Raw genomic sequence first — 72,089 nt, 5'->3', positions numbered from 1 at the left:
AAAAGTATCTCTGACATAATACGTTAACAGGGCATGCAAATACCTGACATGACAGTAGACACTTCCGTCGTATGATTTGTCTGTTGACCATATCCTGTTGTCAACGACATTTCTTCCCAAAGGGATATTAAGAGATATGGGAATTGTCCTTATGTTCGACTGAGTGGCGTAGATGTTCGGTCGGGACTCCCTTGTATGGTCTATTTCTACTGCTTTTCTTCATAGTACCATGGTTCGGTAGGTGATATCTTACTTGATCGGGCATGAGATCCGGTCGGCCTGACACTCGCTTGGTTAGTTGTACGTATCTGGTGTTCTTTCTGCACTGAACCCCGATCGGACGAGAGATCTATTAAAATGAGCTTTGTGGCTAATTGGATCCTTCAACCCCGATCGACAATTGAGTTAACATCCATTCGGCCCACTTCCGATGAGCCAGTTTGTTCCTTGGCGTTGACCGCCCTGACTTTGACCTCTACGTGGGCTGCTAGCTCTGCCCTTGACCTCCTCTTAGTGGGCCCCCTTTATCGTTGTATTACAAGCCTTCCTCTCAAGTCTAGTCGAAGGAGGCTGTAAGTTCGACTAACTGGACAAGCAGTATCTTCGGTGACCCTCATGGATGATCAAAAATTCTGGGCTTCTAGAACTGCCACTCGACTATTAATTACTGACCTAGGTTTAGAGTCATCGCTCGGCTGTGATGGACATTGAAGCTATTTTCTCCCATGGGTTTAGAGTCGTTGCTCTGCTATCAATTGCTGTCATGGATTTAGAGTTGTCGCTCGGCTATCAATTACTAACCTGAGTTTAGATCCACCGCTTGACTATGATGGACATTGAAGCTACTTTCTCCCATGGGTTTAGAGTCACCATCAACTATCAATTGTTGTCATGGGTTTAGAGCCGTCGCTTGTCTATGACTTAGTAGATCTTTGTCGGTCGGGCTGTTTGGCGACAAACACTTAGCAATTTTTCACATCTCATCACTTCCTCGGGCGAGTTCCTTTTATTGGTTGCTGACATCATCTCAATTTCTAGAAGACGGTGCAAATCTCTGGTCATTATTGTCAAGTATGTCGCCCATGGCTTTTAATTAAGCCTCATTAATGCCCCCTGATGCCAGCCACCACTTGTCCCAATCTCTGCCGTCACACGCTTGAGGTGACAAGCGGATATTCGTGATTGATATGATAAGCGTCATTTTGAATTCCACCGCCAGATTTTGGCCTCATTTCCCACAACCCTGAATCGAATGGCCCAGAGAGACCATTTACTGTTTATAAGCTCTTACTATCGTCGTTCCCATGCTTCATTGCCTTTCTCCTTTACACACGTACTCCGCCGATTTCCTTCTTCCTCTTCACCATCGACAGTATTTATCAATAAGCTTTATTTTCCCTTCTAGTCGCGTCGTTGATCTTCTTCCCTTTATGCTTTGTATGACCGTTTCTTCTCAACCTCCTGCATCCATCCCTGGGCTTTGGTACACTTCTATCGAGTCTAGGTTCAATGGCGATGAAATTGACAAGATGAAACTCACCTATCGTTTCCCCTCCCATTACCAAATCACCATCCCCTCTGCATACAACCAACTCCATTTACCTCCTGACGATTTTTTACCCTTTTTCAAGGATCAGTTTTGCACCAGTCTCCACTTTCTCGTTCATCCTTTCTTCTTCGTCATGTGTAAATATTTTCATATCTCCTTACATCAACTAGTGTCTAACTCCTTTAGGCTATTGTACGGGGTGGTTGTGTCATTCCGTCTGCACGACATCCCCTTAGTCCCTCATGTGTACTACTACTTTTATTACCCGAAGTTGTCTGAGTCAGGGATCTTTCTGTTCTAAGCCTGAGTAGGTGTTGTCTTTTTTGAAAAAATGTCATCCTCCAATAAGCACCAGAGGGTGCACTATTTTTTTGTTTGTTTTCTCGCTCGGCCCGACTTACCAATCGGTTGGTAGATGAAAATAATGAAGTCTCCATCACTCGAAAGATATCGAGGTCGATTGGACTATCTCTAAGCAGCCTCCAGTCTGGCCAGCCAGAAGTACCATATACACTGGCTGCTATTAGAGAGTGTTTTGTATGTGTTCAAATTGAGCCCGATCCGAATGCAGCCGCCTCTTACCCTAGGTATGCTTTTTCTTCTCCCCATCTTTAAATTTAACTGATTTTTCTTTTTTTTTTCTTGCAGCTCAAATCATGCTAAGGGCAAGTCTGAGTGTCAAGAATAGGCTCGCTGACGCGGAGATTAACGCCAAAGGTGTTGCTAAGTTTGAGAGTCGGGGCCTATTACAGGTGACCAGTCAGACAATCTGACCGGTAAAGCTGAGGGAAGCCAAGCAGCAGCTAGCGACGCGGGTGGAAGCCAGGCGACGGTTAGCAACGCTGCAGCCACCACAGCTAAACTCCCTCCTGAGCCGCCATCACTATTGCCGATCGCAGTGTCCTCGGAGTCGGTAACCTTAGGCGAGTCCTTAATCCAACGACACAAGATGCATAAAGGGGAAGGTCCGTTCTGTTTGGCTACCTCTGCATTGCAGACCCCCGCCCTAGCTGCCTAACATCTGTTGCCTGAGAGAGGTGGCATTTTATCTCCCACCTTTCCCAAACAGGAAATCGCCGCGGTTCCCACTCCTTTGTCGTTTGACTGGACAACATCACTCTTTGCGCTGCCACCGAGGACCATATGTGCGCCGCCCGTCGCATTTATTCGACCCTATTCCTCCTTGTCGATCGCTCAAGTGTCCATTATCCTCTCCTCCCCAATGCCCCGATCCACAAGGTAGGCCACCTCCGAGCCATCAGGTCTGAGCGGTCGGAGACACATAACAATCATCATTCATCTACCAACGGATGAGTAGTGTCACCCTGACGACGTCGAGCCGCGATCCCCGAAACACCAGATCAGGATTCAAGGACCACTGGTACAAGTCTGGGTTGATGCCTGGTCCCGTACGGTGACCATTTCTCCAAGAGAGCTTGCGAATGGCTACACTCAGAAATTCATTGGGATATGTAAATCATCATTATGTTTACTTGCATACTCGCCAATCGGTCAGTCGTTAACTTATTTCCATTGCAGTTCTGAGTCGAAAGTCTGGTCATGTGCCAAGGGTTGGCTTTTTTGGAGCACGAAGTGCAACAGCTGTGTGCTTTGAGCGACCCATCAAAGGCCTCTCGGGCTGATTTTGAGCAGCTGACTACAGAGGTGGCTCAGTTGAAGGCTAACCTGGAAAGGAGCTCTAAGCAGCTGACGGGCTCTGAACAGGCACTCAATGCAGAAAGGGGCAAGAATAATGATCAAGCCCTATAGATCGAGCAACTCACCAAGAAGACCAATAGTTTTGAATCTAAAATCAACTCCGCCAATGCCAGGAAGCTCGAAGACATCGAGGACTTAGACATTAAGAATAAAGAGGCTCAGATCTTGGCCCAAAATCTGAAGGAGGCGGAGGCTGCTTTGGCGACCGAACGAGATAGCCAATCCATGGAGCAAGCGGCTATGAAGCTCCAGCTCGACGCAAAAGATGCCGAGCTGGCTTCGTTGGAAGCTGAATTGGAGGTGCCCCAAGTAGCTTTCAAGATGTACCAAGAGGAAGAGCTTGGATGGCTTGAAGTTTTCAAGCGCAACTATCTCCGTTCTGTGACAGACTCACTGATCGGGCTCTTCGCCTCTTTAACTATGCCATTGATGGGACTCTCCAATAGCTGAAGGACGACAGCTATCTCTTTCTCTCTCATGCTAACCAACAAGATCATAAATAGGGAGAAGCTCACCGAGTCGCTATCGGACGATGTGCTCGACTATCTCAAATAACCTTCTTTTTAGTTTTCAGGCTGCCTTTTGTACTCCCTTTGCCAGTTTGTAAAATTTTCTAAGTGCCAACGAATGCGCGGCCGTTCGGTATTTCAGCTTATGTTAAATGTTTTAAGTGTCCTTCCATGCATTCTCGCTCGGCTCCATAAGACTGTCTGATTTCCCGTCTTACAGTCTTGTAATACTCGTAGAAATATTCTAAGTGTTAATCCTTGTGTTTATGCTCTTCTATGTAACTAGTCACTGAGACGTCCGACTTATCATTTCAATATAGTTTGAATGACCTCTTTACCTTTCTAATCTAAAATCTTATGTGCCAATCTGCAGTAGAACTGAGGTTCACAGTCGCTGCTCGACTATCCAATAACTTTCTTTTGAGTTTATAATAGTCATTCGGCTATTATCACTGACTCTTGGGTTTATAGTTATCGCTCGACTCTCGAGTTTATAGTCACTGCTCGGTTGTTGACTTTGTCGACTCTTGGATTTATAGTCACTGCTCGACTTTATTTGGTGTAGACTCTCGGGTTTATAGTTGTCATTTGGCTATTGAATTCGTCGACTCGTGGGTTTATAGTCGTCACTCAACTTTATTTGGCGTAGACTCTAGGGTTTATAGTTGTCGTTTAGCTGCTGAATTTATCAACTCTTGGGTTTATAGTCGTCGCTCAATTTTATTTGGCGTATACTCTTGGGTTTATAGCCGTCGCTCGGTTGTGGAATTCATTGACTCTTATGTTTATAATCACCACTCGACTTTATTTAGCATAGACTCAAGGGTTTATAATCGCCGCTCAATTGTTGTTTCATAGACTCAAGGGTTTATAGTTACCGCTTGACTTTATTTGGTGTAGACTTAAGGGTTTATAGTCACCACTTGACTATTGCTTCGTAGACTCAAGGGTTTATAGTCGTCGCTCGACTGTCATTTCGTAGACTCAAGGGTTTATAGTCGTCACTCAACTATTGTTTCATAGACTCAAGGGTTTGTAGTCGCCGCTCGACTATTGTTTCATAGACTCAAGGGTTTATAGTCGTCGCTCGACTTTTAACTTGGCCGATCGGCACAAGAGTCTGGGACACTTGAGATTTTTATTTATCGTTTCCCTGTACTTACACGATATATGTTTACATAAGTGTATCTAAATTTAATCACGCATCTCTCACCTTGTCCTATAGGGCTGAAGGTGGTTTGCGCTCCAGGGTCACTCGAGTTTTCTCTTGTCTCCGTCTTGCAAATAGTAAGCTCCCGATTAGAGCTTCTGAATAACTTATAGGGTCCTCCCCATGGGGCTTTTAGCTTAGTGACGTCGGCAACCAACTTCACTGTCTTGCATACTAAGTCGTCAACCTGGAATGACCTTGGGATCACCCTCCAATTGTAGCTCTGCTTCATGTACTGTCGGTATGCCATTAGCCAAACAACGCCCTTATCTAGCACATCATCTATCAAGTTGAGCTCCATGAGCCTCCGATTGACGTTTTCCTCATGTAGAGCTACTTTTGGTCAGACTCCACTCCAACTTTCACTGGAATCACTGCTTCACCCTCATACACTAGATGGAATGGGGTTATGCCAGTCGCCTCTCTTGGTGTGATGCGATGAGCCCATAATACACTGCGGAGTTCATCGATCCAGCTGCCTCCAGCGTAGTCGAGCCGAACCCAAAGCCCTCTAAGGATTTCCCTATTGGTGACTTCCGCCTAGCCGTTGCTCTACGAATAAGCCACTGAAGTGAAAGCCTGTGCAATGTCATAGCCCTCACAACACTCTTTAAGTTTCCGCCCTGCAAACTGTCTCCCGTTGTCCGAGATAAGCCGGCGAGGGACGTCAAACAGACACAAGATATTTTGCTATATAAATTTGATAACCATATGCTAGGCTATCTTGGCTAGTGGCTTAGCCTCCATCTATTTTGAAAAATAATCTACTGCCATGAGTAGAAATTTTCATTGATCGGTCTCCATAGGAAACGGTTTAACGATGCCCATGCTATTAGAATGTATACTAAAATCCTAGCTTTTGTAAACATTTATTTTTGAAATAAAAGAATCACATTGGTCAATATCTGTATTTATTTATTAAATGTAATTGTTCAATTAATTTATATAGTAGATAACATGGTGTGTGATGTCACACTCAGAAGATCATATTGTCGGTTCTTTATAAATTATAAACAATTGCTCGCGACTAAGATGGAAAGGAACAAACCATTAGAATAGTCGTAGTGTAAATAAGTATTAATTTATCTTGACTAATAAATTACACTGGTACACTCTAAGTGTATTGAGTAGGACCATTTTAGGTAAGTTCTTTTTTTACTGACTTAATAAAAGAACTATACCTTAATTATTATGGAAGTGTGTATTCTTAATCCTAATATAATAACAAGCACATATATTTAGTATTTATTTATTTAACTTATCAAAGGGTGAGATTTAGCTTGATAAATCAATAGGCCCAATAAGTTGGGAAATGATATTACTTATAGTGTGTGTTATTGATTATAGAAGGAAACTGTGTCCTAGTTATCTAGGTTGAGAATGTCCCCAAGAGGAGCTCATAAGGATTGTCATGTTAAACCCTGCAAGTGGACTTAGTCTGACATGACAATGAAGTTGAGTGGTACTACTCTTGGAGCTAGATATTAATTAAGTGAGTTGTCAGTAACTTACTTAATTAGTGGACATTTGTTATCTTAAACACAGGGAGACTAACACACTCATAATAAGAAGGAGCTCATAATGTAATTTGGGATTGGTGCTGTAATGCGATAATAACTCTCTAGTGGAATGAGTTATTATCGATGAACTTGAGTTGTGTGTTCGGGGCGAACACGGGATACTTAAGCTCATTGGAAGGCCAAAACCAATTTCTCCCCTAGGTCCCTGTCGTAGCCTCATTAAAGCCTCAAATCCATCCAAATAGAAGTCCAACTTGGTGTCCAAGAAGGGGGTCGGTCCATTGCTTGGTGACCAAGCAATGGCCGACCACATCTCTTAAAGGGCCGGCCCTTTGCTTGGTTCCCAAGCATGTAGGGGCCGACCACAATAATTCAAAGAAGGAGGGGTGTTTTGAATTTTTAAAATCTTCTCTTTATAGAAAACTACAAGTTTTAAAAGAGAGATTTTAAATTTAAAAACTTTCCTTATTTGAATTAGGCCACATGGTTTAAAAGAAAGTTTTAAAGTTTTAAAACTTTCCTTTTTAACCATCCTCATGGTTTTAAGAAAAAAGGAAGAGAAGTTTTAATATTTAAATTTTCAATTTTTCTAACCATGTTAAAAAAGAAAATTTTTAGAAGAGAAGTTTTAAATTTTAAAACAAGGTTTTAATTTTTTAAAAACTTTCCTTTTTTAACCTCTGCTTTAGGAAATTAAAAGAGAGCTTGTAAAATTTTATAAGAGATTATAAAATTTTATTAAAAAAAATTATTTCTTTCCTTGATGAGGTGGTCGACCACCTTGCTTGGTGCCTAAGCAAGGGGTCGACCAAAAGAAAATAAAAGAATCATCACCCAATTAATGTTTGGTGATTGATTCAATTAAGAGGAAAGAAAATGAAAAATAAAAAGGAAAAGGAAAAACAAGAGGAAGATTTTAACTTTTGTAAAAAGTCTTTCCTTATTTGCCTTGGGCAAGTAATATAAAAGAAGGGGTGAGGAGGCCTCATGATAGATCAATTCTTATTCTCTTGGTGGAGTCTCTCTAGGTGGCCGACCCTCCCTCTTCCCTCTTCTTTTCCCTTTGCTCTCTTCTCCTTGGTGGTGGTGGTGGCTGGATTTTAGAGGAAGAGGAAGAAAGCTTTTTGGGTGGTGTTCATCTTGGAGGATCGTCACCCACATGACGTCCAAGGCGAGGCGAGGAATACAGCAGAAGATCTCGAGGTCATTAGCATACAAAGAGAAGGTATAATTAGCAATTGTTTTCCTCATCATGCTAGTTATTTCTCTTTGTAAGAATTCCAAACACAAGAGGCATTAGATCTAGTTTTTTGAATTTATTTTTCGAGCTTGTGTTTTCTTTGTTTTTGGAATTTGTGATTCGATTGTTCTTTTTTGTTAAACCTAGAGTTATTTAAGGAAATTAAATATTAGCTTTCCTTAAAAGGCTTTGTCTAGGCGGTGGTGGTTGCTCTCATATTCAAGAAGGTCATGTGCCTCGCCATGCAGTTCTGGAAGCCAATTTTAGAAATTAATATTTAATGAAATTAATAACATAGGCGGATTTGGATCAATAGGGTTAAGTTCCGCTTGCGATCCAAATCTAAACCATTAAGAACAGATAAGTTAAATTTGGAATCAATGATGTTAAGTTCCGTATGCGATTCCTAATTTAACTTCTAAAAAACACAATAGGTTATTTAAGGAAAGGTTCGACACTTGTACAAAATTTTTGTACAGTGAAACCGGTACGATTTTCCTAGGACTAACCAACACATGCCGCACTGGTCGAATGGACAAGATATCGTAGATGCTTTCATCTCTTTGGTGGGTCAGTGCGGAATGTTATAATACTTCAGGTATGACAAACAAGTGACCACAATCCAAGCGGTGTTGTCTTGCAATGTGGGTCAGAAGTACCCGACTAGCAAGATCTTACGAGTAAGTGATCTGCCACCCAGATGACTACCGCATGCACCTTGATAAACCTCCTGCAAGATGTACACAATGTCCTCCGATCCGAGAAAGCGGCCTCGAGAAAGCTCTTTTATATAACTGGTGTCTAATTAGGGTGAACCGCCTTGCCTAATTTTTAACAAACGAGCTTCCTCCCGGTCGACAGGTAGTCCGATCGGAGGAACTCTATCAACGACGTCCTCCAGTCGCTCGGGAAGGTCATTCCAGCTGTCCGATCGATGTGTACCACTAATAAGACTTGTTTGACCGATTTATCCATGATGATTGGAGATAAAGAACTAGCTAACTTAGTCAACTCATCCACATATTGGTTGCCCGACCAAGGGATCTTCTATATGATCACTTCTTGGAAACTTATCTTTAATTTCTCAAAAGCTTCGGCATACAGGCTGAGCCGGGTGTTATTTATTTTGAACGCCCCCAATGGCTGCTGGACTACCAAGTGAGAAATCTGAATGAATGAGAACTCTTGTGGCTCCCACATGCTGTGTTGCCTGCAAACAACTATCAAGGCTTCATATTCTGCCTTATTATCTGGAGCCCAATAATCCATCCATACGGACAAATGCATTATATCTTCACGCGACGATATTAAAAAGATGTCGATTTCACTACCTTGCCAAGTGGATGAACCGTCCATATGTATCTTCCAAGTCGCACCCGGCTCAGCGTTCTGGACCTCAGTGACAAAATCAGCTAAGGTTTGGGTCTTGATTGTCGTTCGCGGTTGATATTGTATGTTAAACTCGCTTAGCTCGATGGTCCATTTGATCAGCGGTCCAGATACTTATGGATTAAGGAGGACTCTCCCTAGCATGCTGTTAGTTGTCATCACGATGGGATGTGACAGAAAATACAGACGAAGCCTCCGAGCAGCGAGTACTAAGGCGTATACCAATTTTTCAAGACTAGTATAGCGGGATTCTGCATCTTTCAATATATGGCTAAAAAAGTATATTGCTATTGTTCAGAGTCATTCTGCCACACTAATGTGGAGCCAACAACATGCTTTGTGGATGATAAATAAATCCATAGCGGCTCTCCGACATTGGGCTTTGCTAGTATAGGTAGGGAGGTAAGATATTTCTTGAGTTCCTCCAAGGCCTTGTCACATTCCGAGTCCCACTAGAATTTCGACGCGCGTCACAGGATCTTAAAGAACGGGTGACTCTGGTTGGACGATTTGAAGATGAATCTCGACAACATCGTGATCCGTCCGGTCAGCCATTGGGCCTTCTTCAAGTTGCGAGGCGGGGGCATGTCCTGCAGCGCCTTCGCCTTACTTGGATTTGCCTCTATTCCCTGCTCGATCACTATGTACCTAAGGATTCAACCATTCTTTACTCTGAATAGGCACTTGCTTGGGTTCAACTTAATTCTATACGCTCTCAAAGTGCAGCAGGTTTCTTTGATATTTGCGTAAAGGTCAGCGACTTGGAGCGATTTTATTAGTATATCATCGATATATACCTCCATATTTCGGCTGATCTGTCACCGGAACACCTTGTTCATCAGTCTTTGATAAGTGGCATCGATGTTCTTCAATTCGAACGACAAAATATTGTAGCATTAGGTCCCATCATCCATAATAAAGTTGACCTTCTCTTGGTCTTCCTTGACGTGTGGCACTTGATGGTAGCCTAGGTACGCATCAAGCATGCAGATCAGCTAGCAGCCCACCGCGGAGTCTACCATTTGATCTATTTAAGACCGAGGTAAGAAGTCCTTCAGGAAGATTTATTTAAATCATGGAAGTCGATACAGACTCGCCACTTATTGCCCGGCTTGGAGACCAGTACGATATTGGCCAACCGGCTCAGAAATTATACCTCGCGGATGTGACTGGCCTCCAGCAATATTTCTATCTCTGTTCGGATTATCTGATTCTGCTCCGAGCTGAAGTCCTTTTTCCTCTCTTTTGTCGACGGAGCGTCTGGTCAAACGTGAAGCTCGTGCTGAGACACGTTCAGTGAGATGCCCGGGAGCTCGTGTGTCAACCAGAAGAACACATCATGGTTTCGCTTAAGGCAGACGACCAGCTCTACCTTCTTTTCATCTGTCAGGTCGGCGACGATGAATGTGGTGGCTTTCGACCGGCTGAGGTAGATCTGAACTTCCTCCTTTTCATCATAAACTAGCGCATGCAGTTCCTCCATGATGGTGGGGAGGCGCTAAATGTTGGGTCTTCCGCGCAGCTTTAGCCTCTGACTTGACCATCTCAACGTAGCACCGCGGAGTGGCCAATTGGTCACTCTTGACTTTGCCAACCACATTGTCCACTGGAAACTTGATCTTCTAGCAGAAGGTGGACACTACAACGCGAAACTTGTTTAGGGTCAGTCGACCCAATATTACATTGTAGGCGAACATCGCATCAACCACGATGAAGTTCATGGTCCTTGTCCTCTCGAGAGGCTCCTCTCCAAGCGATATGACTAGACGGATCTGGCTAATCGGCAATACTTCATTGCCCGTGAACTCATACAACGAACTCATCATGGGCTACAATTCGCTCCAGTCGATCTGCAGTAGGTCGAATGCCTTATTGAAGATGATATTCACTGAGCCGCATGTATCCACAAAAGTTTGATGAATAGTATAATTAACTATTACCGCTCGGATGATCAAGACATTGTCATGAGGGGTCTCCACTCCCTCTAGGTCTCGAGGGCCAAAATTGATCTCTGGTCTCTCGACCTTCTCTTTGCTGCATCCCACAGCATGTATCTCCAATTATTGGGCGTGCGACTTCCTTGCTCGATTAGAATCACCATCGATTGACCCGCGGTGATCATTCTTATTTCGCCCCGTGCAGCGTTGCTTCGGTTTTCCTCCTTCCAAGCTGAGGGTCTAGTCTATTAAGCAGAAGCTTGGGTAGGACTTGTGTTTCCCCTTCGCTGAGGCTGGCGATGGCGCTGCTCGTCCGTCGGTCTCTCTTCTTCTCTTTGTTCGTCCGACCAGCGTCGATGACATCGATCGGTAGTTGGTGAGTGATGACAGTATCTTGGAGGAATCGGTTGGCTTGTGACTGGCCTCAGGTCATAGCAGTCCCGTGTATTCTGCACACCGATTGATGAAGGAGAAAACAACATTGTCCACAGCCTGCCTCTTGCAACTTTTGGTTAATCTATTGCTACATATTGCACGACATGAGTTCAGGGCTCCTGGTGCAGCTGTGCTGCCACCGACCGAGGGCCCTTTGGTGGCTGATTATTATTAGCTTGTCACCGTTTAGGAGCAGCAATCTGCTCAGCGGATACTTCCTTCCTTCGTGTGGCTTGAGCCTCCTCCACGTTTATGTACTCGATGGTGCACATGAGCAGGTGATCGAAATCTTTTGGTAGCCTCCGGATGAGTGAGTGAAAGAATTCTCCTTCAGTCAACCCCTGCAAGAAGGCATTCACCAATACCTCTGGGGTGACTGATGGGATATCAATGACCACCCGGTTGAACCGCTTGATGTAGGCCCTCAACGCCTCCTTAGGCCCTTGCTTCACCGCGAACAAATTAACGCTCGTCTTTTAGTAACAGTGACTACTAGTAAAATGATGCAGGAATGCCGCTCAGAAGTCCTTGAAGCTATGGATTGATCCGATCAACAGTTGCTTGAACCACCATTACACTGATCCAGAGAGAGTGGTGAGGAAGACTCGATATTTCACTCCATCGGTGTACTGATAGAGTGTGGCTGTGTTGTCGAATCTGATCAAATGATCCTCTGGATTAGTTGTCCTATTGTATTCCCCGATCATCAATGGAGTATAATGTTGGGGTAGTAGGTCATCCAGGATCCTTGAGAGAACTGTCGATTGATCTGTTCAGATGAATCATCGGTTCTTGGTACTTTTCCTTTCTGCACATCCCGAACGGGCACATCGTCTGAAGATGATCTTTGCTCCCTGTCCGCTCGACTTTGTTCCTCTGAAGGAGTATGGAACAACGCCCGATAAAAGGAGATCGACACATTTGGCGCCTCCCCGTATGTGTCAGTCGGCTTCTTATTCTGCTCCAAAATGGATATATTCTCTGCTCGATCTCTATATCTGTCCTGCTATCCCGCTGCTGACGCCGCGGGTTCATTTACGTGTTGCTCGGTCATCGCCTATTGTTGCTGCTCCAGCATTTTGGTTGCCTGACTTGTATCAGCAATATCCAACTCCTCTTTGGTCAGCATCACCGTCGTGAGTCATCCAGCGTCCTCCATCTCCACGTCTTAGATACAGGATATGTTCCCACAGACATCGCCAATATGATCTTATCTTAAAATGGTGAAGAAGGTTAGCTGAGGATGTAGCTCCTCTGTTGACCTCATGAAGGCTTCACTTCGATCTTGTGAAGACTTTGCTCGGATCTGCAACACACATAATGTCAGTGTCGGGCCAGGGAAGGGGTCCCGACGTTGGCCATCCGAATCTCAAGTCAATTATCGAAATAGTAGAAAGAAGGCAGAGCAATGTAGCAACGTAGTAACAGTAAAAGCAGAAGCGAAAATAACGAATAACATATACCTCTGCTGATATATGGACCCCCTTTATATAGTGTTATAGTAGATGACGTGCACGCTCCTCAAGACGTGGGCATGTTCTCCAAACCGTCTTATGAAAGGACATACCAGAAAAGTATCTCTTACACCATACCTTAACAGAGCATGCAAATCCCTTACATGACAGTAGAAGCTTTTATCGTACGATTTACCTATTGACCATACCCTGTTGTCAGCGACATTACTTCCCAAAGGGATACTAAGAGATATGGAAAGGGTCCCCCTGTTCGGCCAAGCGGGGTAGCTGCTCAGCCGGGACTCCACCACACGGTCGATCTCCACTGCTTTTCTTCGTAGTACCTTGGTTCGGTAGGTGATGTCTTACTCGACCGGACATGAGATCCGGTCGGCCTGGCACTCACTTGGTCAGTTGTGCCCCTCTGGCGTTCTTTCTCCATTGAACTCTGATCGGACAAGAGATCTATTAAAATGAGCTTTGTGGCTGATCAGACCCTTCAGCTCCGATCGATAATTGGAGTTAACATCTGTTCGATCCACTTCTGATCAATCTGTTTATTTTTTAATATTGATCGTCCTAACTTTAACCTCCATATAAATTATTATCTCTACCCTTGATCCCTTCTTAATAGACCCTTTTATTGTCGCATCAATATATGTTGGTTAACAAGTACATGCTCACTTGAAGGATTCGGTTTTCATGCACTATATATGTATATATAATGTCATGTTAAAAAAAAATGCTTTGTAATAATCTATTATTAATTTATATAAATCTATATATTAAGATATGCTTAATAATCATGATGGTTATTTGATATATATTGGGATACATTATCTATCTTGATGTTGTTTGCAGTAACTTGTCTATTGAGAATATTGGATCATCTCATCCTTTCATTACTTTGGCCCTTTGCGGGCTCCACAATGAGCCGAGGGGTTCCCATTATAGGCGAACGCCGATGTCCGGGAGCGCCACATGAGCGTCAGTTACCGGGGAGAAGAACGGAGCGGTTAGGGGCCTTAGGGCGACGATGAAGCTGGGGAAAGTAGCAGCCGGAGCCTTTTAATCTCAAGGCTCTGTTTTAGAAGAAAGTGTATTATTTGCCGTAAAAAGCGAAAGTTTACAAAGCGATCATTTTTTTTAAAAAAAATATTTATCATTAAAACACTGACTTGCTTTGCTCTCTCGCTTTTTTGTTATAATTTTAAAGGCTTTTTGATTTTAGAACTATTATTTTAAGAGGAGAGAACTCGTATTTCAAGAACTTCCAGCAGAATCTTTAGGACAAACGAAAAGCGACACTATTTTCCACCGTTTCTGTCATTGGACCATGGAATTCCAACTGACACCGAAAATTTCGGCATTTTATTAAGGCCCCTTCAATGACCTTCCCTTTGTTAAACCTCTCAATAATTTTTTTTATTCCAATATATTACATTAATACTATATCAAATATTATTATCTTTAACAATTAAAAAACCTCTATATAACTTTATTGTGAGCCCACGTTATAAATGACATATCTTTATTTATTATTATTTATTTAATATCTTTATATATAAATTAATTAAATTATGATTTTTAATTTAATTAAATTTATCATTTTCATTTAATATTTAATTAATTTATAAATTTTAATTTAATTATAATCATTTGTATATTTTTTTAACTTATTTAATATATTTATTTTAAAAAAATATATACAACTTTAATTATTACTAACCATTCCTGAAATCAAATATTATAATTAAATATTTTATTAAATAATTTATTTTTAAATTATTTAGAAAGGATTAAATATATAATATTATTTTATTATTAATTATCAACTCCACGTTTAAGGGAAAAAAACTCTTGAATTAAAATTTTCAAAATTCATCTCATTTAGATTTTTTATGAGAAATTTTCAAGATTAATTTTTAGACAAACGAAAAACTAACACTATTTTCCACCATTTCAGTCATTGGACCATAAAATTCATAATTGATCCTCTTCGAAAATGATGAAGACGATTGGTTGAAGATGTGACTCCTCAATTCATTATGTGGAGATTCTATAATACAAAGAGCGTTAATGCTGAGTTAGGAAAATGGTTCTAGATGTTGTCCTCCGATGCTCAAGTTAATCATCATAATAATAGAAAGACAGTGAAAGAATATAGCAGCAACGAGAGATTAAGAACAAATAACACATAAGACATACTTCTGTCGATGTATGAATCCTCCTTCATATAGTGCTCCAGTAAGTGACGTACATGCTTCTCAAGGTGCGTGCACATTTTCCCAACTGTCCTATGAAAAGACAGGTCAAGAATGTGTCTCTAACACTATATCTTCACAAAGCGTGCAAATTTTTGACATAACAGTAGAAACTTTCATAGTACGATTTGCCTGTTGATCATGCTATGTTATCGATGTCACTACCTTCCAGAAGGATATGACGAGATACGGAAGAGGTCTCATTGTTTGGCGAGCAAGTGAGCCGCTCGGGCGGGATTCCTTGCATGGTCGCTCGAGGTTGTTATTCTACGTAGTCCCTCGGCTCAGTAGGTTGTTTCTTACACGATCAAATAGTTGGTCCGATCGATCTAGCATTCATTTAGTCATAATTATGAGTATTTGATGTTCCCTCTATAATGATCCTAGTCGGGCGAACGATTTACTTAGATGAATCTCCGAGCTAATCGGACCCACTCGGTAGTTGATACCAACTGGGCTAACTTTAGTGAGACCGTCGATTTCCTAACATCACTTTAAATTTTGACCTCCACATCGACCGTATTTTCTAACTCACACTTAAAACTTCGGCATTTAACTTAACCGCACTAGAAGGTTTCGGAATTAATTTTAGGACAAACGAAAAGCTGACACTGTTTCCCACCATTTTTGTCATTGGACCATGGAATTCATACCTAGCTCGCACTAAAACTTCGGCATGTTACTTAACCGCTAGTATATTTGACCATTTCCGTCATTGGACCATGGAATTAATGGCTAGCTCACCCCATCAATCGATATAATTAGTGTTTTTGTGATAAAGAAAGATGTCAATTGTGATGAGGAGGCCACCCAAGTTAAGTCACAATTACTTGAAGCTTTTGGGTTGGATCCAGACTGGTCTTTTCTTATGAACAATCACGTCTGCCATCACAATCTCTTCTGTCCTTTACTTGTTAGAGGTCTCTGGCAAATGAGTCGGTGGCTCCATGCCACTTTCCCACTGCTGTCTTGGACTTTCAGATAAGCAAGGTTTTGGTGAAATTGAAGTTGCAAAAAGTTTAGTAAATGATAATTTTAATATAATGAAAACGACTCGACTTAAGGCTGCCGAGTATGAAAAGATTAGATCTTGTTTACAATATCTTGACTCCATCTATTTCTCAAGTGGATATAAAAGGACACCTAGATCTTACAATTACAAACACTGAGAAAGGCTGTTGAAAAATCTATTTCTCATGTGAGGTCATGCACTAGAAACACATACTGCATGGGTTCACAACTAAAGAGAATCGACAGATTTGCTATCCATTATCGAAATAAATAAAGCAAGCACTAGTTTATTCAGGCCACATTCAAACATGATACAGAAGAGTAAACTTTAGTTGTAAACAAGCTAAGTGATCCACATGCATAATTTATTAATCCCATCAAAATACCTCACACTCACTTCATAGACTGATCCTTTCTTCTACAGCTCCAGCACCAAATCTGGAAGCTCATAGTAAACTAGCACTGCATCAATGGCAGAATCAGAAGAATTAATACTCGCATGGATTTGTGTATATACTTACATTCTGCATCTGTCTTGATCCAGTGCCCTCTGTTGTTCTTGCCACTCGAAGCCGATGATGGAGCATTGGAGAAGTTGGAGATGGAACTGTTTTCTTTCCTGATCGTCGCCTTTGAAGTGGAGATTTTCTCAGTTTTACGGGCACTCTTTGAAGGTTTCTTAGACATGATGGAGCTCTCGGGGTGCACTTTTTTGTGGAACAATTGAAGGATCTGAAACATGGAAATACGAAGAGATTGCTAGCTAGCTCTGTAGCTTGAAGCATGTAATTAACTGCATGGAAATCTCGCGCCGTACCTTTTGAAACTTCTTCTCCATGGTCGAGCCGTTAAATGCATTAGCGCCGTCGACCGGCGATCCTTTCCTTCCCCGCTGCTTCGTCGGCTTTTTCTTGGTCAAACACATCTCAGGCGCGGTCAGCTTGCCTTCCCCGTCGTCGCCTCCGGCGAACTTGGCTTCCCCTTCCTCGGTGATCCGGCTCATCATGAACAGCTCCCCCAGGGAGGCCCGCCTTTCCTTCCGCGAGCCACCAGCGGCCTCCGCCTCCATCAGCACCGTCTCCGCCGCCTCGACGGGTAAACCGAAGAGGAACCCCTGGAGCGGACACGCCGCCGCGCCGGCGTGGCTCGAGCGAGCGGAGGACATCCGGCCTCCGGCCTTCTCTTCCTCCGCCGTCAGCACCTTCTCCAGTTCCTCGCTCACCATGATCAGGTCCGTCTCCGTCGTCGCCTCCGCCTCCTTCTCCGCAATGGCCTCCAGAGCCGCAGGGATCGCGACGACCGCGACCTCCTCCGGCGCGGCAAGCAAAGGCTTGCCGTCGACCCGCTCGGTCACCGCCAACTCCTCCATCTCCTCTTCCTCCCTCTTCTCCTCGATCGGCCCCGTCCCTACTCCCAGGGTTCCGATAGTGAGCAGTCCCTCGAAAAACTCCTCCACAATCGGATCCTCCCCGCCGCCGCCGCCGCCGCCGCAGTCATCGAGAGCCTCAACGTGGAGGCGAAGACTTCTCGCCTTCAAAGGGTCATAATGGAAGCGGCGGCGGTTGAGGTCGAGGTCCAGTGACGGACGTCCGGAGTGGCGATTACAAGTGCCGCCTGCGACGCATGTAGACGATCGAACATCCGTCAGCCCAAAAATCGATCTACCACAACCAGCGACCGGCGACCGTACGCACGCAAGTGCAAGGCGTACGGTTAATCAACTAAGATTTTAACGCTCAAGGAAACATTAATAATCAATATACGGAAATGCATACCGGCCGCGCCTCCCGAGTCCTTCAACTCCTCGCCGCCGTTCTGCCGGAACTTCCGATGCATCCAACCCAGCAGCTGTACAACATCAATAACACGAACCATTCACCAGCACAGATGTTTACAAATTAAATCACAAGGTGATTAAGGTGGAAACACGACATATCGTTCAACACTATTGCAAGATAATTAGAATATTGAAGAAGAAGATGCGTACGTACCTTCATCTTGACTGGCTGATATAGCTCTTCGGATTGGAAGGGAACAAGAACGAGGAAGGAAATATATAGCAGCAAGCGAGAGGAATGGGAATGGGCATTAATGGTAGGCGACCCTTCAACGGTGAGGGCTCCATGTTCGGCGTGAAGGATGAAGGTAAACAACTTTACAAGAGTAGTAAAGGAAACGTCGGCATGCAATTGAATTGACTATCGAAATGTTCCAGCGGACGCAAAATATATTTCGTTGGTGCATCATCTTTCCTAAGCAAAGGATAACTGTATTAAAGATAAAATAGTCTGATATGGGTAATGCGATCGTAAAATATAAGGTATTATTATATAAAGTCTTAGTCTAAACATGGCTCATTTAAGTATTTTTTTTTTTTTTAATGTATTGGTCATCTATACTAATGGTTAATAATCATCCGTAATTTACTTTCTTCATGTTTATCTAGGTACAAATTGACGGGAGCACTAGGAGAATAAATCACCTTTTGTTACATATATAAAGGATAAAATAGCCTTGTGATTTGTGTTTTTATATTTTATTATGAGAATATTGATACCGGATGTTGAGGATGAGCAATATTATTTTTTACTCTAATTTTTAATAAGTACAAAATGTCTCACTATGCATCTGACCTCTCCATGAAAAGGATTGCTGCGCTAAGACAAATTCCCTTCCGGATATACCCCTTACAAAGAGTACAATGGAATCGCCCTGGAGGGGCCATTAAGAGCATCTACATCAATTTCTCTATAATATCTTTAAAATTTAACCTAAATCATAAACTTTGTTAAATTTAGATAATCATTTTCATAGCACGCCACATCAACTAATCTAAAATTTCTATTATCTTTATTTTATTATTTTTTTCCATTTTTTAAATTATTTTTTCTCTCCCTATGTAATATTTACTTTTTATTATCCAATCCATTGTCTTTATTTCTCTCTCCCAAATTAAATAATATTTTAATATTTAATAAATGGATTTCATTTTTAAAATTTAGAGAAATACTATTCATAAAATTTAAATTTAGGAAATTAATAGGATAGTTGATGCAAAGATTAATTTTACATAAAATATAAAATTTAAGGTAAATTTTGTGTTTAGGGAAGTTAATGTGGATGCTCTAAGGTGACGACTTCACCTTTTACTCTAATACTAAATGATGGTGTGCTCTCAGAACAATGATGCATCGGTAGAGCACCTTCTTAGTTTCCCAAGGATCTAAGAATCGAGTCCCAGTTTCATTGAATTAATGGATCAATTTCTCTTAATGGACGGTTGACCTAAGAACGCTGGCTGATAGGTCGTTCGCTGCGAGCACTTTTTGATTTACTCTGGTGGTCCATGGGAAACTTTCATGAAGTTAGGCTGGTCACCCCAGGATTAGTCAACATAAACAGGATACCTAGTGTCAACTAAAATATAATAAAATAAATATATAAATAAAAATACAGAATGATGGTGTGCCCTAGGGAAATGATGCAATGGCAAGGCGCTTTCTCAGTTTCTCATATATCTAAGGATCGAGTCTTAACTATTTCCTATGTATCTAAGGATCAAGTCTCAGCTTCAGTAAATTAACAGATAAATTTTCTTTAATGGTTGACTTAAGAAAGCTGGGATGATGGGTCATTCACTGTGAGTACTTCCCGATTTCTTCTGGTAGCTGGTGAAAAAACTTCCATGAGATCGGACTGCTCACCCCAGGATTAGTCGGCATAAGTTAGAACCTAATGTCAACTAAAAAAAATTGAACGATGGTGTTCTCCTCATCTCTACTTTCTTTCAGAACTGTAATCGTATTCGTCTTTCGAGTGGTTGAGTGTCAAAATCTTGCGAATCAACATGAGTCGGGGGGTACGACATGGTTGACCTATTTGATGGTCAAGTCAGTATTGAGCTAGATATTGCTCAAGGGAGAAGAGTGACATCTCTACGAGAGAAAAAAAAATCAAGTTGTTACTTACCATCGCTAACCTTATATAGCTAACAAATGAGGGAGGATGACCACGTGGGATGCCACACGAGCCCCATAGAAACATCGCCCCGCCAATCAGAAGTACGGAGGAAAGTAAGGTGTCAGGGATGACAATGATTGGTTTGTACATATTATTGGTGCAATTAGCACTAATAATAAAACTTAGATTATGATGTATGATAAATGGTTAAAATTAAATGTTGTATTTTTTAACCTATTTACTAAGTATACAGGATTGAAAGACTTGATAGGACTTGACACCAAACTAAAATCTAATTAGGTTGATAATTGGCATAAGGAGACCAGATAGGTTGATATATGGCAGGAAGTCAAGTTGGGTCTGTCAGACCTGACAACTGGATGAAGTTCGGATGGGGCATCTAACAGAAAGACCTGGTGAGTCAAAATTCAAGTAAGTTGGCAAATGATAAGTAAGGTAAGCATTGGAGGAGAGTGACCCAGTGAGGGTGCGTTCTCGATTGAGAGAACAGTAGGTGTCGGTCAGACCTAGGGTTTTAGTAAAATATGAAGTCATGATCAGACAGTCCCAAAACTATCAAAACATTTATTTGTTCATATTATGCTTGTTGTGTTAACTCTGTGGTGTAAAAAAGTGAAAGCTTGAAAAAGAGGTTCCAGGCACCCGAAGGTCCAAGCGCTTAGATTAGCCCAAACCCAGCTACTCTTGCAGATGAGTTAGTGCACTCTGATTGGTCGGTGCACGTCAGCGTCCAGGTGCTTAGGAGTGGATAGAGACTAACGGATAAAGCTTCACCCAGGTGCAGCCACCTCAGCAATCTAGGCACCCGGAGGTGGTCCAGGCACCCGACGGTGGATAATCCAGTGATGAAGCAGGATCTAATAACCTTAGTCCAGGCGCCCGGGGTGGTCCAGGCGCTCGGAGTGGTTCAGGCACACGAAACTGCCTATAAAAGGAGCTTCGAACAACGACCTCAAACATCAATTTTCTACAACCCTTCTATGCTTATTCTCGATAGTTCGACTGCTCTAACCTTGTGTTGTTATTGTATTGCTACTCGGCTACATCCAACCATTGTCGACAAATTGACGCCAACACCCAAGTTAATAATTTCCTCATCCTTGTGTTGTTAATGCTTATTTTCAGTTATTTACATTATTACAAGGAAGTATAGGTTGTTATACTTTCTTATTCATGTTCTTAATTTATAATCGATTTTTGATAGTGGATTACCCATCAGAAAGGTCCAAATGACCTAGGTCTTGGAGTAGGAGTCGATGAAGGTTCCGAACCAAGTAAAACTGAGCATATGCTATTTTCTTTCTTATTTTATATTTTCTTCTGCTTCGCAATCAATTTTTTTTTTTAAAAGAAAAGAACGATTTTAAAATCAATTTTTTCACCCCCCCCCCCCCCCCCCCCCTCACATGATTCAATCCAATCAAACTCTGACAATGATTGGGTTGTACATATGACACAATTGGGCCATTAACCAAGTGACATATTTTGCATGGGTTTCTTCACTAGGTCGATGTTGTGTCTATCAGGAATTGTCGGAGATTGAGGTCAAAGAAGATCCTTCCTCATTTGGATCACTATGGGCCAGGGCTATAAATAAGCCAAGTCGAGCCAGACTTTGTGGTATTTAAGCTTGTTTGATAAGGTAATCGAGTCGAGTCAAGCCGAGCCTAAATAAATCAAGCCATTAAAATGATTGTTCAAACTTAGCTTGATTTCTTTTTTATGAGTTGAGCTTAATTTGAGCTTGGCTTAAGCTTAGTTCATTTATATATTATCAAGCTCTCAATTCAAGCTAGTTTAATTAGTTATTAAGCTTAATAATATAATTTTTTTTTATTTTAAAAGTTTTTTTATTTATTTAGAAAATTGAAAATAATTTTATTGATGAACATTGCTCATGAATATTGTTCACGAATGTTAATGAGATGAATACATATATGTTCAAACTTGTTAGTTTAGTTAAACGAGTTGTTCAAACTTATTCATTTAATTGATCTTATGTATATTTAATGAATATAAATAAGCTCTTACCAAGTTGAATACTAAACTTGTTCATAAACATTTAGTTCATTTACAACTCTACTCTATGGTCGACCGAAAGGCAGAGTCTATTTGGAACCTTTAGAAAGCGTCGTCTTGGATTAAGATGCGCGGCTGGGGGGGGGGGGGGGTTAATGTGGTGGTTTTCAAAAATCTTTTTTTTTTTTGTTTTGAAATCAAAGTATGCAATGGAAAGAAAACACAAAAGCAAAAGCAAGTAAAAGACACGATTCGATTTTTACTTGGTTCGGAGCCTTCGGCGACTCTTACTCCAAGACTCAGGTCCCACAGACCTATCAACGGATAATCCACTAAAAACCTCTTTCGGAACCACCGAAAGAGGAGATCGAATACACAAGAATCGGAAGAGTGTAATAACCTATACTTTCAGTTTGCAGAAATTAAGTACAAAGCTTAAGTTTTTGTTACCAAACACTTTTGTAGATGGTCAGCTTGAGCTCAATATTTGGAAGGCTTCTCGGCAGTAGTCGAGTGTAGTAGAGTCGTAATAAGGAGGCAGCGGGAAGCCAGAGTAGTTGGAAAGTCGATCGAACGCGTAGAAGCTTGTATGGAAATTCTATTTTGAAGCTTGGTCGAGACACCCATTTAAAGGGTGTGGGCAGCGCCTTCCATAACCTTGAAGGCGCCTCCAATGTGTCAAATCTGATCCTAACCTCATTGCTCCTTATCTATGATGAAGTCTGAATTTTATCCCTTGTAAGGCGCTTTCCATAGCACCGAAAATGCCTTTTATGAACAGTACGAAGGTGCCTTCTAATGCTTGAAGGTGTCTCGAATACTGTTCACCCGAGGCCTTTTTTCTCCTTTTGCCCTACAAGTTAGGTTAGTCTAACATGACAACATCTAACTTGCAAAACAAAGTTAGCACAACAAAACACTACAACAAAATCGCTCATAGACATCAGTGGAACAACAACGGTTTTAGGCTAAAACCGATGTCTTTGAGTATTTTACACCGGTTTTTCTAAAAACCGGTGTCTATGAGCGCAGATTTTAGCTCATAGACATCGGGTTTTTTAGGCGATGTCTATGAGCGCCCTTTTTTTCGTTAATAGACACCGATTTTAACATCGGTTTTTAAAATCCGATGTTAATGAACCCAAATAAAATATTTTAATTTTCCCCACAAGCCAAAATCTGCACACTGTGAATTCCCTCCAAACCTAAATCTTTATCCCGCCCCTTCCTCCGCGCGACCATCTCTCTCGCGATAACCTAAACCGAGACATCTCTCTCAGCCTAAACCTAAACCTCCGACCATCCGACCATCTCTCTCAGCCTAAACCTAAACCTCCGACCATCTCTCTCAACCTCATCTCCCTCTTCCCCCCTTCCTAGATCCTCTCCCGATCAGGATCAAGACACGACGAACTTGCTTCTCCGTCCAACCACACCGCATCTCCTCCAACTCCTCCATTTGGTTGAGAAGAGGAGGCCTTCTTCGCATTCCGATAGTTTTTCCTTCATCCATCTCCGGTCCAACATTCACTGTCATCGTTAGAGTCCTTCTTTACATTCCAAAAATTTTTTTCTTTATCCATTGTCGCTACTGAAGTTCTTCCTCATCTTCAATAGTTTAGCAGGTGGGTTAAGTCAAAATGGGTTGGTGCCCCAATTATCAAGGCTATAGATAATACGCTACCTTCGTCCTCGAGCGAAGTGGCAGTGAGCGATGCCTCGCCATCGACGAGACCAACCTCTTCGAAACCCTAGGCGGAATCCAGCCCTTCATCGATCTCTCAACCAATTTCTACAACAGGTGAGCCGATCTACCTACCTCTTCCTCCGCGGCCCTCTCCGTCCGTTGTAGATGCTCGATTGATTATGACCATCTCTAATTTTGTTAACACAGATGGTTGGTAGGGTTTTCGCTGATGAGGAAGAGTGGGGTTCTGATCTATCTTTTCGAATTCGAAGAAGGAGGACGCGATTTGGAACCAGTACGAGTTCTTCGTTCAGAGGATGGGAGGCCCTAATCTGTATTCCCAGAGGAAAGGTGAAGGGAACTTGTTCTTTTGATGTCTGATAGCTTCTTTCTGAAACTTGCACTATCTGTTTCGCCTTTTAAAGTAGCAAAATCATTTAGCATCTGCCAAATTTATCATTTTATATTTGTTTTATATGATCAGAATCTTACACAAATTGATTATTGTGATGATATTCGTATCATTGTAATTTCATATGACCTCTTAAATATTCTATTCTCTTTTGTAATCACCTTGTGTTCAGGATTTGTTCATTGAGCCTTTAGGAGAATGGTGGTTAGGAAGTACAAGAATGGTTGGTGTCCTACTTTGATGCATACTGAGATATTGTTATACCGATCATATCTCTGGTGTTTCGGTTATGTGATTATATCAAAAATAGTCACATAACTGAAACACCTGAGTTCGTGCATTTGAATTTATTATGAATAATTAATTTTAGTTTGTGGATATGCTGCTATATTTAGACCGGTATTATGGAGTTTGATGCAACAAAAGGCATGTTTTATTCATTTGGTAAGGAAATCATAAGAACAATTTAGTATCTGGACTCAGCTGATACAGAAGAAAAAATCTGAAAAATATACAAGAAATTGATACATCCATCTCTCTCTATAGATTCCAGTTCTAAGTTTGCTTCTGTAATGAAGGGAAACCTTTGGCTGAATTGTTGCAACACGGTTTCGTTTGAATCAATCATTATTGCAGGTCATCCAGCTCTGATCGGACGACATGCACCATTCCCTGTTACACACCAAGCTGCTGAGAGGTGGTTGCACCACATGCAACAAGCACTCGATAGCACCATGAGCATCGATCCTAATTCAAAAGTCAAAATGATGAATTTTTTCAGGCACATATCAACCCACACTGTGTCTTCCTTTGTTGATGATATGAATACTATTATTATTTTTATTATTTAGGCTGGCTTTCAGGCACACTGCTTACTTTCTCGTGGGTGGGAATGAGATGACAAGGCAAAGGCAACAAGTTCTCAATGTAAGCATGCAGCAAATGGACCATCAACATCTACTTGAGATTCAACTTGCTCTTTAATTGACACAGTTACTTGATATCATAATTCCCTTTTGTGTTTGGCATGGAGCGCACAGTCTATGTTAACTGCAATGACATAATTCCCTTTTGTGAATTGAAGCCAATCACAGACACTTGCATAGTTGTGTATATGTGGTAAGCTTTCGATCGAATTGGACTTTATTTATGTGTTTTATTAATTTAGATTTTATCATTTTTTGTTCTTTGCTGTAGTGAACAAAGTATTTTTTGTTCTAATCTGTCAACAGATGCTTGTGGAGTCCTGAAGGTTCTATTCTTGGTATGCCGAAGCAAAAAAACAAAGTTGGATTATTTTGATCAAGTTCATCAAACTAAAATTCTTGTTATTCTTCTGTGATACTAATAGGTGTTGCATTTTCAAAGCATCTAGTGCAGATCTATGCTTTTAATTTAAATGAAGAATTACGACAACATTTGGAGGTCAGTTAATAGTTATGGTGTTTGGCAACCATATATATGATGATGATGATAGCATCTTGTTCTGCAGATTGATGCTCATATAGGCAGTGTTAATGACATTGCCTTTTCCTATCCCAAGAAGACTCTCTCGATCATCACTTGCGGCAATGACAAGGCAACTAAAGTGAGTAAAACCATGTGGTTGATTAGTCAGAAGATTGTACAAGAAGAATTGTATGTTCTTAACAGGTTCTGTTGCATGATGAATAGGTGTGGGATGCTTCAACTGGACAGAAACAGTATACTGGACAGAAACAGAATTATATATTTCTAGTGTTTCATTATTTCTATCTGTGAAGTTTTTCTTCTCAACTTCAACTGATGGTAAAATCAAAGCACTTGGTTCCAATGCAGTTTTTCTTCTGGATGCAGTTTACTAGCACTTGGTTCCAATGCAGTGCATAAACTCTGGCAGTGGCTTTGCGATGAACGAAATCCATCGGGCAAGGTCAGAAAGAAACAGTTGTAAGAAATTATCTATTTGCTATAAGCCTAGTGCTGATTGTTTGCTTTGCTTGTTCAGTCAACTGCATCTGTTGCTCCTCAGCTCCATTAGCCACCAAATGGTATTCTTATGACCAATGAAAGGAGTGATAACAATCCAGAAGAAGCAACTGCTTGTATTGCTTTATCTAAGAATGACTCTTATGCAATGTCTGCATCAGGTGGAAAAGTTTCTCTGTTAAATATGAGGACTTTTAAGGTGCGTAGCCATATTTTATCAACACACACTCAGAAGAATTTTTTTTTTGTATTATTTGAGTGCCTTTACCTTCATTAGATTCGTCTGGCAGGAAGATGTTGTTGATGAATATATAGATTCGTGCATATGTAAGTGAAACCCTTCCCATTGTTTGACAAAAGATGACATATTCTCAGAGTGAAGCAACACAATGGCATATTAAAAGGTGGAGCAAAAGCATGCTCTGGTGGAAGGCCTTGGAGTCTTGCATGTATTATTCGAGGATTCAAGGATCGAAGTGAAGGTAAATGTCTTTGCTTGACTTTATCAAGTAGATAGCGTCAAGTTAAAACAGGTGTTAATGCCTCGTGTGTCAAAATCAAAATTGTTGTTATGCATCGAATAAGAGTTGCAAATCTTTTACTACTTTTTACAACTTTGTTCTGCAACTTTTGGATAATCTATTGTAGGATGCCCAAGATTGTTCAGCAAGTTTATGATTCTGATTCTGCTTAGGCTCAGTTTCAGTCTATAGCTAGTTGATTCTAATTTTGACAAAATATGACAAAATTTTTTAATGAACCCATATCAGGTGGTTATTAGTAAATAGGACAGAGAAATATATTATCAACATCAATGAACCCATATTTTTGCTAACTATTTGGTCAGCTATATGGTTCTTAGTTCTTACTCCTCAATTGAACTCTATGCAATATGCATGACTAAACCATTGGAGTCTTAATTTTGTCAAGGTCTTCACTTTGTTTAACTATATTATATATTTTATTGAATGTCATTGAATATGTATATTTTTCTCGTGTTCTGGTTATTTGAATTTACAAACTAATTGCACAGATGACAGGGAAGAGGGATGACTAGGAAAAGGGAGGAGCGAACGAGAAAAGGAGAATGAGGTCGAACTTCTACCACTGAGGACTTCAGAGCCGACCACTGAACTATGCTATGGGACCTAGGGAAAGGATTGAATGTTGGATCTGGATAGGAAGTGAGACCTACTGCTCCGTGGGGTACCCATTAATGGTTAGGGATAGTATATCTATTAGCTAGCTTTTGATGTAAAAAGAATGTTTGGGTATTTTATGGATATTGTTCTAAGAAGATTATTTATATAATTTGTTAATATTTGTGTATTTTATGGATATTATTGAATGAAGAATATTTGTATAATTTGTGAATATTTGTGTATTTTTTTTTGTTATTGTCAGTTTTTCATGGTTTCGGAAATCAAATTTGTGAAAAAATATACATATTACATCGGTTTTCCACCGCTGTAAAATCGGTGTTATTAACTAATATTACATCGATTTTCCACCGCTGTAAAACTGGTATCATTAAGTGATACTACACCGGTTTTAACCCAATGTCTAAAATGGCAGGCTTTTAACATCGGCTTCATAAACATCGGTCAAAAATGAAATAGACACCGGTGGAAAACCGATGTCTATGAGGGTTTTTGTTGTAGTGAAAATATGATTAATTTATGACTTAGACCCTATCTTCCATACCAGGATCTAGTAGGGTCTCAATTTAGATTTCCAGAATGAACATAAATTGAACTGACACCTACTATCCCCTCAATCGGGATGCGTCATCACTTAGTCACTCTCCTCCAGTGATTTACCTTCACTTACCTACCAAGCATCTAGTCCTCTAAACGGCCAAATCTGTTTGGACTTTCTCTCGTCTTGCTTAGTATCTGACCAAGCTGATCTACTAAGACTTTCCTGCAACATTGAGTTAGCACAATAGATAAAATAGTAAAGTAAAATAGTGTTAATAGATTTTAGGATTCCTAACTAGATTTCTCTCTTCCAAACATCAAGTCATATTTGGATCAACCCTTGGTCAAACTGACCAGACTTAAGTATATTGTCAAACATCGAAACCCTAGAGGTCGATTGTACCAACAATTTTCTCCTTTTTGATGTTCAATAATTTTCTTAAGTTTGACTTTCTTTAAGGGTTCTATCTCAAAGTTTGAGAGATTTGAAACGTTTGGGAGATTTAGAAACATTTTTTAACTTTTCTAACTTAATTAAGATAATTAACTTTTCTGACTTAAAATCACTCTCCCCCTTTGACACACATCAAAAAGATATAAACTTGAGGTTAACCTCCATTAGGTTTTGCACCAACAATACCATTTGAAAGACATAATTAAGTGTTTCAAATAAAAATTTTAAAGCATAATTTTCTAGAGTAGTTGTTAAAAGGGGCTTTCAAAATAATTTTTTAAAGTGGTGTTGTAGACTAATTTTTAAAGTTAGTTTTTGAGACAATTTTTGACAGTTAGTTTTCAAACTATTTTTTTTTAAAAAAAAACTCTTCAAGTATTTTTCAAAGACATGTTGCAAATATTTTTCATAAATTTATAGGAATTTTTCAAACCATTTTTCAAGGTGTTTCCAAAGAAATTTTTCAAAGCAATATTCCAAATTTTAGAAACTAAGAGTTTTACAAAAGAGTATTACTTAAAAGATTTTGAAAGTAATTTTCAAAAATAATTTTTCAAATATAGTTTCAAAGGTTTGCCAAATTGATTTTTGAAAAAAAATAAAAATTATGTTTAATCTTTCAATCAAGACTCCCCCTCAACTTGACACATTCTTACAAATTCTTGTTAACCACAAGAAAAACTTCCTATGTATCTTAGGGATTAAACAAAAGAATGCCTAAACTATTTTCATAATTTCAAAAGTTTTGAAAAGTAATTTTCAATTATTTTTGTTAAAGAAAACATATATTTACATAGAAAAAATTCACAGAGATTTTGAAAATATTATGTTGAAATTATTTTATCAATGTTGAGGATAAATTTTCAAAATATGTGATTAAATTTATCTTTCAAATAAGCCTCCCCCTTAACCTGATGCTTCCTTAGAAAATTCTTATTAGCTACCTATGTAGTTGGAGGTCTACCCGTTTATAGTTGACCTTGAAGGATCTAGACACTGAGTGTTGATTAACAATTATTTTAAAGAGTTTATATTTTTTAAAACCTATATAAGCAATAGTAGTTGACTTAATTTTTTTCCCTAGCATCTCAACCATTCTAGATTTTCAAACATAGTGAATTTATGTGTTTAGAGAGATGCTTTAACATGTATTGTCATAATTTTTATTTTATTTTAGATTAAAAATTCTAGCTTGAATAACCCAAAATTAATCATGAATTAAGTTTGATTAATTAAAGTTCTTGAATCATTAATTAATTATGGATTACTTAATTATTCTAAATTTTGAATAAAAGATTAGATTAATCTCGAGTTGTAGAAAAAGTATTTTAAGTTAAGTTTAAGATTGTTTTCATATTAAGTGATTAATTTTAGAGTAAAGAATCGATGAGATGTTATTGTATTAAGTTAAGATTAAATTAATAGTTGAATTTATAATTAACTTATTAAAGAATTTTTAAAACAATTTTTAAAGAATTTTTAAAATAATTTTTACAGAATTTTTAAAACAATTTTCAAAAGAAATTTTAAGAATTTTTAAAATAATTTTAAATAATTTAATAATACGTTAATTAACTTTCATTTAATTCAATTGTAATTTTAAGTTTAAGGTTTAATTTAATTAAACTTAATTTAATTTAATTTAATTTAATTTAATCTAATCATTATTATCTATATTTTCAATCAAGGGAATCCTATTATTTCATGAAATGAGTTAAGTTTGGATTTTAGGATTTGATTTAACTTGTGTTAGATTTAAGTTTAACTTTGAGTTCAACAAGTAGACATTTTTTGGATAAACGTCTAAGCTGTGGTGAGTCACTTGGACATTATTGGAATAACCATGCATACGAAATTTTTCAAATAGTTCTGCCCACTGAACTTAATATAAAACTTTGGTCTAACCAGATATGATTAGTAAGGGATAGCTTTAGTTAGTTTCATTAAGCTAAATGCACTAGGTCGAAGACATATCTTCCTAAACATACATAGACAGAACTTCTCTAATCTACTATCATCCAAAACTTCTCCAGTATTGTTTATCAAGTTAAACTTTTATCCATATTTAACCTAATCCTAATTACCCAGCCATGTAAATTATTATTTTTTGGGGTGTCAACTAATTTGGAGTATTCCCTTGGATTGTTAAGTTTTAGATTTGTTATTTTTATTGATTAGTTTTATTTAAATATTTAAGTTTTAAGTATTTTAATTGAGTTACATCTAGATTTATGAATTTTAATCTATGTTTCTAATTTAGATTAGGTTTGTTATTATATTTATTGATTAATTTCATAATAAAAATAGACTAATTATATCTCAATTTTAGATTTGGCGTAGACTTGTACTCCAAGTCTAGATTTAATGATTTGGTGAGATTATTAATTATCTTTTCTAGTTTATAGATTTTGTTTTTCAAAATATTATTTTATTTTTTAAATTTCCTAAACCTTAATATGAATTTTTAAAGATTAAATAATTGTTTTCTAAATTATTGTTTAGGTTTTTATTAGTTAATTTATTTGGTTGAGCATGCATATCTAATTGTTGAGGAAAATCTAAACTAGAGCAATAATGAATATCTAAGTTATTACCATGTGTAGGAAAAAAATGGAATTTTCATATATTGTAAATTTACTAACCTTTGCTCCCCCTGTATTCTTGGGTCTTTTTTTTTTGGACATTGATGTTTAAAGTGGTCCATCTGTCTACACTTGAAACATTAGATGTGCTCCTTCCCTTTCTGGACTTTTGGTATTGATTTCGCCTTTACTTTTGGTTATGTGGTTCGAGTCTTATAAGTAGGGCATTTACTTTTGTAATGCCTCTTTCACTGCATTTAAAGCATGTTATATGATCTTTAATTTTTAAATTTACTAATTTACCTTTCGAATCCTCGTTAGGATTCTCCTCCTTGTTCATCGTCGTCTTAGATTCGTATTTTAACTTTTGTTCTGACTTATATTCACATCCTTCTGCCTCCTCCTTAGCCATTAATGCCATGAAGCTGGTCTAATCTAATTCTGAGTATAACTCTTGGGATGACTCTAGGGATTCAAACTCAGATTCGAGCTCAAGTTCGACTTGATCTTCTAGTTGTGACAAATCCTCATGAAGTTCATTTAGCTAGGTTCAAAAGTCGTAGGCATATTTGAATTCTCCAATTCTACATATAACTTTATTAGGTAATAATTTTAAAATTAAACTAATTACTTTTTGGTTTGCTTCCGAATTTTAGGTAGATCTTTTCAACGCTATCCCGCAGTCGAAGTCGCCTATCATAACGAAGCACTCCATTTGATACTTCTATATCCTAAAGTAATTCATTTTGTATAGTGGAGGTTCGTGAATACTTCATCCTTTACCTTGAGCCATTTATGTGAGAAGATCTTGCACACAAGAAGATGAAAGGGAAGTGTTGTCAATATTAGGTCTTGGATTAGTAGTACTTGAGAGAGCAAAAAAAATATGTCGATGACTCGAATGGTGTTGCACAACTTTTGAGTAAAAACCAAAGTTGAAATAGTTATCTAAAGAGGTAAATTTTTACTAATTCAAATAAGGCACAAAAAATTGAAATAAAAAAAAGGTTCCCCAAGCTTAATTGGTGGTTGCACCAATTTAGAGCAGAACCTGCTTTGATACTGTAGGACCGTTGCGGCCGGCTAGAAGGGGGGTTGAATAGCCCTATAAAAATAAAACACAACCCTTCCTGACTTTTCAAACTAACACTTGCATATAAAATAGAAAAGTAATAAATCAAAACAGAAAAAGACGAAGCACCAGATGTTTACTTGGTTACAACCGGGGAGGTTGTTAATCCAAGAAAAATGATCGCACTACTATCTCCTTCAGGCGGAGAATCCTCTTTTACAGCAATGTAGGCACAGAAAAAAAGAAGCTAATCTAAACAGTGGAAGCGCACAAGCGTTGTTACAATTTCTGAACTGATGATTAGCTTCTGGACCAAGGCTATATTTATAGTCTTGGTCGGGGCGCCTGGAAGGGTTCCGGACGCCCTGGGGGGATAAAACTTTATCCCCTAACGTTCAGATCACGTTTGACGTGATCTGGTAACAAACCAGGTCCGGGCGCTCGGAAGGGTTCCGGGCACCCCGGGCTGCTCCGGGCGCTCGGAATGGTTCCGGGCGCCCCGGAGCCTAAAGTCAACTAATGTTGACTTTTTCATCCAGGGACCACTGCTCCGGTTCAGTTCGCCTCAGTCCGGGTCTTCAACTCTGGATCCGCTTGCTTGGGTGATCTCTGCCATCCGGAAAAGGGCTCACCCGAACCCATCTTCCGATCTTCTCGAGCGGGCTTCGCTCCGTCTTCTCGTCCCTCAGAATCGTCGCGTGTTTCCTTCTCGTCCGACGGCGTACTCATCTGCAGTCTTCGTCCCTCGGACGCACCGCGTGCCGTCCTTCTCACTAGCTGCATCTCTTGCTCCTCGAGCAATCTTCCGCTTGGGCTTTCATCCCTCGGAACCACCGCACGCTTCCTTCTCGTCCGCCGGTGTACTCTTCCGCAGCGCCTCGTCCCTCGGACGCACCGCGTGTCGTCCTTCTCGTTAGCTGCGTCTTTCACTCGACTACCTGTGCTCCTAAGCTCCTGCACACTTAGACACCAAGTTAGAAATACACATACCCTAACGTAACTTGTTGATCACACCAAAACAAACTTGGGGTTCCAACTAATCTCCCCCTTTTTGGTGTGATCAACCCAAGTTAAGCTAGGGCTAAAATAGACATAAAATAAATTAATTGAATTTACAATTAAGTGCAAAAAAGATAGAAAATTTTATTTTTGGTCTACCTCCCCCTAGACTTATACTTTTCCTTCTCCCCCTTTGATCACAAAAAAAAAGGGTTCCAAGTAAAATAATCTAAGGTTTAAAGACTTTGAAAAAATATTTATAAAAAAGTTATAAGTTTTAAAAAACATGAAAATTTTTCTAAGTAATTTAAGCAGAAATTTCTAGTTTCAGGAAAAAATCTTTAACTTAGGAAAAAATGATTTTTGAGAGTTTTTCCAAAAAAAATCTAAGTAAAAATATTTTTTAGATAAATTTAAAACAAATTCTAACTTAAATCTTTGAGAATTTTAAAAAAAAATTTAAAAAAAAAGACTTAAGCAATTTTACAAAAAAAAAAATTTAAATTTTTCTAAGTAAGTAAATTTCTAAATTGAAAAAAAAAATGTTTTGAATAACCTTTTTAAAGCATTAATTAATTCTTGTATTAATGCTTTATTAGTAAGTTAATTAAATATTTATTTCAATATTTTGTCTTCCAGGTCGTGGCGAGGCACTAGGCTTTCTTGGTTATTGGAGCAACAACCACTTCCTTGACAAAGCCTCATAAAGAAATTCTTTGTTTAATTTTCTCACTTAAAGTGCTAATTTTAATTTTAAAATTTAGTTTAAGCATGATTTAGGAACCCAATATAGGTTCCAACCTACTGGATTAACTAAAAAGTTCTTAGGGACATATTTTCTTGAAATGTTCCTAATTTGTCCCAGTGATATTTAAAGTACCAATTTAAATTATTAAATCTTCTAAAATTGGTTTTAGATGAACATGCATAGTTTTTCAAGTTATCTATTTGAATTTTCAAATTTTGATTTTCTAATTTCAATTTTTCATTTTCCAATTTTGATTTGTCTAATTCTTCTAAAGGACAGGATTTAACTAAAATTATTTTTAAAATTTTAATCTCCTTTTCTAATTTGCAACAGTCTTTTGTTAATAGTTCAACATACTTAAAGAGTTTATCGGGAGGAAGAGATCGTACCTCACTTACCTTATCGATCTCGCTGTCCGTTTCTCCCCCTGAACTACTGCTTTCTTCTGACGTGGCTCCCCCTTCATCGATACTCTTGATGCTCATTTCAGAAGAGTTTGACTTGCGGTCGTTGTCTTAATGACTTGCCATTAGAGCAAGTCCGGAGAATGCCTCGACTTCCGATTCCGACAACGTATCATCCCACGTCACCTTTAGGGCCTTTCGTTTTTGGATAGGCTTCTTACCCTTCTCCTTGTCTTTGTTCTTCAGCTTGGGGCAGTCGTCCTTGACGTGCCCTTCTTCGTCGCAGTGGTAGCAACGGATCATCCTTTTCTTTTGCCCCTGCGGATAGTTAGTAGATCTAGATTTACAAAGTTTCTTGAATCTTCTTACCATCATTACCATTTCCTTGTCATCGAGAGAAGATTCCGACTCAGGTTCGTCTCTCGAAGCTTTGAGGGTGACGTTGTTTTTGGGCTCCTTCATTCCTGTACATCTTAACTCGTGCACTTCAAATGTTGAAAAGAATTCTTCTAATGAAATTTTACTAAATCTTTTGAAATGTAAAAGGCATCTACTAATGATGCTCATTTGGTATTTCTAGGAAAGGAATTTAAAGAGTACCTTAGCAAATCTTGGTTACTTACCTTTTCTCCGAGATTTGAGAGTCCGGTGATGATCTCCTTGATTCTCAAATGCAGGTGCGTAACTGTCTCATCTTCCCCAAGTCGTAGGCTTGTGAGCTGGTTGCGAAGCAAATCTCGTCTAGCGAGCTTCGCTTCGGACGTCCATTCGTGCAGCTTGAGGAACTTCTCCCAAAGTTCCTTCATGGAGTTATAGTTGCCAATTCAATTAACTTCTTGTGGCGGAAGAACGCTTAGCAGATGGTATACTGCTTTGTCGTTTGTCATGTAGTCGACCTGCTCCTTTTTCGTCCAATTATATTTTTCCTTGCCCTCTGGAGCTACATAGACAAGTTCCATTGTTAAAACTAAATCAAAATCTGTTGTAAAAAATACCTGCATCAGCTGTTTCCAGGTAGCGAAATCCCTTTCGTATTTTGGCGGGTGGATGCTTGGTCCGACCATTATCATTGCTTCGATTGGCGGTTAGTCCTCCTGAAGCGCCTAAGCTCTGATACCACTTGTAGGATCATTCCAGCCGGCTAGAAGAGGGGGGGGGTTGAATAGCCCTGTAAAAATAAAACACACCTCTTCCCGACTTTTCAAATTAACACTTGCATATAAAATAGAAAAGCAATAAATCAAAATAGAAAAAGATGAGGCACGAGATGTTTACTTGGTTACAACCGGGGAGGTTGTTAATCCAAGGAAAATAATCACACTACTATCTCCTTCAGGCAGAGAAGCCTCTTTTACAGCAATGTAGGTACAGAAAGAAAGAAGCTAATCTAAACAGTGGAAGCGCACAAGCGTTGTTACAATTTCTGAACTGATGATTAGCTTCTGGACCAAGGCTATATTTATAGCCTTGGTCGGGGCGCCTGGGGGGGTAAAACTTTATCTCCCAACGTTCAGATCGCGTTTGACGCGATCTGGTCAACACTCATCCCTCGGAATCGTCGCGTGTTTCCTTCTCGTCCGACGGCGTGCTCATCCGCAGTCTTCGTCCCTCGGACGCACCGCATGCCGTCCTTCTCACTAGCTGCGTCTATTGCTCCTCGAGTAGTCTTCCGCTCGGGCTTTCATCCCTCGGAACCACCGCACGCTTCCTTCTCGTCCGCCGGTGTACTCTTCCGCAGTGCCTCGTCCCTCGGACGCACCGCATGCTGTCCTTCTCGTTAGCTGCGTCTTCCACTCGACTACCTGTGCTCCTAAGCTCTTGCACACTTAGACACCAGGTTAGAAATACACAGGCCCTAACTTAACTTGTTGATCACACCAAAACAAACTTGGGGTTCCAATAGATATCACTTGTTGGATCGAGATGCATGTGAGGGGGATTAGGGGGTGAATCACATGGTTTTAAAAATCTTATCTTTTAGGTTTTGAAATCAAAGTATGCAATGGAAAGAAAACACAAAAGCAAAAGCAAGTAAAAGACATGATTTAATTTTTTACTTGGTTTGGAGCCTTCGGCAACTCCTACTCTAAGATCCAGGTCCCGCGAACTTAACAACAGATAATCCACTAAAAACCTCTTCTGGAACCATTGAAAGAGGAGATTGAATTCACAAGAATCGAAAGAGTGTAACTGTTAGTACCCCAAGGTAGTTTTGATGTGATCAACCAAGTCAGGTTAGGTTCTGTTGGTTTTTAACCCCCGTGTCTAAGTGTGCAGGAACATAGGAGCATAGGAAGTCGACCGAAAGGCGCAGCTAGTGAGAAGAATGACACGGAAGAGAGCCGATGGACTCCGTACGTCTGAGGGACGAGATGCTGCGGAAGAGTACGCGAGCGGATGAGGAGGCGCGCGACGTTTCCGAGGGACGAGAAGCCGGAGCGGAAGATTGCTTGAAGGCCAGAAAATGGGTTTTGGTGAGTTCTATTCCAAATGTCTGAAATCACCCAAGCAAGCCGAGCCAGAGCGGAAGATCTGGACCCAAGCGAGCGGAGCCGAAGCAAGAACACAGACCAAGCAGTTAACATAATGTTAACTTAGGTCCTGGCGCCAGGACTTGGTCCAAGCGCCCAGACCAAGAATTTTATCCAGATCGCATCAAACGCGATCCGTTGCGATGAGGATAAAGTTTTATCCCCTGCAGGCACCTAGAACCCTTCTAGACGCCCTAACCAGGGCTATAAATATAGTCCTAGTCCAAATGGTTCATAACTGTTAGGGTCGAAATATGCTAGAGGAGAGGGGGGTGAATAACTCTTCATGTTTGTTGATGTGCTTCTTTGATGATGTGCATCAGAATAAACAACAAGAAACACACTCACAACGCTAGCACTAAGGATTTACTTGGTATCCACCTCAAGAAGAGGTGATTAATCCAAGGATCCAACCCTCACTCACTCATCCACTATGAAAACACTCCTTTATGGTAACTAGCGAAGGTAGAGAAACCTTATACAAGCTCACACACAAAGATATACAAGAAGAATAAAATACAAGCTAATACAATATCAAATCTTACAAGATTTACACGACAGAAACCCTAGCTTGCTTTTCTTCTTGCTTAAATGCACCTCTTGGCTTCCTTGGAAGTGCAACAACATTCCTCTCTAAGCCTCCAAGATCTGGTGTGTGTCGGTGAGCTCAGTGGATAACAAATCGTGAAGATCAAAGAAGAAGCGCTTGAAGTCGTGTCGAAGAAATCGCTCGCAACAGCTTTAAACCTGCACAACGGTCGGATCTCAATCGATTGACTGACTCTCAATCGATTGGGGAGGCTTTGAATCGATCGATCGATCGATTTAGAGCGCCTCTGTGCTTTCTAGAAATGACTGAATTGATTGACCAATCGATCCAGCCTTTCTCGCATCTGCGCGCGAGAAATCCAGTCCCCAATCGATCAGATAATTGATTGGGAGAGGTTCTGTGCTTGCAACAATTACTCCCAATCGATCAACCAATTGATTTGGCCAAACCTTCTATAAAAACACACATCCAATCGATCAACTGATCGATTGGACTATGGTTCAATCAATCGGTTGATCGATTGACCCACCTTTGACTTGCCTAAACTCAAGTCCAAGGCCCCCAATTCCAACATCAGTCAATCGTGACCTATTGGAACCTCATGCCTAGTATCCGGTTAAACTTGATCTGCTAGGACTTCTTCACCAAGTGTCCGATCAATCCCTTTGACCCACTTCGACTTTTCTCCTCGTGCCAAGTGTCCGGTCAACCTTGACCCACTTGGACTTCCACTAGATATCTGGTCACCCTTAACCCATTTGGATTTCCTCGTACCAAGTATCCAGTCAATCCTTTGACCTACTTGGACTTCCACCAGATGTCCGGTCACCCTTGACTCATCTGGATTTCCTCGTGCCTGGCTTCACTCACTAGGATTTTCACCTAGCTTCACTCACTAGGATTTTCACTTAGCTTCACTCACCAAGATTTTCCCACTGCCAGGCTTCACTCATCGGGACTTTCACCAGCCTAGCTTCACTCACCAGGACTTTCACCTAACTTCACTTACCAGGATTTTCACCTGGCTTCACTCACCAGGATTTTCCTCTGACTGGCTTCACTCACTAGGAATTTCCATCTGCCTGGCTTCACTCACCACGACTTCCCCAGTCAAGTATCCGGTCAGCCTTGACCTACTTGACTCTTCTTCACACCAAACTAGTCAAACCCTGACCAGAGGAGAATTGCACCAGCAATCTCCCCAATCGGACGATTGTGCCTGCAATCTCTACATATTATCAAACATCGAAACTCAAACATCAAGACTCAAGCTTGAGTCAACTCAAGCCTAGTCAACCTGGTTGACCTTAACTCAGGGGATATTGCACCAACAATCTCCCCCTTTTTGATATTTGACAATACCTTTAAGTTAGGCTAATCCATAGCCTCAACTTATTCCTCATGTCAAAGCACGAATGAGGGTTTCTTTCATTCTCTCCCTTTCCTAGAGGGCAAACTCCCTCTTTAAATTAATGAAGGCATAGTGTTGGAACCCCAAGGTATTTTGATGTGATCAAACAAGCTAAGTTAGGTCCTGCGTTTGTTTAACCCTTGTGTCTAAGTGTGCAGGAGCTTAGGAACACAGGAAGTCGAGCGGAAGACGCGGCTAGCGAGAAGGACGGCACGGGAGAGAGCCGACGGGCTCGGTGCGTTCGAGGGACGAGGTGTCCGCGGAAGAGTACACCAGTGGATGAGAAGAGCGTGCGCGACGATCGAGGGACGAGAAACCGGGAAGGAAGGCTGCTCGAGGAGAAGGCCGGAACATGGGTTCGGGTGAGCCCTATTCCGGAAGGCCGAGATCACCCAAACTAGCAGAGCCGGAGCGAACAGACCCGGACCAAGACGAGCCGAAATGAGACGAGCTGAACCGGAGCAGAGAGCCTGGACCAGAGTCAACTTTGTTGACTTGACAGGTCCGGGCGCCCGGATCAATTCCAGGCGCCCGGACCTCTGGGCGCCCGGAACCATTCCGGGCGCCCGGGGGTTCATATTTGACCATATCGAAGCTAATCGCGAGCTGACCGTTGGGGGATAAAATTTATCCCCCCGGGGGCGCCCGGAACCCCTTCCAGGCGCCCGGACCAGTACTATAAATAAAGTACTGATCCGTACATTCAAGACAACTAACTTGTAATCAATTCCTTCTGTGCTTTCAATTCTGTTCTTTTCATTTGTGCTGTCAACGTTGTAAAGAGGCTACTCCGCCCAGAGGAGAATCAGATAGTGCGCTTACATTCCTTGGATTAGCAATCCCCTGATTGTAAACCAAGTAAAACTCTGGTGTCTGCTTTTCTTTACTTAGTCTCTTTTATTTATTTATTACAAGTGTTCATTATATAGTTGAAATCCGAGAAAGTTTCGAGTTTTATTTTGTAGGGCAATTCACCCCTCCCCTCTTGCCGGCCTCCAAAGAGACCAACAAGTGGTATCAGAGCAAGGCGCTTCAGGAGGACTAACCGCCGATCGAAGCAACAAAGATGGTCGGACCAAGCATTGTTCCACCAAAATTCGAGGGGAACTTTGCAGACTGGAAGCGTCGTATGGAGGTATTCCTAAAAACAGATTTTGAAATTCGGTTTATTATGAAATATGATTTTGTAGCTCCAATAGATAAAGATGGAAAAGAAAAAGAAGAGAGCGATTGGACAAAGAAGGAGCAGAATGAGTCGGTAGCAAACAGCCGTGCGGAACATCACCTGCTGAGCGTGTTTCCGCCTCAAGAGGTCAACCGCATCAGAAACTATTTATCTGCTAAAGAACTTTGGGAGAAGTTCTTGGAACTCCATGAAGGCATGTCCGAAGCGAAGCTCGCTAGAAGGGACATCCTCCGCAACAAACTGATGAACATCCGTCTGGAGAAAGGTGAGAAAGTAGCCGATCTACATGCAAAGGTAAAAGAACTAGTTACTGGTCTCGAAAACCTTGGTGAAACGGTAACAAACCGGGACACTATACGCTACGCGCTCAACGCGTTTCCAAGAACTCCAGAGTGGACATCAATCGTCGATGCTTACTACATCTCAAAAGACCTGGAGGTAAGTACTTTAGAAGAGTTGTTTTCTACCCTTGAATTACACGAAACTAGATATGCAGAGATATCAAAGGACACAACCCAGACTATGGCGCTAAACGCAACCAACAAGGATGAACCTGAGTCAGACTCCGAAGACGATTAAGAAGCGTACATGGTAAGAAACTTTAAAAAGTTTTTTAGATCTAATAAATTTAAAATGCAAAATAAAAAGAATCAAAAAGGTAGAAGAAAGGTACGGTGCTACCAGTGTCAGAAGGAGGGACACCTAAGGGAAGACTGCCCAGAACTCAAGAAGGTCAAAATGAAGACACCCAAGAAACACAACCTAAAAGCAACTTGGGACGACACTTCTTCATCCGAATCAGAAGCTCAAGAATATGCCGGGATAGCACTGATGGCAAGCTACGAAGGACAAAGTACATCAAAACCCAGCATCGATGAAGGGGGAGCGACCTCAGATGGAAGTAGCGAAGCAGGGGGAGATTCAGGCTTTAAGTCTGATATGGTAAGTGAGGTATGCCTCTTACCCCCTGATGAACTTTACTTTGGTATTAAGGCAATGACTAAATCCATGTATAAATTAGAAAATAAAAATGTCAAATTAGAAAATGAAATTTTAGAAACAAAGAGAATTTTGGCAAAATCATGTCTTATAGAGGATTTTGAAAAATTGAAAATTGAAAATGAAAAGCTAAAAGAAGAAATAGAAAGATTGAAAAAATCTAATGGTTCAAATATTTCTACTTTTAGAAATTATAGAGGTTTAAATTGGTATTATAGATTTTATCAAAGTCAAATTAGAAATATATCAAAAATCTATATACCTAGGAAATACTTGGTTAATCCTGTAGGTAGGAACCTCTACTGGGTTCCAAAAACCTGTTTAATTTAAAATTAAAGTCAGACTTAGCATTTTCAGCAAGGAAATTAAACAACTAATTTCATTATGAGGTTTTGTCTAAGGAAGTGGTTGTTGCTCCAATAACCAAGAAGGCCTAGTGCCTCGCCACGACCTGGAAGCCAAGTATCGAAATGAAAAGTTTAATTGACTAACTGAAAAAGTATTAATTTAAATAACTTAATGCTTTAAAAAGAGTTATTCAATTTGTGTTAAAAAATATTTAAAATTTTTAACTTGACTTAGAAATTTTTTATTATCTTAGAATTTTTTTTATGAAAATTGACTTAGAAATTTTTTTTTGAAAGTTATCTTAGAAATTTTTTTTTTGATAATATTGCCTTATAATTTTTCTTAAAATTGACTTAGAATTGTTTCTTATGAATATTAACTTAGAATTTTTTTATCTGAAAAATGTTTTACTTAAATTTTTCTCGAAGGAAAAATTCTGAAGAGTGTCTTTACTTAGACATTTTTAAATATTTTACACTCAAAGTTTTTGTTTGAATTTACCTTAGACTTGTTTATAACCCCAATTTTTATGTGATCAAAGGGGGAGAAGTATGTTAAGTCTAGGGGGAGGTTATATAATTTTTCATTTAAAAAATACTTGGACTTATTTGAATATAAATTGTTTTTATTGCATATGTTTACCCTAACTTAACTTGGGTTGCTCACATCAAAAATGGGGAGATTGTTGGAATCCCAAGGTATTTTGATGTGATCAAACAAGCTAAGTTAGGTCCTGCGTTTGTTTAACCCTTGTGTCTAAGTGTGCAGGAGCTTAGGAACACAGGAAGTCGAGCGGAAGACGCGGCTAGCGAGAAGGACGGCACGGGAGAGAGCCGACGGGCTCGGTGCGTCCGAGGGACGAGGTGTCCGCGGAAGAGTACACCGGTGGACGAGAAGCGCGTGCGCGACGCTCGAGGGACAAGAAACTGGGAAGGAAGGCTGCTCGAGGAGAAGGCAGGAACATGGGTTCGGGTGAGCCCTAACGGAGCCGGAGCGAACAGACCCGGACCAAGACGAGCCGAACTGAGACGAGCTGAACCGGAGCAGAGAGCCTGGACCAGAGTCAAATTTGTTGACTTGACAGGTCCGGGCGCCTGGATCAATTCCGGGCGCCCGGGGGTTCATATTTGACCAGATCGAAGCTGATCGCGAGTTGACCGTTGGGGGATAAAATTTATCCCCCCGGGGGCGCCCGGAACCCCTTCCAGGCGCCCGGACCAGTACTATAAATAAAGTACTGATCCGTACATTCAAGACAACTAACTTGTAATCAATTCCTTCTGTGCTTTCAATTCTGTTCTTTTCATTTGTGCTGTCAATGTTGTAAAGAGGCTACTCCGCCCAGAGGAGAATCAGATAGTGCGCTTACATTCCTTGGATTAGCAATCCCCTGATTGTAAACCAAGTAAAACTCTGGTGTCTGCTTTTCTTTACTTAGTCTCTTTTATTTATTTATTACAAGTGTTCATTATATAGTTGAAATCCGAGAAAGGTTCGAGTTTTATTTTGTAGGGCAATTCACCCCTCCCCTCTTGCCGGCCTCCAAAGGGACCAACACATAGTACAAACCCTGCATTCTCCTCCTAACTTTCCTAGAGGGGCAAAGGCCTAACTTAAACCCTACATTTTTCTCCTTATTGGCACACATCAAAAACTCTCCCCCTGAAGAGTTATCCAACGTTATTCACAACCGCACATGCTAGTCACAACACCATAATGAAGGTCCCATACCCTTCATTATATCCAATACTCATCTTTGAGCATTAACCAATCCAATAATGAAGGTCTTATGCCCTTCATTATCTTCTATGCCCACCCTTGAGCATTAAATCTCTTCACAAACGTAATGAAGGTTCCATTCCCTTCATTGTAACCAATGCTCATTCAAACGAAAGATATACCATCTTCCATGGTTTCGGAAAATAATTTCCATGTCCTTAACGAGTGACTCCTCCTAAAGACATGCCCCAAACTTCTGTCATTGCACCAACAATGACTTGGAATCCCTAAACATTTAGGAAACCCAAAATTTAAAGTTTTGTGGTTCAAAAATTCAATATTGAAACCAAACCTCAACCTAAACTCCAACTTAGTCTTCCTAAATTAATCCATTCTTACTTTCAGCATGAAAGCTCCCCCTAAATGTGTACAAAAATATTCCAAGGGGCTAGAAATGGTTACCTAGACTAAAAATAGTTTAAAATGCTGAAATCAGGCTTTTTTAGCCAAAATCAGCATTCCCAATCAATTAAAGTTGGTTCTCAATCTATTGAGACCATTTCAATTGATCGCCTGATCGATTCTGTGAGCCTCTATTCGCGAAAATTGCCTCTGAATCGATCCAAGCAGATTAAATCGATTGGCTGATCGATCTAGCAAGGCTATGCTCGCGAAGAAACACAGCTTAATCGATTGACTGATCGATTGGGAAGCGATTGAGGCTTCCCAATTGATCGGCTAATCGATTGGGTTTCTGAAATTCTGAAATCCAATTTCAGCTGAATTTCAGAAATACCCTAAAAATACTACAAAATTCTAAAAATCATGAAAACTCGTGTAGACATTACTTAGGGTATATACTATCATGAAAAAAATAGTTTCTATGAAAATACTTTCTATTTTCAAGGATTGTCACAAACTTGAAAACTTGTAAAAACTTCAATGTTTCTTTCAAGTTTGTGTCTAACTGTTCAATGATGATTACTATCAAAAGATAGCCTTACCAAGATTTTCCAAAGTATATTTAAAATTATTTTCAAAACCAATATCCAACCATGTTCTTTGGACTCAATGCACATGGCTTGTACATTAGCTTTCCCAATGATTGGAAAACACATAACTATATGTTTTGATGAACCTAAAACTCAAAAAGAATGTACTAAATCAACATCTTGAGTTTTGTTCATCATCCTAATATCTCACTTGTATATAATGTGTACTAAAATACATACAAGTCACCTTATAGTTCTTTGTGAGATGTAAAGTTTAGTTTTTCCCTAAATTAGGGATTATGCATATCTATCTAGACATTTTAATTTATGAACATCCACCTAGAGTGTTACTTGTTAATAAATACTATTTGTCTTTAGTTTCAAGGAAATTAAACTAATGCATGATTATTTATGGCATAAGTCAAAATGAATAATTTTCAAAAGAAAATTTGCTATAACTACATGATGTATGTATGACATGACATGGTATTTTTGCGTTTTTCATAATAAAGCATGAATGCATACATGATGTCATGGCATATGATGGGCAAATCATGGCAAATTAGTATAAATAAAATATACCTAGATTATCTATCTAAGTATCCTTAATCTTTAGCTAGACCTAAAATTAAATCCTAGATTGCCCACTTTTTCTCAAGAAAATGTCAAACTCCCAATTTTGACATTTCTTTTGCTTTTCTTAATTTTTGCCAATTTAAATTAAACATAATTCATCAAGATTTGTCACACTTTACTCTTTCAAAGAGTAAACATATTAAATTAAGGCCTAAATTTTGCCCTTAACTTCTTAAGAAAATACCAAAATCTCAACTTGGCATTTCTTTTACTATTGTTTTGTTGTGCCAATTAAAATTACATCGAATTTATCAAATTATGGCACATTTTACTCTTTCAAAGAGTAAACATTTTAAATTAATGCCTCGATTGGCCCTTAATTTCCTAAGAAAATATCCAAGTCCCAACTTGGTATTTCTTATCCTTTTTTCAATTGTGCCAATTTAAATTGAATTCCAATTCCTAAAGTTTTGACACATTTTACTCTTCCAAAAAGTAAACATTTTAAATTAATCCACTTCATTTTCTAAATTTAACAATAACCTTGAAAATGTTCTCCAAGTGCCAACTTCATTAAGGTTGGGTTAACTACCCTTCCAATTAGAGTTGATACTCTCTAAACCATTTAAGGGATAGAGAAAATGCTCCTAGGAACCCAAAATATATTGGTGCTCCTTGGATGCTCTAAGTACTCACTAGAGATAAGCTCCCTAGTTACCTTCCTAATGACTTTCCTAGGCTTCTTAGAAGCCTTGATCACCTCTTCTAGGTCAACTCTAAGGATTGCTTCCCTTGTGACCTTCTTAATGATTTTCTTAGACTTCTTAGAAGTCTTAGTCACATTTGTCGTTACAAAGATACTCCTCGAGATAACTTTCCTTGTATCCTTGACTTGACCCCTAGACCTAGAGTTGGTTCTATAGCTATATGAAACCCTATGGTAAGAAGTCATATCCTTCTTAGCCTTGGGTTTGTATCTCAAACCTTTATGGCCATAGGATGACTTTTTTGTTACTAGCCCTAGGTGATGCCCATTTTGGCCCTTAAGAAAATCTTTGATTCTCTTTAAGATCTTTTCCATGTTATCAAGCCTTGACCTTAAGACTTGATTTTCCATCATTAAATCCTTAGTTTTGGATTTTTCTTTAAATTCTTGAGCATTTCTATTTTTGGGCTTGTATCTACTATCCTTAGTGTTCTTGCTCAAATTTTTATCTACCTTCATAACCCTAGGTGTGGTAGTCTTGGCATGAAGAGCCACATAATCTTCATTAATTCTATCATGCCTCCTATTTTTATGGTAAATAGCATTAAAATGATATAAACTGGAATTAGCATGCTCTTTACCATTTCTAAGAGGAATTGCATCAATAAATGTTACCTTACGTTTGCTCTTAAGAGTTCTCCCTTGACTTGTGCTTCCACTTTTGGGCTTGACCGACTTCTTCCCCTTTAGGCATTGGCTCCGGTAATATCCTTTTTGATAACACAAGAAGCACACTATGTGCTCCCTGCTCTTCTTTGTTGTGGGGTGGTATCCTTAGACTTCTCCTTGCCCCTATGTGCCACTTGTCCCTTTTTCTTGGCCGATTTGGGGCACTTACTCTTGTAGTGCCCATGTTCCCTACACTTAAAATATATAATATGATTTTTATTTTTAATTGAACTAGTTATACCTTCATGCGTAGGGATGACACTTGATCCTCCATTTGATTCTTCATGACTTTTGGAGGTTGCATCATCTTCTTCTCCACTTGACCCGGATGTAAAAGTTTCTCCTTTTTCTTGATCCGGTGTCAATGCAGGTCGCTCCCCCTTAATCCTTGAGGTAGAGTCCTCTTCATCTTCATCCTCTACATGGAACAAAGAGTATGCTCCCTCTTTTCCCTTCTCGTTGCACTCCATTGAGGATGAAGCTTCTTCTTCTTTCGATGTTGAGCATCTCTCAACCTCGATGTCCTCCTCCTTTTGGTCTTGCTCCAATGAGTTGCCCTCTTTGGATTCCTCTTGGTTTGATGTAGTGGAGGGTTCTTCATGAAGCTTGGTCAATTTGCTCTAAGGCTCCTTGACATCCTTGAATTCTCTAATTTTCTCCAAGATAGTGCTTGGCAATAGATTGACCAACAACTTGGTCACTTTATCATTGGCCTCACATCTTTGGATTTGCTCTTGGCTCCACTTGCTCCTCTTGAGAATTTTACCTTTTGAATTTGTTGGAGCTTCAAAGCCTTCCATTAGAGCAAACCATTGCTCTATCTCCATCATAAAGAAATTTTTGATTTTTGATTTCCAAGAATCGAAGCTTGTCATTGTGTATGGTGGAGCCACCCTTGTGTCGAATTCGAGTCCATCTCGGAATTCCATCTTGAAGTTGAGCTTTTTGAATTCTTTGACTTTGATGAACTTGCTTCAACTTCTTCACCCTCTAGCCTTGTTGTCCCTTCCAGTGATAATTCCGGTGAAGAGCGACCTCGCTCTAATTACCACTTGTTAGGGTCGAAATATGCTAGAGGGGGGGGGGGGGTGAATAGCTCTTCGCGCTTGTTGATGTGCTTCTTCGATGATGTGCAGCGGAATAAACAATAAGAAACACACTCACAAATCTAACACTAAGGATTTACCTGGTATCCACCTCAAGAAGAGGTGACTAATCCAAGGATCCGACCCTCACTCACTCATCCATTATGAAAACACTCCTTTACGGTAACTACCGAAGGCGGAGAAGCCTTGTACAAGCTTACACACAAAGATATATATACAAGAAGAACAAAATACATGCTAATACAATATCAAATCTTACAAGATTTACATGACAGAAACCCTAGCTTGCTTTTCTTCGTGCTTGAATGTACCTCTTGGCTTGCTTGGAAGTACAACAACACTGCTCTCTAAGCCTCCAAGATCTGGTGTGTGTTGGTGAGCTCAATGGAGAACAAATCGTGAAGATCGAAGAAGCGCTCGAAGTCGTGTTAAAGAAATTGCTCGCAACAGCTTTAAACCTGCACAACGGTTGGATCCCAATCGATTGAATGACTCTCAATCGATTGGGGAGGCTTTGACTTGATCGATCGATAGATTTAGAGCGCCTCTGTACTCTTTGGAAATGACTAAATTGATTGATCAATCGATCCAACCTATCTCACGTCTGCGCACGAGAAATCCAGTCCCTAATCGATCGGCCGATTGATTGGAGATGCCCAATCGATCGGCTGATCGATTGGGAGAGGTTCTGTGCTTGCAACAATTGCTCTCAATCAATCAACCAATAGATTGGGGCAAACCTTCTTCGCGACACACATCCAATCGATCAACTGATCAATTGGACTATAGTTCAATCGATCGGTTGATCGATTGACCCACCTTTGACTTGTCTAAACTCAAGTCCAAGGCCCTCAATTCCAACATCCAGTCAATCGTGACCTGTTGAAACTTCATGCCTAGTATCCGGTTAACCTTGACCTGCTAGGACTTCTTCACCAAGTGTTCGGTCAATCCCTTTGACCCACTTCGACTTTTCTCCTCGTGCCAAGTGTTCGGTCAACCTTAACCCACTTGGACATCCACCAGATGTCCGGTCACCCTTGACCCATCTGGATTTCCTCGTGTCAAGTATCCGGTCAATCCTTTGACCTACTTGGACTTCCACCAGATGTCCAGTCACCCTTGACCCATCTAGATTTCCTCGTGTCTGGCTTCACTCACCAGGACTTTCACCTAGCTTCACTCACTAGGATTTTCATCTGGCTTCACTCACCAGGATTTTCCCATTGCCAGGCTTCACTCATCGAGACTTTCACCTGCCTAGCTTCACTCACCAAGACTTTCACCTAACTTCACTCACTAGGATTTTCACTTGGCTTCACTCACTAAGATTTTCCTCTGTCTGGCTTCACTCACCAGGAATTCCCATCTGCCTGGCTTCAATCACCAGGGCTTCCCCAGTCAAGTATCCGGTCAGCCTTGACCTACTTGACTCTTCTTCACACCAAACTGGTCAAACCCTAACCAGAGGGGAATTGCACCAATAATCTCCCCAATCGAATGATTGCACCTGCAATCTCCACATATTGTCAAACATCGAAACCCAAACATCAAGACTCAAGCTTGAGTTAACTCAAGCCTAGTCAACCTGGTCAACCTTAACCCAGGGGATATTGCACCAACAAAAACAACACTTATAAATGCTTCTAGTTTATTCTACTACTTATTTGTGAGCCATCAACGCTGTAAGAGGCTTCTCCGCTTAAAGGAGACTTTGATAGTGAGCTTTATCTTCCTTGGATTAACAACCTCCCCCGTTATAACCAAGTAAAGCTCGTTGTGCCTCTTCTTTCTAGTTTTTTTTTTTTTTTTTTATGGAAATGTTAATTTAATTAAGCTATAATGTTCGAGGAAGGTTTGTGTTATTTTTTGTAGGGTTATTCACCCCACTGTAGCCAGCTGCCAAAGGGGTCTACAATTGGTATCAGAGCGAGTTCGCTTTAAGAGGACTAACCGTCGAACGAAGCACACGAGATGGCTGGACCAAGTATCAACCCACCAAAGTTCGAGGGGAAATTCGTGATCTAGAAGAAAAAGATGGAGGTATTTTTTAAAACAGATTTTGAATTATTAATAATTATGAAATATGATTTTGTAGTCCCGAAAGACAAAGAAAAATATCAATGGACGAAGAATGAGCAAGCCGACTTTATGGCAAACGACAAAGTAGAGTTTCATCTTCTTCGCAATTTACCACTTTAAGAAGTCAACCATATTGGAGCCTACGAGTCCGCCAAGGAGCTCTGGGGGGAATTCCTAGAACTACACGAAAGGACCTTAGAGGTAAAACTAGTGAGAAGAGACCTGCTCCGGAACTAGATCAGCAACCTCCGATTAGAAGAAGGCGAAGCCGTCGCATAACTCCACTCAAGAATCAAGGAACTCATTGTTGGTGCAATATCCCTAAGTCAAGGTTGACCTGGTTGACTAAGCTTTAGTTGGCTCAAGCTTGAGTCTCTATATTTGAGTTTTGATGTTTGACAATACAGATAATACGTGGAGATTACAGGTGTAATCATCCGATTGGGGAGATTGCTGGAGCAATTCCCCTCTGGTTAGGGTTTGACCAGTCTAAGTTTGAAGAAGAGTCAAGTAGGTCAAAATTGACCGAATACTTGACTGGGAAGTTCTAGTGAGTGAAGCTAGGTAGAAAGAAAAATCATGGTGAGTGAAGCCAGGTGAAAGACCTAGTGAGTGAAGCTAGGCAGTTGGGAAGATCCTAGTGAGTGAAGCTAGGTGAAAGTCCTGGCGAGTGAAGCCAGGTAGGTGAAAGTCCCGGTGAGTGAAGCCGGGCAGTGGAAAATTCTTGGTGAGTGAAGCCAGGTGAAAATCCTAGTGGTTGATGCTAGGTGAAAGTCCTGGTGAGTGAAGCCAGGCAGATGGGAAGTCCTAGTGAGTGAAGCTAGGCAGATTGAAAGACCTGGTGAGTGAAGCCAGGCATGTGGAAAACTAGGTGGGTCAAGGTTGACCGGACACCTGGTGTTTGGAAGTTCAAGTAGGTCAAAAGATTAACCAGATACTTGGCAAGAGGAAATCCAGATGGGTCAAGGATGACCGGACATCTGGTGGAAGGAAGTTCAAGTGGGTCATGGATGACCGGATACTTGGCATGAGATGGTAAGTCCAAGTGGGTCAAGGTTGACCGGACACTTGGCGCGAGGAGAAAATGTCCAGATGGGTTAAAAGTTGATCGAGCACTTAGCGATCGTAAGTCCAATAGGGAGTTGGCATGGAACTAGGAACTTCGGACGCAGTGAACTTCCGAAGGCCATAACTTTTGACTCGGATATCGGAATAAGGTGATCTCTGATGTGAAATGAAGCTAATTTCAAGCTCTACACAGTTTTCTAGGTTTCAATTGATTGGCCAATTGATTGGGGGTTCAATCGATTGGTTGATGCGATTTTACGCAGAAAACGTCTGGATCGATTAGGTAATCGATCAAAACTTCCCCAATCGATTAGTTAATGATTGGGAGAGTTTCTGAGCGAACAGTAAGCTTCTAAATTGATCAATTGATCGATTGAAACCTCCAATCGATCGGTCGATCGATTGGAGCACTAGAAATCGCTCGAGAAGCCTTGAATCGATCGGGTAATCGATTCAGGGTGATTCCAGAGAGCACAGAGGCGCTCTGGATCGATCGGTCAATCGATCCAAAGCCTCCCCAATCAATTGGGAGCAATCCAATCGATTGGGATTCTAACGTTGGCGCAGATAAAGCCATTGGCGAGTGTGTCTTCGGTACTTCTTCGATCTCTTCTCCACAGTAATTCCACAGCTTCTCTACAGAGTTCTCACTGCCAGATCTTGAAGGTTCTTGGAGGCATTTCCAAGTCAAGAGGCGGATCTACAGTAAGAAAAAGAAGCTAGGGTTAGGGTTTTCATTGCATATCTTGTAAGATATTTCTTGTATTTGTCTTCCCTTACTTTCTTCTTGTATTGAGAGTGTTGTAAGACTTCTCTGCCTTCGGTAGTTACCGTAAAGGAGTGATTTCATAGTGGAGGGTGTGTGAGTGTGTGGATCCTTGAATTAGTCATCTCTTCTTGAGGTGGATACCAAGTAAATCCCTTGTGTTAGAATTGTTGTTGTTGTTTCTTGTATTTTCCATTGCACATCATCGAAGAAACAAAGAAATGAAGAGCATAAGATCGCGAAGAGCTATTCACCCCCCCCCCCTCTAGCTACATTTCGGTCCCAACACTCATCACCAGACTCACGAATCTCGGAGAAAAGGTAAGTAATCGAGATTCGCTAAGGTACACGCTTAACACATTTCCTAGAACTAATAAATGAGCATCATTAGTAGATGCTTATTATATATCTAAGGATCTAGAATCAAGTACTTTAGAAGAAATGTTTTCAATTTTTGAAGTCCATGAAACGAGATGTGCAGATCTGAAGAAGGAGACAAAGCACAATATTGTCTTAAAGGCAAAGATGGGCAAACGAGATTCTGAATCTTCTCTCGAGGAAGATGAAATGACATTCGTGGTAAGTAGATTTAAAAAATTATTTAAATCTAAAAGATTTAATCAAGTGCTTGGTACAAAAATAAAAAGAATGATAAAGTGTTACCACTGCAATGAAGAAGGGCACGTGAAAGATAACTGCCCTAAATTTAAGAGCAAGGACAAGGGCAAGGACAAAGAACAGAATAAGAAGTCAACTCAAACCAAGCATAATCTAAAGGTGACATGGGATGAAACGTCGTCCAACCCAGAGATCGAATCCCTTGATGGACTTGCGCTAGTGGCAAGTCACCAAGAAGACAAAGATGAAGCAAGCTCGTCTGAAATGAGCATCGAGAACATCGATGAAGGGGGAGCGACATCGAAAGAAAGCAACACTTGAAAGGGAACTTCAGATTGCGAGATCGACGAGGTAAGTCAGGTACGGTCTCTTTCTCCTGACAAGTCATTTCAATTTATAAAACTATTATCAAAAAATTATTGTAAATTAGAAAAAAAAAAATAAAGAGTTAAAATCAACCTTAGCTATATCTTGTCGATTAGAAGACCTTGACAAGATTAAAACTGAAAATAGAAATAGAGGGTCTTGAAAAATTAAAAATTGAGAATGCAAATTTTAAAAATTCTGCATATTTAAATTTGTCCGTTTCAAATTTCAGGAACTATAAAAGATTAAATTGATAATTTAGATATTACAAGGGGAAAATTAGAAAATTATCTGGAAAATATATTCCTCAAAAATTTTTAATTAACTCAATAGGAAGAAACCTATATTGGGTTCCAAAAATATGCTTTAATTAATTTTTTTGGCTTTCAGAGAGAAAGTTAAATATTTAATTTCTTTAAAAGACTTTGTCTAGAAAGTGATTGTTGTTCTAATATCTAAGAAGGCCTAGTGTTTCGTCACAGCCTGGAAACTAATTACTTAAATAAATATTTAATTAACTAACTATAAAGCATTTAATTATTTTAACTAAATGCTTTAAATTGTTTGTCAAAATTTCTGTTAGAAAAATTTTGATCGTTAAAATTCATTTAACAAAAATCATATTTGTTAGAGTTATTTTAGCAAATTTATTTTCCTATATCTAAACAATTCTTCTAAATTTTTAAGTGTTAGAAAATTTTTTATGAATTAGTTATCCAAATGTAAATTTTTTTTAAAAAAAATTATGATTTTCCTTAATTTAATTTTAGCTTTTCCAAATTTATATTAAAAGTACCCTATTTAATGTGATCAAAGGGGGAGAAGGGAAGATTATGTCTAGGGGAAGAGTAATTTAATTTTTTTTACATATTATTGAGTTGCAAATTTATTACCTTGTTATTATTTCTTTATGTTTGTTTACCCTAACTTAACTTGGATTGTTCACATCAAAAATCAGGAGATTGTTAGTACCAAAAGGTAATTTTGATGTGATCAACCAAGTCAGGTTAGGTCCTGTTGATTTTAACCTTTGTATCTAAGTGTGCAGGAACTTAGGAGCATAGGAAGTCGAGTGAAAGATGCAGCTAGTGAGAAGGATGGCGCGGGCGAGAGTCAACGGGCTCGGTGCATCCGAGGGCCGAGATGCTGCGGAAGAGTACGCGGACGGACGAGAAGGAGGTGCGCGGTGTTTCCAAGGGATGAGAAGCCAGAGCGGAAGATTGCTAGAAGGCCATAAAATGGGTCAGGTGAGTCCTATTTCAGATGGCCGAAATCACCCAAGCAAGCGGAGCTAGAGTCGGAGTGGAAGACCCGGACCCGAGTGAAGCCAGAGCAAGAACCCGGACCAAACAAGTAACATAATGTTAACTTAGGTCCAGGCGCCTGGACTCAGTCTAGGCACTCAGACCAAGAATTTTATCTAGATCACGTTAAACATGATCCGTTACGACGGAGATAAAGTTTTATCCCCCTGGAGGCGCCTGGAACCCTTCCAAGCACCTCGACCAGGGCTATAAATACAACCCTGGTCTAAATGGTTCATAACAACACTTGTAAATGCTTCTAGTTTATTCTACTACTTGTTTGTGAGCCATCGACATTGTAAAAGGCTTCTCTGCCTGAAGGAAACTTTGATAGTGAGCTTCAACTTCCTTAGATTAACAACCTCCCCAGTTGTAACCTAGTAAACCTCGTTGTGCCTCTTCTTTCTAGTTTCTTATTTATTTTTATACAAGTGTTAGTTTAATTAAGCTATAATATTCGAGGAAGGTTCGTGTTATTTTTTGCAGGGCTATTCACCCTCCTCTAGTCGGCCGCCAAAGGGGCCTACAGTAACAACACTTTCCGTTTGCAGAAATTAAGTACAAAGCTTAAGTTTTTGTTACCAAACACTTTTGTAGATGGTCGGCTTGAAATCGGTATTTGGAAGGCTTCTTAGCGGTAGTTGAGTGTAGTAGAGTCATAACAGGGCAGCAATAGGAAGTCGGAGCAATCAAAAAGCTGATCGGGCGCGTAGAAGTTCATATGGAAGTTCTGTTTTGAAGCTTGGTCGAGACACCCATTTAAAGGGTGTAGAAGCTGCCTTCCATAGTCTTGAAGGCGCCTTCCATAGCCTTGAAGGTGTCTCCAACGTGTCAAATCTGATCCTGAACTCGTTGCTCCTTATTTGCGATGAAGTCTGAATTTTATCCCTTGGAAGGCGCCTTCCATAGCACCGAAGACGCCTTCTATGAACATTATGAAGGCACCTTCCAATGCTTAAAGGTGCCTTGAGTAATGTTCACTCGAGGCCTTTTTGCTCCTTTTGCCCTGCGAGTTAGGTTAGTCTAACACGACAATATCTAACTTGCAAAATAAAGTTAACACAGTAAAAAAATGATTAATTTATGACTTAGACCCTGTCTTCCACACCAGGATCTAGTCAAGGTCTCAATTTAAGTTTCTGAAATGAACCTAAATTAAATCGACGTCTACTGTCCCCTCAACCAGGATGTGCCCTCACTTAGTCACTCTCCTCCAGTGACTTACCTTCACTTACCTGCCAAACATTTAGTCCTCCAGATAGCCAGACTCGTTTGGACTTTCTCTGCTCTTGCTTAGTATCTGACCAAGCTAATCTACTAAGACTTTCCTACAATACTGAGTTAGCACAATAAATAAAATAGTAAAGTAAAATAGTGTTAACAGATTTTAGGATTCATTGGTCAGGTCGACCGAAAACCAGTTGGTCACATATTACCTAGGGTTACCTCCCCTAAGGTTTCCCAGCTTCACTCACTAGGGCTTCCATTGTCTGGCTTCACTCACCAGGACTTCCACCACCTAGCTTCACTCACTATAGCTCAGCTTCACTCATCAAGACTTCCACTACATACCTTCACTCACTAGGGCCCGACTTCACTCACCAGGACTTCCACCACCTAACTTCACTCATTAGGGCTCGACTTCACTCACCAGGACTTCCACTACCTAGCTTCACTAACTTGGACTTCCCCTTTCCTAACCTCCAGTTAGGACTAGTCACTTAGTAGGCTTCTCACTTACCTATCCTTCAGTTAGGACTTACCCTTGCTAGTCATCTAGTCTTGACTAAACTTCTCTCTTCTAAACATCAAGTCCTGTTTGGATCAACCCTTGGTCAAACTGATCAGACTTAGGTACATTGTCAAACATAGAAACTCTAGAGATAGATTGCACCAACATGTCGAACCACAAGGGGTCTAAGAGCATCTCTAATGGGGGATATTTCTCCAAATATCCCCCCTCTTAAATATCTCCCATTGGAGGGGATATTTCTAGGATGATTAGAAATCAACAGGCACAAGTTTGTGCCCGGTGATTTATCTTTTGTGGGCCCACCAAAAGGGGGGCTACCATATTTTTTTTTAAAAAAAAAATAATTAACATTTTTGGACCTTTTTGGAGACTAAAAAAAATTTTAAAAAAATCTAAACCAAACGTTGGAAAAAAATCAAAATTGAACGTTAATCAACCTTCATTTTTTCCAAACGTTAGGCAACGTTCATTTTCCCCCTATATATGCATTATTCCTTTCATCTATTTTCATCAATTCCACATTTATTGCATACCAAAAATTTAGAGAGAAATAGATAAAAATTTTGATCATTATTTTAAGGATTTGTTCAACTCTCCAAATATTGATGAAAATTCTAGTGAAGAAAGTTCTCGAGTTCGTCCTAATTTCCTCAATCCTCAATTTCCATTTCCTACTCAACACCCACCAAATTTCCAACATTTTCCATACCCACCACCATATTACCTTAATTTTTAAAGTTATCTAAATTCTTTGAGTGGTGACTCTCAAGCTCCGTTTTATGCATATTCTCCAGAATATTGGTCAAGTAGTCAATATTTCATGCAAGCCTCATCTCATGAAATTAATCTACTTCAATTACCGGAGATTCAATCAAATGAATTGAGACGAGCTAGTGTTGATGCAACTGATAGTGAGCAAGGTACAGAAATACCTTATGCAATCCCCGATTCACAATCTTCTATTCTTATCTAAAATACGGTCCGATGATATTATTCTCAATCAAGTACTAGAGATGGGTAACGAATCATATGAACATCATAGCAAGTGAACAGTATGGACAATAGCAGATGATAAGCTCCTTGTAGCGGTCTACACAATTATGAGTGAAGATTCTGTAGTTGGTAATGCCTAGAAGAGTGAGTCTTTTTGGAAACAGATGGTGACATACTATAATATCAATCGAGATAAGAGAGCTAAAAAGAGAACTGCGGATAAAGCAAAATCACATTGGGTTTCACTAAAAAAAGATTGTGAGTAGATATAATGAAATCTACAATAAATAGTATAATGATCGACTAAGCAGATGGAATGACGAGGATTTGATGGTGCGAGCTCATGAAGAATACAAGAGTACTTTTAAAACTACTTTCCAATATGAACATGTGTGGAGGATCGTGAAAGATAGCTCGATGTATGCTCTTCAATCCTCAGAGCGACGGGCTGCAAAGAAAGCAAGAACATTAGAATCATCAGGTGCACATACTGACTTTTCTAATCCTAACAGAATTGTTGATCTAGATGATAGAGAAGGTCAATCTCGTCCAATGGGACAGAAGGCAACAAAGAGGAAAGGTAAAGAAAGAGTAGGTTTAATTGATGAATTTAATCACATTGTACAACAGTCAATGACACATTTGGAAAAGTATAATAATAATAAGAAAGTGGATCAACTTATCCAAGCACATCAACTCCTCACAATAGACACACGAGGCATGACAAACGAACGACTTCAAAATCATCTAGCGATATATGAGCAGCTGAAGAAAAAATTGAATATGTAGTTAATTTCTATGGTTTATTTTATCCGCTCTTTATTTATTTTATTAATTGTAGTTTATAATTTCTATAGTTTATCATTATGTGTTTTATTAATTTAATATGATTTGTACCTTTGTATTTCAATTTCAAATTTGTAAAATATTTGTATTAGTATAAAGTAGTATTTCTTCTATTGTATTTTTCTTAAAATTAAATGTAAGTTAATAAAATGATCGTGAACCCATAAATATTTTGTAGGTGAGATATTTGATTGTGGAATTATGGATATTTGAGAGTGGATATTTGATGGATGAAATCCATAAATATTTGATTTGTGAAATATTTTATTATAAGATTTAAGATATATAAATAGTAAAATATTTAAAAAGTGATATGAAAATGAACATTATAAATATTTAGGAGAAATATTCTACCCGTTCCGGATGGTGGCAAAAAAAAAGGTAATACGTTCGCCCCTAGTACCCCCGCCAACCCGTCATAGGACCAATACGGAGGAGGTAAATTACGGGCGGCTACCAACCTTTGGAATAGTGACTAACACATCAGAGAGGTATTTACCTTAATTTTACTGAGATTCGAACTCTAAATCTCATGATAATAATACATCATGCGTTAGTCGCTAGACCTAACTAAGGAGAGAATGAGGATTTAATCGGATTCACCTGGACTATATCACATGTTTATTTTTAAGTTGGATTGAATAGTACAACCGAATGAAGTTGTATTTAAAAAATAGATGATTACTAAAAGGCTGAGAAAACCTCCCTGCCAAGAGCACCCCCATTAGGTGAGCAGAGCGGAAAGTCGGACCAGTCAAGGACGGAGAAGAGAGCGACGGTCTCACTGGATTCATCATCAGGCTGCGTACATCAAGCTGCAGGTAGCAAGTAATAATAATACTACTAAAAGTAAAGAACAGCGGTTGCATGCATTCTCCACTCTCCAGTCGCCAGTGGGAATCAAAGCCCTGTTCACTGGCTACTCTAAAATTATTACAAAAGCCAGAAACGTCAGGCCAGAGAGAAGTCCGCTTATGAGTTGCTCGCGAGCAGAGAGGACAAAAACTAGAATGTTTGCTTCACAGGAAAGTAAAGGAAGGTCGTCTCGTCTCCCACTCCATCGAAAGGAATGGAAGCTCTTCAGGTTCATTCACGACGCACCCTTTTTTTTTTATAATTTCTTGCAAGAGGACAGCTGCGGGCGTCTCTTTGTGCGTATTCAATTTCAATCAAGTCGCGACCCACACAGAGACGCATGTATGCAGCCAAATCATGTAGCGACGACTAAGGGAAAGAAGGTCTACAGATTTCATGCTTTGGCTGCTTCTGTGGGTTTATTCTTATCCAGGAATCGAAGTGTTCGGTGGATGAACATGGGCGGCCACGCTTCTGCTACTTTGATTTGGAAATCTTAACATTTAATATAATAAAGAAAATCCAACATAGAGTCATTTGAGATATGTAACATAAAATTTTCACTTATTTGAAAGTGAGTGCAATTGGAGGATGCAAAGAAGTAGATATGAATTTGAAGCGGTTAAAGAAGGATAACAGTATGCCAAGTGGAAGGATTGAAATCTATCATTTCAATATATTATCAAAGTCTGATATCTCCCGACAATGTTTCATTTCTATACTTCATATTTTCTCCTTTAACTTTCAATCAAAATAGTATCATTCAATCAAAGACTGAAACTCTACACAACTTGAGAGTTTTAACCTTAATACTAAAATTTTAGTTAATTTTTATAAAAGTCCTATTTACATCCATCCATGTATTATCTTACCTAACATTCTATTAAATAATCTTTATCGAACTTCCAAAGTTGTGATTGATACATAGTTTATAGACACAGTTTGTTTCTTACTCCATGAGCAAGATTCACATGGATATCTTTCAATGACAAAGCCAGGTTGTTTTGGCTGAGACAAATAAATTTTATCATTGCCCAACATTAACAATATCGAAGACGTTGTCGGTCTATCTTCTGCTCTTTCTTGAACACACAAGAGGCCGATGTTTATACACCTCAAAACTTCAGCAACAGGAAATAGGCCCATTGATTCATCAACCGAGTCTATGGCCTTTTCTTCTCTCCATAAACTCCATATCTGTAAACATTGTATCGTTACAACTTATTGACAAATAAACTTAAATTAAAGTTAATCAAGATCTAGCTTTACAAACTTACAAAATCTATAAGATTGAGGTGTTGTGTAGAATGGCCAAATTCATTATTCTTTTTGCCACTAATGATCTCAAGCATCAATACTCCAAAACTGAAAATATCAGACTTCATGGAGAAAGCTCCATTTTTAATATATTCCGGAGACATATATCCACTGTCAAAATGAAAAGCAAACAGCAACTTTGTTAAGTTTAAAAGAGAAATGATATACTAATCAAAATTGTAAAAATATATATACATATGAACGTACTATGTTCCAACAACCCTCTTAGTTTCTCCGATTGTTTCATCTCCACTAAATAGTTTTGCCATTCCAAAATCAGAGATTTTGGGATTCAAATCTTCATCCAGAAGGATATTGCTTGCTTTCAAATCTCTATGCACAATTCTTAATCGAGAATCATGATGGAGATAATGAAGACCTCGAGCAATCTCGACAATGATACGGGAACGTGCCTCCCAATCCAACAATTTACGCTTAGTTTCACCTGAGTGCAAATTTACAATTTTACTAATGCCATCAAACAATCCAAAATTTGACTAGACATGAAGTACTAGAAGTCCCAACTTACTAAATAAGAAGGTGTCTAAGCTTCCATTGGGCATGTACTCATATATCAACATCTTTTCATCACCTTCCATGCAACAACCAAGAAGGCGAACAAGATTGCGATGTTGCAGCTTAGCAATCAATATCACTTCGTTTTTGAACTCTTGTATGCCTTGCAATGAGGTCTCTGATAGTCTCTTCACAGCTATTTGTTGCTGCTCCCCTAACTTCCCCTGCAATCATCAAGGATTTACTCCTAATTAGTTAGCAATTAGAACATTCCTAGCCTTTTAATTAATGGATTAAGCTTAATGATGCAACATGCCTTGTAGACTGGACCAAATCCACCCTCTCCGAGTTTATTATCAATGGAGAAATCACAGGTGGCTGCTGCTACGGTGCCAAAGTCAAACAATGGAAGGTCAAAGTCTTCTACAGTAACTTGGTTGACCTGCAATTCTGCGTAGAAATGAAATGCAATTTGACTTCAGTAAAAATAACATTAATTAATATGTTTGTGGATGTAATTGATACACTACTTCTCTTCCTGCTGACGCAGAGGCCGCCGACGACCCCGAGAAAGATTAGAATTGTCAACGCCGTCGCAGAAGTGGCCGCTATGATGATGGCGCGTTTTCGACCACGACGAGAACGGTTTGATTCTAAGGCTGTAACAAAAATCGAAAAAAAAAGTAATTAGATTTGTTTAGACGATCGATAAATATTTCGTGATGAGTTTGTTAATTACGTACCTTGATCGAGATCAGCGGCGGATAACCGGACATAGAGATCCTGCCCTAATCCGTCGTTGAACAGTTTGATATCGGTGAGGTCGGTGGTCCACAGTATGCATCCGCTACCACCGCCGGTGATGTTGGCCCTCGCGTAGGCGGTGCACGAGCAAGTCCCCAAGCACCACGCCTCACAGTCGTCCAGACTGATGTCCGTGCTCCGGTTAATCATCGATCTCGACGTGTCCGGCAGCTTCACGTTGCTCTGTTTCCAGAACCTGTCCGTTCCGTTGACGCAATCCAATTCCGTCTTCCTCGTGCAGCCGTCTGAGGTGTTGGTCATGAGCTGCCAGGCGGTGGGGTTCTTGGGATCGAACCCCTGCAGGCACCGGCACACCGGCCACCAGTTGGGGTAGCAGAGAGCGTTGGGGCCGCAGGAGGAGACGGCGTCGCACGGGTCCCCCGGCACGTACCCACGCGACGTCCACAACTGGTTCTCGTCGGTCCACGCGAGGCCTTCCACCTGCCCTGACGGATGGATGATGATCCGGCGAAGCAGAGAGGAATTCACAGAGGAGTAGTAGTGAACGACTTCGTCTTGGTCGATTATGAAGTTGTTTTCTACGAAATTTTTCGACTCCATTCCGGGGACTCCGCTAAAGAAGACGCCGTTCCATGGCCCCGCGCGCCAGTAGGGTTGCCCCCCGCGCCGCCACCCGAATTCTTGAGGGACGCCGCGTAAGTCGATGCCCAAGGTGCAGCTGCCCGGTGACGGGTCGCTCTCGCTCGTCCAGGCCGTCAGGTTGCGGTTCAGCATGGTCCTTAGGTCCCAACCGATCTTCATGCCCGGGAGTAGTGTGTCCGTCGGAAAGTCGAAGCTCTGCCAAGCGAAGTCACCGGCGGACGACTCATCGGTGGCTTCTCGGACGACCAAGTTCCCGGTGTCTAGGAGCTGCGCGACGGGATTAGCGAGGACCTTCGCGCTCTGCGTCGACCAAAGGACGGTGGAGTTGTCGTCCCCGAAGATGATCAGCGTTCCGTTCTCCGTTAGAGAGAGATGGCCGGCGCCGTTGGTGAGCGGGCGCTGGCGGTTGGCGACCCACACGACAGTGAAGGCGGAGATGCTGTTGTACCATATTCCGATGTAGCGGCGGTTGCCGTCGGTGCCATCAGGGCTGAAGAAGCCCAACTTGAACTTCTGGCCGGAGGAGACCAAGGATGCTGCGGCGCCGTCGGAGAAAAGCTGGGAGGGGACTAACGTGTCTGTCGGAGAGGAGATGGGAAAGAGAGCAGCTATTACATTGAGGAAGAGAAGGAGCAGAGTTTGTCTGACCATGGTCGAGAACAAGAACTTGCATGTTTAGCGATGAACTACAAAATTTTAATTATAGATTTTGAACAGTGGATGTATATATAATTGCATAGCGGATGAGAACTTCTGCAGCTTAAGGATTGGTCATACGAACTCTTGATCTTTGCTCAAAGTCAAGATCGTACCGACCACGAAAGTCTTCTTTGAATCGGGAAAATGTCAAAGGATTATTGGCATTTGATCTAATCGGAAAGAGATGACGCGCCGGACATATAATATTACTGTAAATCTGAAGAAGACCTCCAACCGGAAAAAATGTTGCGAACTGGGGGTTTCGAGTGCCTTCGGACATATAATATTAAAGTTAGAATCAGGGAAGAAATCTTTAGTATAGGTCATCCGACGCTCAAGTCAATATAATGGACTAGCAAAAATGAAAAAGATGAATAGTAATTCTATAGCAAATGTGTATGTGTGTCTTTGAGAACGTACTTAACCAACAGAGAGAACCTTCTCTTTTTATATCACCTTTCATAATTTCTATAATAATGAGGTGTTAAAGAATATTGGTTGTCAGAAACTATCAGGTATGGAAGTATATAATCTGGAAGATGTGTAGTCACCTTCTGAGGAATCTTCTATTAACAGTGTTTGAACCATTTTTTATAACTTACGTCATTAATGAAGCGGTTGAGAGAATATGCTATCATAACGTGTTAGCTAATAGAAGGTGTAGAGTCACCTTTGAGGAATATTCCACTGGATGAGTATATTGTAATAGAAGAATATTCTTTGATAAATAATTATTATTCTTTGATGAGTTGTTGTGATTCTCTGTCACTGTTGTCTCCTAACAAGCTATATGATAAGTGTCGAGACACTCCAGAAACTAGGGGGGGGGGGGGTAAATAGCTTGCTCGTTTCGTCGATGATAGTCTTTTGCAGCGAAAAACACGAAGCAAAGCTCTCCAATGCTAACAGGAATGATTTACTTGGCATCCACCTCGACAAGATGACTAATCCAAGGATCCACACTCTCTACTATGAAATATACTTATTTTTCAGAATAATCTGAAGGAGGAGAAACCTCATACAAGAGTACAATTTAAAACAAAAAGAAAATACACAAATACAAATGAAAACCTCTTCTTGCTTGATCTCTTGTAGCTTGTAATCACCTCTTGAACCTTGGAAATGCATCAACACTTGTCTCCAAAAAGCTTCAAGAACTGGCGACAATGGCGTAGAAGATGTGCGTGAGATCTCTAGGCGCAACGGTCACAAAAACCCTTTTCTATGGTTTTTTGGGTGCCGTAATCGATTAGACATTCTCCTAATCGCTTATGACATCAGCAAGTTGATTTGAATTTATAGAATGACTATATTTTCGAACCTTAAGTGATTACCCCAATCACTTAAGCATGGCGTAATTGATTACACTAATCGATTACGCCCTTTTCTGTTCGGTTGGTAAAGGGTCATAAGCGATTAAGCAACCTTGCTTAATCGCTTGCCAACCTTTATGTTTCTTCACAAAAAGGTCCTTAAGCGATCACCCTAATCGCTTAAGATGGGCGGAATCGATTAGCTCGATTGATTTTGCTCCCTTCTGCTCGATCGCGAGAAACATTGTAAGCAATTAAGCTTCTTTGCTTAATCACATACCCTAGCTTCTATTTTGAACAAAAAGGTTTCTTAAGATATTACCTTAATCGCTTAAGGTCTGCTGAATCGCTTACCCTAAGCGATTCAGTATCCTTCTGTTCTCACGATTTGAGCCTTAAGCAATTAAGCTAGAGCTTCATTGCTTAAGATCTGTCAACCCTAGCTCCTAAACCTGAGCCCTAAGGTTTCTTGTTCAACATCCGATCAATCTTGACCTGCTGGTGTTGGATCGAGATGCGCTAGAGGGGAGGGGGGGAGGGTGAATAACGCTCGTGGCTTTCACACGATTCAGATTTGGAAATTGTTTGAATAAATGCAACGGAAATAGAAAGAAAAACAACACACGAACACAAGCTATTTACTTAGTTCGGAGCCTAGGGCGACTCCTACTCCAAGGCCCGCGATCGTTGATCGCTTTCTGTGGGCAACAACTATATCGCACAAATTCAGTTACAAAAGTATTACAGTTTAACAGTATTAAACGTTGTACCGACAACTAAAATTGAAGATTTGAAGTTCTGGGTCGTCGGACACTTGTAGCAGCACTTCTGGGTCGTCTTGTTCGCAGCACACATGAGAAGATTGCTTTTCAATTCGTTGTTTCAACCTGCTGCTTGAATACCCCTTTTAAACAATGCTGGAGGCGCCTCAAAAGCCCTTCCGAGGTGCCTCAAAGCAGCCGAGTCAGCCGCGTGGATCAGCGCTGAAATCTTCTCCTCTGATCCACTTGAAGGCGCCTCCAAGCTGGTCTAAGGCGCCTCCAAGCTGCTGTCCAAGGCGCCTCCCACTCAGTCCAAGGCGCCTCCAGCTTAGCCGCACAGACTTCAACTCCTTTTCACCTGAGGCACCTCCAAGCTCCATGGAGACGCCTCGGACACTGTTCATCCGAGGCTGGCCTTGCTCATTTGTCCCTGCAAAGCATGTTAGTTCACAAAACACATACCCTGCAAGACAAAGTTAGCACACATAAAATATAGTAAAAGCAATATTTGACAGTTGTCGGACTGTCCGGGTTTGACTTCGGATCTCCAACCGAAAACCCTAGGTCGACCCGACGTCGACTGTTCCCTCTACGGGAAACGCGCCCTCACCTACTCCCCTCAGGAGAGATTACCTGATGTCAGTCCGGTCCTCCAGACCGACTGGACTTTCTGCCTAGGGTTACCACCCCCTAGGACCTAGGGTTACCGCCCCTAGGGTTTTTCTCCACCTAGGGTTACCACCCCAAGGACCTAAGGTTACCCCCTACGGATTTTCCTCCACCTAGGGTTACCGCCCCCTACGACCTAAGGTTACTCCCTTAGGATTTTCCTCCACCTAGGGTTACCACCCCCTAGGACATAGGGTTACCACCCCCTAGGGTTTTTCTCCACCTAGGGTTATCACCCCCTAGGACCTAGGGTTATCACCCCCTAGGACCTAGGGTTATCGCCCCCTAGGGTTTTTCACCTGCCTAACCGCAGTTAGAACTTTCCTGAAATCTCATTTAAGCACGTTAGATAACAAGGAATCCTAACTTTGAATCCCTTTACCATTATCAAAACTTAGGTTCGATCGTTAGATGCTTCCCGCACCAACAATCTCTCCCTTTTTGATTATGGCAACCGAAATTCAAAGTTAAGTAAAAAGACAATAAAGAAATGTTATAAAGCATCACTCGTATAAGCATAAATTTAGCACAAGCATACAAGTATAAATTTGATATAAAGCTTCCCCTTAATAGAAGCTTTACAAAAAACTCCCCCTTAATAAAAGTTCCCTTGAATTTTAAAATTTCAAGGATGTCTATTTTTAAATGTTCTTAAATTTCTTTAACTTTCTTTGAATTCTCTTATAAATTTTCTTAAATTTCTTTAACTTTCTTTGAATTCTTTTATACTCTCCCTCTTTGCCATATATCAAAACAACCAAAGAGTAAAGAAAAAGGTGAGTATAGGCCTTAGCTTGTTTTGAGAAATTTTAACTTTTCAGAAATAATATGTTTTTTTTATCTTTTAAAATGATAGAAAAATAGAAGGTTAACCATACTTTGATAAACACTTAGCTTAGACTTTAGCTAAACTTTTGAAGATAATAGTTTTGTCAAGTATTTAACCTTAAAAAGACTTAGTTTTTTCAAAAAGAATTGTTTTGAAAAACATTTAGCTAAAATTTTGAAAATGATTTGGAAAATACTTAGCTATATTTTCAGCTTAAAAATGATTGCCTTGAGAAAACATCTTGCCAAATAGCTAAGTTTAGAAAATAATTTAACTAAGTTTAGTTAAAGAAGACTTGATTAAGTACTTAGCTTAAGGCATAGCTTTGAAAACATTCTAGAAGATTTGTAATTTAAAAGTTAGGTCATAAATAATTTTAATTTTAAAGCTAATTTTTGAAGACCAGTCAAAAATAGTTTTAAACTTTGAAGTCAAGTCAAATTGAATTTTTATTTTAAAGGAAACTAATTTTAAAACCAACTCAAACTCACTCCCCCTTAATTAATGCCTTAATAAATTATTTGGGCCCAAGAGTCCAAGCATGAGAGGTAAAAAAAATATTTATTTTCCTAACTTTCCATCTCACCCATTTTAGGTTAACAAGCATGTTCAACTTATAAGTAAGTGTCAGATGGAATTGTCTTTTTATTTAATATTTAAAATAAGTTTTGAATTTCAAATAATTTTAAAAATGTTGTTTTTTTAAGGATTTTTCAAATAATTTTTAAGGAATTTTTCAATAATTTTTTAAATAATTTTTTAAAGAATTTTTCAAATAATTTTTAAAGGATTTTTCAAATAATTTTTAAAGGATTTTTTAAAAAAATTTCAAATCACTTTTTAAGGATTTTTCAATAATTTTTCAAATAATTTTTTAAAGGATTTTTCAAAAAATTTCAAATAATTTTTAAAGGATTTTTCAAAAAAATTTCAAATCATTTTTAAAGGATTTTAAAATAATTTTTAAATGATTTTTAAAATATTTTTTAAATGATTTTCAAAAGGATTTTTTTAAGGGATTTTAAAAATATTTTCAAAGGGATTTTTTAAAATAATTTTTAACTGATTTTGAAATAGTTTTTAAAAGAATTTTTTAAATATGTTTTTAAAAGAATTTTTAAATAAGTTTTTAAAAGAATTTGATTTTTAATTATTAATTTAATTTGATTTTGAATTATTAATTTAATTTAATTTGAATTATAATTATTAATTTGATTTGATTTGATTTTGAACTATTAATTTAATTTGATTTGATTTTTAATTATTAATTTAATTTAATTTTAATTTTGATCCTTAGTCATATCACCCGATCTAAATTTTAAATCAGGGAATCCTATAATTTTGTGAGATGAATTGGGTTTAATTATAAGGTTTGATTTAACTTTGTGATAGATTTATGTTTAGCTTTGGGCTCAATAAATAGGTATTCTCTGGATAAACTTTTGGGCTATGGTGAGTCACTTGGACATCATTAAAGTAACCATGCCTTCGAGGTTTTCCAAATAGTCCTATCCACTAAACTTAATACAAAACCTTGGTCTAACTAGTTAGGATCCATAAAGGGTAGCTTCGGTTAGTTCCACTTAGCCAAATGCACCATGTCGAAGTCATATCTTTCTAGACATGCATAAACTAAATTTTCCTAACATACTATCATCCAAAATTTCACCAGTACCATAGGTCAAGTTAAACTTGTTCCCTTTCTAATTAGTTTTAATTACCCTCCGGGTAGCTTGGTTTGGAGGTACCAGTTATTCTGGAGCCTCCCCCTACATTATTGATAATTTTATTTAAATTTACAAATTAGATTTGTGTTATATTCCTTTGATGGTTTATCTTTTTATTTGGATATTTTTCCTATTTACTCCCCCTGGATCATAGCCTCGATATGATCTATCAAGGTAATGAATTTGATCCTCGAGGAGCCAATATTGACTAAGTCAAACAATTCATTAGTTAAGTTAACAAGTTTAAGTTAACTTTTAGGTTACTTTTAGTTTGATTTAGTTTAGATCTAATTTAATTCAATTTAAGGTTAGATTAAAGTTAGATTCAATTTTAGTTTAGGTTTAGGTTAGATTTAAATTAAGTTTAGTAAATAAAAGGTACTTGATTATAGCTTGATTTGTAGTGTTTAAGTTTTACTTTAGACTTATAACCCAAGTCTAGATTTTGTTGATTAGTTAAATTATTAATAATCTTTTCTAACTTATCTATTTTATCTTTTAAGATATTACTTTGTTTCTCTGATTTTCTCAATGTTAATTTCTTATGTTTATTAAATAATTTTAAGTTATTCTTATTTAGATTTGAATTAACTCTATTTATTGTATTGTTAGCATGCATATCCAATTTTGAAGAAAAGTCTATACTAGAGCAAGCAGGATTATTTAGAGTACCGACATGTGTTGAAAAGATTGAATTTTCATATAATGTAAATTTATTTACCTTGATTTCTCTCCCTGGATTATTAGGTCTTCTTTTTGGGCATTGTCTTTTGCAGTGACCCATTCGTTTGCACTTAGAGCATTCAATGTGCTTCTTCCATTTCCTGATCGTTTTCTCCTTCTCCTCCGATTGTGCCAACCGAATCTTATGAGTAGGGCACTCGTTTCTATAGTGCCCTCTCTCCCTACACTTAAAACAAGTTATGTGAAATTTATAATTTGAATTTATAAGTTTACCTTTAGGATCCATGATAGGATTCTCCCCCTTGACTATTACCATTTCAACTTCTGACTTAGATTCAGATATCTCGTCTTTGGCCATCAGTGCTATGAAATCAGTATGCTCTGATTCTTCTGAGTCTGGTTCGGAGGTTGACTCTGGGGATTCAAATTCAGATTCAGACTCAGCTTATATTTGATCTTCTGGCTCTGAGGGGATCTCATAAAGCTTGAGCAATTTCTCCCAAAGCTCTTTAGCATTGTTGAAGTTTCTAACTCGATCAAGATCTGAATTTGTTAGTCCGCATAGGAGAGTCCATGTTGCTTTTGCATTTGCCTCAAATTTTCTTATTGTTTATGCATCCCACTTGTCACAGGCGATGGGTACACCTTCTTCGATGGGGAGAATAAATCCAATATGGACTATGGTCCATATATCAGCTTCGGTCTTTAGTTGATGCTCCATCTAGTCTTTCCAGTATCTAAAATTCTCGCCAGACAGAAGTGGTAGGCATGTGAAGCTGTACCCATCTTCGTAAGCTATTAAGAAGGAATCTCGCAAAATAAAAACAATAAAACTTGTTCTAAGACTTAATCTTGGATTAATAGTGCGGGAAAAAGATAAAAATAGGTATTCACGAATTTCGAAAAAATAATAATAAAATAAAATATTATTTAAAAAAATATTATTTCAAATTTTGCTAAATGTGATATTTTAGCAATACTAATAAGTGGTGAAGAGATGGAAATGAGTTTTTCAAAAATAGTTTTGGAGGGAAAAAAATAAAAGGCGTAAGGTTTTATTTTTACCCTAAATGAATGAGAAAGCGACGAAAAAAATGCTCGAACGGTAGTTGTACCAATTCAGAGCAACCCCGCTTTGATACCAATTATTGGATAGAGATGCGCTAGGGGGGGTGAATAGCGCTCGTGGCTTTCACACGATTCGGATTCAGAAATCGTTCGAGTAAATACAGCGGAAATAGAAAGAAAAACAACACACGAACACAAGCTATTTACTTAGTTCGGAGCCTAGGACGACTGCTACTCTAAGGTCCGCGATCGTTGATCGTTTTCTGTAGGCAACAACTATATCGCGCAAATTCAATTACAAAAGTATTACAGTTTAACAGTATTAAACGTTGTACCGATAACTAAAATTGAAGATTTGAAGCTCTGGGTCGTCGGGCACTTGTAGCAGCACTTCTAGGTCGTATTGTTCGTAGCACACATGAGAAGATTGCTTTTCAATTCATTGTTTCAATCTGCTACTCGAATACCCCTTTTAAACAGTGCTGGAGGCGCCTCAAAGCCCTTCCGAGGCGCCTCAAAGCAGGCGAGTCAGCCGCGTGGATCAGCGCTGAAATCTTCTCCTCTGATCCACTTGAAGACGCCTCCAAGCTGCGGTCCAAGGTGCCTCCCGCTCAGTCCAAGGCGCCTCCAGCTCTGCCACGCAGACTTCAACTCCTTTGCACCCGAGGCGCCTTCAAGCTCCATGGAGGTGCCTCGGACACTGTTCATCCGAGGCTGACCTTGCTCATTTGTCCCTGCAAAGCATGTTAGTTCACAAAACACATACCCTGTAAGACAAAGTTAGCACACATAAAATATAGTAAAAGCAATATTTGACAGTCGTCGGACTGTCCGGGTCTGACTTCGGATCTCCGGCCGGAAACCCTAGGTCGACCCGACGCCTACTGTTCCCTCTACGGGGAGCGCGTCCTCACCTACTCCCCTCAGGAGAGATTACCTTATGTCAGTTCGGTCCTCCAGACTGACAGGACTTTCTGCCTAGGGTTACCACCCCATAGGACCTAGGGTTATCACCCCCTAGGGTTTTTCTCCACCTAAGGTTACCACCCCTTAGGACCTAAGGTTACCCCCTCTTAAGATTTTCCTCCACCTAGGGTTACCGCCCCCTAGGACCTAAGGTTACCCCCCTTAGAATTTTTCTCCACCTAGGGTTACCACACCCTAGGACCTAGGATTACCACCCCCTAGGGTTTTTCTCCACCTAGGGTTACCACCCCCTAGGACCTAGGGTTACCGACCCCTAGGGTTTTTCACCTGTCTAACCACAGTTAGGACTTTCCTGAAACCTCATTTAAGCACGTTAGATAACAAGGAATCCTAACTTTGAATCCCTTTGTCATTATCAAAACTTGGGTTCGATCGTCGGATGCTTCCCACACCAACAGCTGGGACTTTTCCACCAAGTGTTTGGTCAATTGTTTAGCCTACTTGAACGTTTCTCCTCATGCCACATGTTCAGTCAACTTTTACCCACTTGGACTTTCCACCAGGTGTCTAGTCAATCTTTTGACCCACCTGGATCCACATGCAGTCTACTGGACCAACGAATCTTGATAAATCTAAGTTTAGTTTTACCATAGTATTTTACATTACTATTATTTCTATTGGCTAATTTAGTATTGCAAAAAAGTCTTAGTAGATCAGGCGATCCGACACTAATCAAATAAAGTATAAATATGTATGGAGGATCAAATATTTGGTAGGTAGGTTGAGATAAACAACTGAAGTGGAGCGATGGGAATGTCGTATCCTGGGAAGGGACAAATCTTAGGCTGCTAATCCAACTGAAAAAATCGGGAGGTTTCCAAGTTGAGATCAAGATAGTGTAAGTACCCTGGGTTGATTTTGATATAGTCAACTAAGTCAAGTTAGATTCTGTTATGTTTGATATCTTGTGTCTAAGTGTGCAAGAACTTAGTGTTGGTGCAATTTCCAATAGGTCAAGGTTGACCTAGTTGACCAAGCGTAAACCTTAGTCATGGTTTCGATGTTTGATAATACAGAAAGACATGTAGACATGGACAATGCAGGTGCAGTTGTCCATGCGGAGAGATACTGATCAGGGTCTGATCAGGTTGAATGAAGAAGAGTCAAGTAGGTCAAGGTTGACCGGATACTTGACTGGAAAGTCCTGGTGAGTGAAGCCAGGCAGACGGAAAAGTCCTGGTGAGTGAAGCCAGGCAGATTGGAAATCCTGGTGAGTGAAGCCAGGTGAAAATCCTAGTGAGTGAAGCTAGGTGTAAGTGAAAGTCCTGGTGAGTGAAGCCAGGCAGTTGGAGAAAGTCCTGGTGAGTGAAGCTAGGCAGTTGCGAAAGACCTGGTGAGTGAAGCCCTAGTGAGTGAAGCTAGGCAGTTTGGAAGTCCTGGTGAGTGAAGTCAGGCAAGGGAAATCCAGATGGGTCAAGGTTGACCAGACATCTGGTGAAAAGTCCAAACAGGGAGCTTGGCACGGGAAAAGTCCAAGTATGGAGACTTGGCACGGAGAAGACCAAGTTGGAGACTTGGCACGGAAAGTCGGAGAGGGCTCGGTAGCTCGTTCTCCGGACTGTGGTCAGAGAGGGCTCGGTAGCTCGTTCTCTGGACCGGACGAAGTCGGAGAGGGCTCGGTAGCTCGTTCTCCGGACTGTGGTCAGAGAGGGCTCGGTAGCTCGTTCTTTGGACCGGACGAAGTCGGAGAGGGCTCGGTAGCTCGTTCTCAGGACCATTTAGGGTTTAGGGTGAGCTCTAAACCGATCGGTCCGTGACCGATCCATCGCCGAGTATCGATCGGTCAGTGACCGATCGATAACAAATGAAGGGTTCTCAGAGTCATCGATCGATGGAGACCGATCAGCGGAGTCCGATCGGTCCCCACGATCGATTAGAGACGCAGCCACCTCTCTTACAGAGGTGGGATCAGACTGGGGCCTGATCGGTCACCAGGACTGATCAGAGGTGCACTGGACCGATCAGGCTTCAGCCTGATCGGTCCAGAACTATCCGTTGGCTCACAACGATCTTCTGTCTTCTGCTGTCTTCTGGCTTCTTCTTCGCAGATGGATGCAAGTTATAAAAGGAGTTCAAGGGCTTCTACAGTGGCTCGAGATTGCTCTCCTTCTGGTCCGAAGCTTCTTCTTCTTCCTACTGACTGCTGAAGTATTTTCTGCTTGAGCTTTGTTGAGCTCTTCTCTGAAGCTTCGCATGAGCTTCCTCGGCTGGGGTCTCCAACAGCTGCTGCTGTATTTGGCCCGTGAAGTTGCTGCTTCATCAACAGCCGACGAGAAGGCAAGATTGTTTGTTTTTACATTCATATTGTTGCTTCTTCTTGTGTATTCTTGTACTCCTATTCTTGC

At 39.9% G+C, this 72,089-nt stretch overlaps 2 protein-coding genes across 3 annotated transcripts; both read right to left on the bottom strand.

The window, feature by feature from the left end:
- Nucleotides 1-16,504: 16,504 nt before the first annotated feature.
- LOC122053725 (protein LAZY 1-like) lies at nt 16,505-18,398 on the bottom strand. Of its 2 annotated transcripts, XM_042615713.1 has the most exons (5): nt 18,229-18,389; nt 18,013-18,085; nt 17,055-17,851; nt 16,759-16,969; nt 16,505-16,675 (listed from the first exon to the last, which is right to left on the bottom strand). In XM_042615713.1, exons 1-5 carry the CDS (start codon nt 18,232-18,234, stop codon nt 16,656-16,658), a joined length of 1,107 nt encoding a protein of 368 aa, XP_042471647.1. In that variant the 5' UTR covers nt 18,235-18,389; the 3' UTR covers nt 16,505-16,655. The 2 variants fall into 2 exon arrangements, with proteins under 2 accessions (XP_042471647.1, XP_042471642.1); XM_042615708.1 differs by having other exon boundaries at nt 16,505-16,969; nt 18,229-18,398.
- Nucleotides 18,399-58,590: 40,192 nt separating this feature from the next.
- Nucleotides 58,591-61,834, bottom strand: LOC122048828 (G-type lectin S-receptor-like serine/threonine-protein kinase At4g27290). Its single transcript, XM_042610372.1, has 7 exons — nt 60,344-61,834; nt 60,131-60,259; nt 59,917-60,050; nt 59,614-59,824; nt 59,292-59,529; nt 59,045-59,195; nt 58,591-58,964 (listed from the first exon to the last, which is right to left on the bottom strand). The coding sequence occupies exons 1-7, from the start codon at nt 61,656-61,658 to the stop codon at nt 58,662-58,664; spliced, it is 2,481 nt and encodes an 826-aa protein (XP_042466306.1). The 5' UTR covers nt 61,659-61,834; the 3' UTR covers nt 58,591-58,661.
- Nucleotides 61,835-72,089: the final 10,255 nt, after the last annotated feature.

This window comes from Zingiber officinale, chromosome 1B (genome assembly GCF_018446385.1).
Source record: "Zingiber officinale cultivar Zhangliang chromosome 1B, Zo_v1.1, whole genome shotgun sequence".
In the NCBI taxonomy this organism is placed as follows: Eukaryota; Viridiplantae; Streptophyta; class Magnoliopsida; order Zingiberales; family Zingiberaceae; genus Zingiber; species Zingiber officinale.
Note: the sequence above shows the minus strand (reverse complement) of the source record. Positions and strands in the feature narration are given on the sequence as shown.

Bases quoted from the DNA above. Each gene is read 5' to 3' on its own strand.
- LOC122053725 (XM_042615708.1), bottom strand. The intron at 17,852-18,012 runs GTATGCATTTCC...CATGCGTCGCAG, and splicing joins GGACTCGGGAGGCGCGGCCG to GCGGCACTTGTAATCGCCAC. The intron at 16,970-17,054 runs GTACGGCGCGAG...TCCATGTTTCAG, and splicing joins TGGAGAAGAAGTTTCAAAAG to ATCCTTCAATTGTTCCACAA.
- LOC122048828 (XM_042610372.1), bottom strand. From the start codon at position 61,658: ATGGTCAGACAAACTCTGCTCCTTCTCTTCCTCAATGTAATAGCTGCT. The intron at 59,530-59,613 runs GTAAGTTGGGAC...ATTTGCACTCAG, and splicing joins CTTAGACACCTTCTTATTTA to GTGAAACTAAGCGTAAATTG. The intron at 58,965-59,044 runs GTAAGTTTGTAA...CAATGTTTACAG, and splicing joins ACCTCAATCTTATAGATTTT to ATATGGAGTTTATGGAGAGA.